Source organism: Schistocerca cancellata, chromosome 8 (assembly GCF_023864275.1).
Source record: "Schistocerca cancellata isolate TAMUIC-IGC-003103 chromosome 8, iqSchCanc2.1, whole genome shotgun sequence".
In the NCBI taxonomy this organism is placed as follows: Eukaryota; Metazoa; Arthropoda; class Insecta; order Orthoptera; family Acrididae; genus Schistocerca; species Schistocerca cancellata.
The window spans coordinates 428,777,511-428,849,599 of record NC_064633.1 but is presented as its reverse complement, the minus strand read 5'-3'; positions in this window follow the sequence as shown (position 1 = coordinate 428,849,599).

Genomic DNA, 72,089 nt, shown 5'->3' with positions numbered 1-72,089 from the left:
CGTTTTTTTTCTCTTTTTTTTCTTTACTTGGGCGGGGGGGGGGGGGGGAGGGGGTGTGTCATCAGTCCTCTGAAGGGTTTGATGCGGTGTGCCACGAATTTCTCTCATGTGACATCCTCCTCATCTCCGAGTAAGACTTGCAACCTACGTCCTAAGTTATCTGCTGGATGTATTCAATCTCTGTCTTCCTCTACAGCTTTTACCCTCTACTGTTCCCTCAAGTGCCATTTAAGTTATTCCTTGATGTCCTAACAGGTATATTACAATCCTGTATCTTCCTCTTGATGTCTTATTAGATAACTTACCATTCTGTCTCTTCTTCTAGTCAGAGTTTTACACATATTTCTTTCCTTGCCAGTTCTGCCGAGAACCTCTACATTCCTTACCTAACAGTCTTTCCAATTTTCAACGTTTTTCTGCAGCACCACATCTCAAATTCTTTAACTCTCTTCTGTCCTGGTATTCCCACAGCACATATTTCACTACCATATAATGCAGTGCTCCAAACGTACATTCTCAGAAATATCTACGTCAAATTAAGGCCTATGTATGATACTAGTAGACTTCTAGTGGCCAGGAATGCCCCTTTTGCGAGCGCTAGTTTGCTTTTGAAGCCATCCTTGCTTCTTCCATCCTGGATAAGTTTGCTGCCTAGGTAGCAGAATTCCTTAATTTCATCTACTTTGTGGTCACCAACCCTGATTTTAAGTTTCTCGCTGTTCACATTTATGCTACTTCTCATTCCTTTCGTCCTTATTCGATTTACTCTCAATCGATATTGTTTACTCATTAGACTGTTCATTACATTCTGCAGAATCTGTGAAGTCTTCTTCCCTTTCACTGAGGACAGCAATGTCAACAGCGAATCTTATCATTGATATCCTTTCACCTTGAATTTTAATTTAACTCTTAAACTTTTCTCTCGATTCCTTGATTGCTTCCTTGTTGCATAGACTGAACACTGAGGGCGAAAGAAAACACTCCAGTCTTATACCACTTTTTAATGACAGCACGTCTTCTTCGTATTCCACTCGTGTTGTTCCCTCTTGGCTCTTGTACACGTGGTGTACGAGGTGCATTCAAGTTCTAAGGCCTCCGATTTTTTTTCTAATTAACTACTCACGCAAAATCGATGAAACTGGCGTTACTTCTCAACCTAATTGCCCTGCAGACGTACACATTTTGCACAACGCTGACGCCATGATTCCATGACAGCGGCGAAGGCTTCTTTAGGAGTCTGTTTTGACCACTGGAAAATCGCTGAGGCAATAGCAGCACGGCTGGCGAATGTGCGGCCACGCAGAGTGTCTTTCATTGTTGGAAAAAGCCAAAAGTCACTAGGAGCCAGGTCAGGTGAGTAGGGAGCATGAGGAATCACTTCAAAGTTGTTATCACGAAGAAACTATTGCGTAACGTTAGCTCGATGTGCGGGTGCGTTGTCTTGGTGAAACAGCACACACGCAGCCCTTCCCGGACGTTTTTGTTGCAGTGCAGGAAGGAATTTGTTCGCCAAAACGTTTTCGTAGGATGCACCTGTTACCGTAGTGCCCTTTGGAACGCAATGGGTGAGGATTACGCCCTCGCTGTCCCAGAACATGGATATCGTCACTTTTTTCAGCACTTGCGGTTACCCGAAATTTTTTTGGTGGCGGTAAATCTGTGTGCTTCCAATGAGCTGACTGGAGCTTTGTTTCTAGATTGAAAAATGGCATCCACGTCTCATTCATTGTCACAACCGACGAAAAGAAAGTCCCATTCATGCTGTCGTTGCACATCAACATTGCTTGGCAACATGCAACACGGGCAGCCATGTGGTCGTCCGTCAGCTTCGTGGCACCCACATGGATGACACTTTTCGCCTTTTCAGGTCATCATGCAAGATTGTGTGCACAGAACTCACAGAAATGCCAACTCTGGAGGCAATCTGTTCAACAGTCATTCGTCGATCCCCCAAAGCAATTCTCTCCACTTTCTTGATCATGTCGTCAGACCGGCTTGTGCGATTCCGAGGTTGTTTCGGTTTGTTGTCACACGATGTTCTGACTTCATTAAACTGTTGCACCCACGAACACACTTTCGACACATCCATAACTCCATCACCACATGTCTCCTTCAACTGTCAATGAATTTCAATTGGTTTTACACCACGCAAATTCAGAAAACGAATGATTGCACGCTGTTCAAGTAAGGAAAACGTCGCCATTTTAAGTATTTAAAACAGTTCTCATTCTCGCCGCTGGCGGTAAAATTCCATCTGCCGTACGGTGCTGCCATCTCTGGGATGTATTGACAATGAACGCGGCCTCATTTTAAAAAAATGCACATGTTTCTATCTCTTTCCAGTCCGGAGAAAAAAGATCGGAGGCCTTAGAACTTGAATGCACCTCATATTACTTGTCTTTCCCTGCAGTTTACCTCCCACTTTTCTCATGATTTCAAACATATTGTACCATTTGACACTGTGCAGCGCATTTGCCAGAACAACAAATCCCATGAATGTGCCTTGATTTTTGTTTAGTCTCACTTCCATTATCAACCGCAACATCAGAACTGCCTCTCTGTTGCCTTTACCTTCCCTAAAGCCAAACTCATCGTCGTCTAACGTCTCCTCAGTTTTCTTTTCTATTCTTCTGTGTACTGCTCTTGTCAGCCACTTGGATGCATGAGCTGATAAGCAGATTGTGCGGTAATTCTCACACTTGTCAGCTCTTGCAAGCGTCGAAATTGTGTGGATGATGTTTTTTGCGAAAGTCAGATACGGTACTCATTTATTGTAAACACCAACGTGAATAGGCGTTTTGTTCCCTATTTCCCAAATGATTTCAGAAATTCTCCTGGTATGTTTTCTATGCCTTCTGCCTTATTCGATCGTAGGTCTTCCAAAGCTCTATTAAATTCTAATTCTAATAATGGACTCCTTATCACTTCTATATCGACTCATGATTCTTCTTCTAACACGTCATCAGGCAAGTCTTCCCCATCATAGATGTTTTTAATGTACTCTTTCACCCTGCAGCTCTCTCCTCTGCATTTATCTGTGGAATTCCCATTGCATTCTTAATGTTACCACCGCTGCTTTTAACTTCCCTGAAGACTGCTTTGGCTTTTCTATATGCTGAGTCAGTCCTTCCGATAATCATTTCTTTTTCGATTTCTTCAATATTTCCTACAGCCATTTGCTGTTTTTAGTTTTTTGAGAAGTTAAATAGTAAGTTCGATAACTGAGATTTTACTATCGTAAACGCAACTTTAGGCAAAACAAGTAATGTTAGACACCCTACATACACTGAAATTTATTTTATTTCCAAGTGACTTGAACATTTTTTACTGCCTTCTTTCATCGATCAAGTGAAACATTTCTTCAGTTACTCATAGTTTCTTCGCAGTTACCTTCTTTGTAACTATGATTTTTCTCTCCGACTTCTCTGATCGTCCTTCTTAGAAATGTCCATTTCTCTTCAACTGAACTTCCTACTGAGCTATTCATTATCGGAGTATCTGTAATATCAGAGAATTTCAAGTGTAACTTCATTCCTTATTACTTCCGTATCTCACTTTTTTGCGCATGGACTCTTCCTGAATAGTTTCTTAAACCGCAGCCTTCTCTTCATCGCTACAGAATTGTGATCTGAGTCTACATCACTCCTGGGTAGGGCTTACAATCCAGTATTTGATAACTGAATCTCTTCCCTAACATGATGCTACCTAACTAAAATCTTCCCTAATCTCCCACACTTTTGCAAGTATATCTTCTCCTCTTGTGATTCTTGAGTATTAGCTATTACTAGCTGAAAATTACAGAACTCAACTAGTATTTCTCCTCTCTCATTCTTAGTACCAAGCACATACTCCCCCGTAACTTTTCTCTGACTCCACTCCTGAAAGCTCTCCCTCTACGAACTTAATTACCCGTTGAGTATCATCATATACTCTGTCTGTCTCTTCATCTTCGACTTGCGATCTCGGCATGTATACCCAGACTATCACTGCCGATATTTCGTTTTGCTGTCCATACTGAAGACAACAACCAGGTCACTGAACTGTTCACTGTAAGACTCTCTCTGCCAAACCTTCCTATTCATAATGAATCCTACTCTCGTTATACGATTTTCTGCTGCTGTTGCTGTTACCCTATACTCAGCTGAGCTCTTTCCATTTCACTTCGCTAACCCCTCTACATCTAGATTGAGTCTTAGCTTATCCCTTTTCAAATTTTATAGCTTCCGTTGCTAGCTTCGAAATTCTCACATTCCACACATCGACTCTTAGAACGTTGTCCTTACGTTGTTTTTCAATGTTTTTATCCTTGGCAGCCCCATCCCCGAGATCCGAATGGGGATTATTCCGAAATCTTTTGGCAACGAAAAGAACATGATGAAACTTTTTCAGTTACAGGCCACATGTCCTGTGGATACCCATTATGTGCCTTTAATGCAGAGGTCTCCATTGCCTTCTGCATCCTCGTGCCATTGATCATAGTTGACTGTTCCGCCTTTAGAGGCAGCTTCCCACCCCAAAGACAAAAGAGTGTCCTGAATCTCTGTCCTGTCTAAGCAGTGGCGATGTTCGAGCCCAGGACCGAGGAAATTTTGATAACTAATCAAAGGTACTAGCCATAGCGAGCATTAAATTACATAGAAATGTCTTGCCAGTGCCTCAAGGCGAATCTAGAAATCAATTTTAATTCGTTGTTGTTGACTGATGACATTATCAAGTCGCAAAAATTTATATGCTTTTGAATCGAACGACAGACGACGGTCTGTAAAAGACGGTAATTATCGTAGTTTGTTTCTCGCAACTACTGCATATTGACTGATATATTTATACTGAATGTCCAAAATGTTTTATAAATCTATCTGACTGAGATTCTATCCCAAATCAAACTTACTTTGGCTGTAATCTATATCACCTGATGCAGGTACTGTGATTTACGATGCAATATAGAGAAGAACTATTTGATTATTAATTTTTTGATTTTTATTGTTTTTCCTTTTTCTGTAAGTTTCATAATAATTTTCAAACAGATTTATTTTCGAAGATGTATGTAAGCTCTTAGAAGGGATAACGCGGAAAAACAATGAACCGCTTCACCTTCAGTTTTTCACTTTTTTTCTCTACGACGAGTCGCCTTTAGTTTTCTGTGTGTCCAATTGTAAATACATATGAGAATGTGTTATGTGCAAAATGCTGAATATTTACCATATAAAAACCCATCGACACTGTTTTTCATTGACGGCCCCACGAATTCATAATCTTGGAATCCCGTGAAGTTATTTCTTGGAAATTTTCTTTTCAAAATCTCATGTAAGATTGTGCGCAAATCTTCGATACGACGCTAATTAATAAGGGAGGTACGTGAATGCAGTTATCTACTACCTTTTGTGCCCACCATATTAATTTTGTTCTTAGGCCATGGTTAGTCGCAACCAGGAACCTGTAACTATTTTCCTTTCGTGAAGTTCGATCCAGTCTATTTCTTTAAAGGTAAAATAAATGTATTTTTCCCCCAACGTTTTTTTAGATAGGCGACAAGGGACATGCCATGCGTGTCTCTGAACGATGTGTACGTTCTCCAGTATAAATATTTGAGAAACATAGGATTATTTTTTTTTGTGGTCTCATTTTATCGCAAATGTACTTTGTCTCCTATTCTTACAGCCAGTCCGGTGCCATATTTTAGTAACTTTTGTTCCATATCTTAATCGCGCCGCCACTTTACGGCGGAATTTATTACACGATTTGTCGGAAAGCTTTGTGTTTCCAAATCACCGCGCCGACTGCTTGAAATGTACAACAATAAACATTAGGAGAAGCAAAGGGAGAAGCTATAAGGATATCTTGAGCCTCGTTTTCACGATGATTTTTCCAAAGAAGCATTGGGTCAGTAACAGCACAGAAACGAAATAATGACAACAAATTGATATATGAGTGAATCTGCTGTGCACCTTATCGCAGCTTCGGATAGCACCTTTCTGCCAGCGAGAATCGTCTTTTAGTTGACACCTGGCCTTGTACTTTAGTTGGAAGGTATCATAAATCGGCTATTACCACTGGATGGCAGCATCGTTTTCACAGATTATGCCAATAATAATGTAGTGTGGTTCAATGTCCTGGTGAAGGTCTTTCAACTGAACGCCGTTTCGGCGACTTGTGGCTCCGTACCCTGTTATCCAAATGCGAAAAGGCGGCCTACAGTTTAAAGTGGAATATGATACACATTTAATTTGTGGCGTAATCTCATCATTGAGAGGTAACTGATAGAAATAGAAATTAGTAGTGCAGCCAGGATTCGATAGCGTGACCTTTACATTATCAGGCGTGCACCTTGCCACCGTTTTTCTTATCCTGTTCACTTCCGTTTGTCATTGCTGTCATCATTTGGTCCGACGACGTCACATGACGACACCTCAAGTTCATCGTTGAATACCTAACTCATTTTTTTATTTTTTTATTATTACTGTTACAGAGAGCCACCAGCACTCTGACCAAACACGCTGAGCTACCCAACCAGGTAATCGCTAGCTTACCATGCTTGAATTTAACGCACCTAACGGTAAAAGTGACCTTCAGGTCAACATGGAATTCGCACCACTTTTCCCTTCTAGCGAATGTATACATCATTGAGCGGTCAATTCTAGATTTAAATACAGAATGGAAAGTCCCTGATGCGACTGGTATGCGATTCCATGACCTTTCGGTTTCCAGGCACGCGCTTTACCGCTGCACCACCATACTCAACTCGTATTTCATTTCAGCCTCACTGTTCACCTAATGTGAACTGTTTCGAAGTACTCACTGCCGACACTGGTGAAGAAGGCAAATTCCCGAGTTATTTTGCAAAATATCTGGAGACCACCGAGATGAGGCCTAATCGTCACTCAAAGGTACTTGCTGCCTGCTTCAGTCCTCAAAGTCTCTTCTGCTACGTACTCAGAACCTATTTATTCTACTCCATGCATATGTATTGCACAATGATTTGCGTGTAAATCTCCTCAATTTTCCATTGCTGTTTTTAGTTTTTTGAGAAGTTAAATAGTAAGTTCGATAACTGAGATTTTACTATCGTAAACGCAACTTTAGGCAAAACAAGGAATGTTAGACACCTTCATACATGAGTATCTAAGTTTACTTTGCTACGCTGCCGTTACTTCCGTTGTTTTATTAATGACTAGCTGACAAACACGGCATTGCCAGAGTATTCATTATGCCATTTTTCTATTATAAACGAAATCTTGTATTTACTCCTGCAGGAACCGAGACACTTCGCTTGCGCCGGGCACGACTGCTTCCTTATCTAAAACGCGTTTTTGCAAACGTCTCTATGCCAACGCCCTTCGTAGCTCCACAGACACCTATTGTCTGCGCCTACAGCTACTTGTTTTTTGCAGTCGAAAGCCAACAAAAGCGCTTCCAGATTTCCTCAGGACGACACAACTGTAGGAGTGTGCTAATAGTAAAGAATAAATGTATTAAGACTTTATGTATGATACGGCATTCTTTCTTGCATCTCACTGTGTGTGACGTCATATCTCTTTAAAAATGTCTCGTGCACTGCTTTATTTGTGTACGTCAATTCAGCAGCATATGAGAATACTCTCTGCGAAATATGCCGCGAACAGAGTCAGTGGCAAAGAAGTAATAAATTTATCCTTCATGCACAATGTGGCAGTTTTCACGCATGTCAGTGTGATACCTCATAAACTATGTATGGTACCAAGACATAGTTTTGTACGTGCATTTAGAGGCATATATGGGTATTGTATGCGAGATGTACTGCGATCAGAGTTAGTAACATAGAAGTCATACATTTAAACGCTGTGTATATTTCGACAATGTTTCAATATTATCATTAAAGGTATTGCGTCATATCTCCTGAACTTTCATAGGTAGGTGGTTCTCACCCCAACAGTTATTGTTGTCTGACAGAAAGGTACATGTGTGCCAAGCTTGGCTGAAATCTGTCCTGCGTTTTAAAAGATGTGGAACACACACACACACACACACACACACACACATACATTATTCAGATATGTATGGATCTAGCTGAAAATTCTTATTTATATGCACAAGATGCATATTTCGACCTGTAATTGAAATATATAAGTTTAACGAATAAATATGCTAAAATTTTCTGATAGCTCTCCATGAGCCTTATCCGTGGACTTCTAGTTTATGAAAATCGCACAAGGCATTGCTGATATATTAATTTTCAAAGCTCATTTTGATTAGAAAACCTTTCACATTGAATGGTATAATTATTACTTTTCTGATAGAGGACGTGTTTTCGCCTAATTACTCGCCTTATTTTTCTGTTTATGACTATGTTACTGTCTTTTCTGTAAAAAGTGTGGAAAAGTATTTATTGTATTTAGCGTTGATTAATATCAACCTCTGTCACTTAGCTCCGCCTTGGCGAGTGCCCTTTCCACATTCTCCGCTAACGGCTGCATGTCTTGAGTTTTCTCCTCCTCATGCCTCCAAGTGTGCTATTACCCGTTCTCTCTCTTGTAGACGTGGTAGTTTGCGTACTCACAGTGTCCGCCTGTCACTGAGACTCAAAGCTGCTGCCACCTGTTGGCGATGCCGTGTCACGTGCAAGACTCCTCTCAACTCAGCCCAGCGAGTATGGCACGTATTATTAGCTGTAAAAACACGCGCTCTAAACAAACCACTCCAGTTTTTTCGCCACCACAAGACGCTTGTTTATAACAGCGTCATCATTTTCAACTTTTTCTTCTCTTGTGTGAATATATACTCTCACTCGGTAAAGGAGAGGAATTTAAATCCAACTTGAACACTTCATATACAGGGTGATTATAATTAAAGTTAAACTTTCAAAAATCTGCAGAAATAACACCACTACTCAGAATGACGTCAAATTGCAACAGAATATTATGGGAGAAGGGGGAAAACGTATGGCAGAAAGAAAAGTAATGTTGATCAATAGATGGCGTTCTAGCTGCCAGAATACGTAAATGAAAACAACTGTCACGCGCACGACCCATTGACGTCTGCGACGTTCGCTATGACTGTCTCAATGCAAGATCACGCACTGATTGTAAATCTGTGTTACAAGAATGATGACTGTGCACACGTCGCTCTGCAGAAGTTCCGGACTACGAAGGGTTTGAAAAAAGGCGTTGATCCAGTGACTGCCGTGGGTCTGGAGAAGATGATTCGGATATTCGAAACGACAGGTTCTTTTGGTGTACAACCTGGTAGAGGGAGGAAACGAATTGATTCGACGCCAGTGGAAGCAGAGGCCACAGCAATGCAGGAGGAGACGAGTAGTGGTGCGCAAACGTGTAGTGCACGGAGAACTGCCCAAACATTGGACATACCCCTGAGCATAGTGCGTAATATCCTAAGAAACATCCTTCTTTGATATCCATTCAGAATTACTAACATGCATGAGTTGCTGCCTGTTGACCTGCCAGCAAGACAGACCTATGCTATAGAGTTTCTTGTTCGCAGTGGAAGAATTTGTGGGTAGACGAAGCCCAGTTCCATCTGACAAGATATGTCAATACACATGATTGTAGAATATGGACAACGGAAAATCCACACGCAAATCAACCAGTACTACTTCATCCTGAAAATATCACTGTGTGGTGCGGGTTTACGGCCAATTTTTCCGAAGAGGCAGGTGCTTACGGTCCTGTTACCTATACCGTAACTGGTGAGAGCCATGAGTGTCCTTTGCGCAACCAAGTCATTCCAGCTTTCCAACAGCGTGTATGAGTAGATGGGATTATTTTTATGCAAGATGGCACACCTACGCACATTACAAATCCAATTAAGCAGCTGCTAAAACGCCATTTCTGAAATGATAGAATTATTAGCTGCCATTTCCCTGCAGCCTGGTCGTCCCGATCACCTGATCTTAATCCGTGTCACTTCTGGCTGCGGGGCTACCTGAAAGATGTTGTGTTCATTCTTCCTATTGCAGACTTAGCTGCATTGAGGGCACCATTGCGCAACGTATGCTGAAAGTGTCTCCGGAAACACTTAGATCAGTTGTGGAACATGCTGTTTCTCGATTTCAGTTTGTTGCAGAAAATGGTGGACAGCATATTGAACATGTTTTCCACCAGTCACACGTAAATTAATAATCCGATCTGATTTTGATTCATGCTTTTTAGGCATTCTTTGGCCTCAGGACAATGAAAAACGATTTTTCCCATCCGATGGGACATGACCTTGTCGTGGTGGATCTGCTTACTTAACTAACAGTATCACTACGTACATCCATTCACACAGAGTCGTACAGTTTGTTTAACGTCAAACTTACACCTTAGGCATTGTTGTATGTTTCATTTGTCATTTGTAGTCGACCAATATTAAATTATGATGCTTACAGTGCCATCTATTGCTACATTTTGTTACTATTTATTTTTCTTCTGCCATACGTTTTCCCCCTTCTCCGATAATATTCCGTTGCAATTTGACGGCATTCTAACCAGTGGTGTTATTTGTAAAGCAGTTTGAAGGTTTAACTTTAGTTATGGTCACCCTGTTTATTAAATCCTACTGGGTATGGTTGTACTCATATTTTTGAATTGCTCCAATAATGTTGCATGCTCTCCCCCGAATAAAAATAGAAACTGGTTTCACGTAAGCCGCAATCTGAAGACTGCTTAAATGTAGCTCTCCACACGACTGAATCGGGGGATATCTCTTCATTTTCTCATAAATGCCACAGCTTACATCCAATTGAACGTGCTTACTGTATTTAAGACACTGATTTGTTTCAGAATTTGTGGCCTCCGTACTACGCTGCATTACAAAACTGATCTTCTGCATCGTTCTGCAGCGCCACATGCCCAGTACAGCACTATGGTGTTCCACACAGTCTTCGGACTGATGACTCTTTTACTTACTTTTAACATATTTCACTTTTTCTTAGTACCAACTATGTGCATCTTATATTCTTTTTACGTCAGTCATCGTCAGCTATTTCACTACGCAAAACGTGTCTGCTGCTTTAAGCGTCTCTATTCTGAAGGTATTTTCGCCAGCATAAGAACAACTAATACGACTAAACTTCATCACTCTTGTTTTATTTGTATTGATGTTCATCTTAAACCTCTTAGTAAAGCTCTGTCAGTCCAGTTCAAATGACCTTTGAAATCCTTAGCTGCCCCTGAAGGAATTATGTCGTACAACTCATTTACTTATTCATCCCAAACATTCATTCCCTTTTCCAGATGGTGGATGAACAACAATTCTGGTCGAACACCCTTCTAACCTAGAGCCTCTTTTTCATGATTGCAGATTATTATAACTACAGTAAGCGTTCTGTCCTAGTATTTGATATAGTTACGCTCTTTTTGCCAAAACAGACATAATGGCTTTTGGGATACCGCAGTCACTGGTTATACAATGTTACTTAAAATCCGTTTTGACTGCATAAATGGTTATTCACATGACCGCTTTCGGTTTCTCTAGAACCATCCTCAGAACTGCAATTTCGGCTACAGGAGTAACCCGTCCACACACAGCAACCTTCACATGCTGCGTCACATTCTGCAGTATCATATGCGATGCTTGAGGCGGTGTAAGGAGCAGTTTTGCCAGTGGGTAACTTTTCTCACTTGCAGTATATGTTCTTTTATTTTAGCCACTTTTAGTTACCTTTTCTTGTGAGTATGCGCTTCAAGTCTCTTTTTCTGCATTTTGAGGTGATTTTGATAGTTAGGTAACCGAGCAAGAGAGAGAGAGAGACGGATAGAATTGGTTTGCTGGAAAAGTGTTTAGGCAAATATGAATCTGAACGAAGATATCGTGACGGAACTTTGTACAGAAATGCCTCCACAACTACTTCGTTTTACGACTGCAACGTGCAGTTAAGCGGCATCTTTGACCAGTGGTAGTTCATCACCCTCTCTTTTAATATAAAATTATATAATGTCAAAGACAGTACCAGTTTTGGTGCAACATTACGGGTATTAAAAAGTCTTTGGTCCAGTTAGCTGCTTCATGTCAATACATTCATGATCTGTTTGAAGCCATGTTTTCTCGAGCCGTTGCACAAGGTTTCAGTTTGAATAGAACTAAGTTTTAGTACATCCTAATTGAAGGCCTAGCTCCTATATTAGAAAGCAGCTGCTGAATGACACGGATAATGCGTGTTATTCGCTGTATTTCGATGAAGTAACAAACACTCCTGGTGAAAAGGTTAAAAATCGAGATCCATCACTTACACACATCTGAGGATATCGTCGGTAAACTTGCAAGCGCATTAGATGTCAAAAAACATTCCCCTGTATAAGCTAACAATACTTGAGAGTGGTGGAAAAATGTTGATAAAATTATAATGAGAATGTGTGAAGAACAAAATTTGTCTAGTAAGAAAAAATTGGGCACTTGTGCACCTAGGGTTGCATACAAATCTAATTAAGTATACAGACGTAGCTGTGCACCTGTGGTCTAGGAGTCAGAATAATTTAAGAATTACAAAACAAATAGCTAAAAACATGCCTCCGACACTGGTATTGGCATCGCCATCGTCTTATGTAACAAGCTCCCTGCAAAGAATGTCGCATACCTCCCCACTGTACGGGGTGTGGCCCTCATCTTATTTGGTACGCGTATCATTAACATCTATACACCATCTGGCTCCAGCCGTCGTCATGACCGACATACATTTTTCACCGACGAGGTCTCACCGCTCTTCCCTCACAAGTCGATTTGGACCTCAGAGGAAACTTCAACTCGATACAAGGATCCGCTGACCAACTCCGAGACTGGCCAGTGTGGCCGAGCGGTTCTACGCGCTTCAGTCTGAAACCGAGCGACCGCTACGGTCGCAGGTTCGAATCCTGCCTCGGGCATGGATATGTGTGATGTCCTTAGGTTAGTTAGGTTTAATTAGTTCGAAGTTCTAGGGGACTGATGACCTCAGAAGTTAAGTCGCATAGAGCTCAGAGCCATTTGAACCAACCAACTCCCACGGCACTCACCTTGTACGGCTCTCCCGATGGTGATCGACCGCCGGCGACTCATTGACACCTGGACAAAGCTCTACGGAACCCAACCGGGTTACACATTTTACACCGCTCACTCATCAAGCCACATATACCGCATCTACCTTACCCACCCTCTTGCTGATGGCACCCACCACGCAGAAGTCTCACCCATGGCCTTTTCACACCATGAAGCCTACACCTGCGACGTCGCTCTCCCCGACAGCGTGTGTGGCATGGTCGTGGTCTGTGGAAATTCAATGTCGCCTACCTGACCTACCAAGACTGTCACCGTACGGTCGAGGAAACATGGACAGGACGGCATCGTCGTCGTTACGCCTATGACTCCGCCTTATCTTGGTGGCTCTCCTGCACAAAGCCAACCCTCTGTAAAACACTCATAAGCTATGGTAATGAAGCCAAGGCATGAGGTACTAATACCTTCTTCGTGACTGTAAGAAGATGCCTCTTTCGCCAGCCAGGCAGACGGTGGCACACCGAACAAAGGCGCGGGTCTCCTTGACCATGCACCGTTACCTGGAAGTCATTGTAGCCCGATCTCGGACCTCTGATCGTACACCTCAGAACATCGATCGATGTACCACCTCCAGAAAAGACAACAAAGACGCAGGGCTGTGATCCATGACGTCACTGATGCGTAAGGCCACTGACATGAGACCCTACAAATCATCGGTCATACTCTCCACAATCATTTGGCCAGATTGTATGCAGCTGTATCTCATTCCCCCCGTCGGAGAATCAAGTACACCCTCGGGTATGGCTGTGTGTGTTCTTTTGAGTTAGATTATGTAGTGTCTAAGATTAGGTACCAAGGACCTCAGCAGTTTGGTCCCATAAGACCTTACCACAAATTTACAATTTGTATCTCATTCCGTGGAACTGATCATAGAGGTCGCACGACTTACTACGACCACTCTTCCCATGGTAATAGCGTATGAACTCCAAGAAGACGTGACCACAGACGAAGCAATCTATGCTATCAAGGCGGGATCTGATAATACGTTCCCAGGGCCCGATTATGTCCCCATCGAATTTTAGAAAAGTTTTAACTCTTTTTCGCTTCCACGTGGACGACCATCGTGCAAGAGCTGATGTCCCCGATGACTGTGGTCCCTAACACCTTTCTCGAGGGCGTAATTATGTCCATTCACAAAGTGCACAGGTGATCGAGCGTCTGTGATTATCTACCAATCATGTTGCTTAACAGTGATGTGGCTATATTTACACGGGTGCTGGCATCGCGACTCAAGGTCACACGTTACGTCATCACCAGCGACCAGCTTCCCTAGGAGGTGACAACAATATCCGTATGGCCCTTTGCCGTTACCGAGACACGACAGCGTTTGCTAGTCACCAACGTCTCCCTGGTGTCTTGGCATCGCTGGACTATAGCCAGGCCTTCGACCGTGTAGACCACTAGTATTTGCGGGCAATTCTTCAACATATGGGTTTCCCCTGATGTTTTATCACGGTAATTTTGCGAGTTTTCAGCGTCACGACCTACAGAATCAGGTACACCGGTCATCTCACGCCCCCTCTTGTCATAGCATGATCTGTCCGGCGAGGCTGCCTCCTTTGCACGATTTTATGTGCTTTCACTTTGAAACCCCTGCTCCAAGGACTGCGTTTCTGTTGCATGGCCTGTACAGACGACCTCGCTCTTTATCTGCGGAGTGAGGATGAAGTTCGAGCAGCCCTGACATGGGTGGTGACTTACGGCGAAGCATCGGGGAGCTCCCACAACGCGTCCAAATCCAAGGTTTTGCTCATTGGTGAGGGCTTTCCAGAGAGAAGCGTCGCCCCCATTAGCGTCACCGCATTGCTTAGGTGTCTTGGCACTCAATTCACCGCCGATGTCAATCAATCAGCGGCCAATAACGGTAGGCGTTTGTTACAGACCATCAGAGATAGCCTTGCACATCACCGGCTACGAGACTTCGACATTATCCAACACGCCTAATATGTGAACATCTGTCATGCCACCCGTATGCCACACGTGGCTCTGGAACTACCTGTCCCAACTCTCCTGGCCCGACGTCTGTTGAAGGCATTGGGCTCCTTCGCCAGCTCAGGACTGTTATTGAATGTGCAGTATGACTCCCTTCCACTCCCACGGGAGTGTGGTGAGATTGGACTAATACATTTCCGATCAGAGTCACGGCGCTATATATCAACTCCCAACTCAAACTCTGGCGTCCTTGCTTGCACAGCCTCACTGCACTCCTATTCCACAACTTTGCACCGGTCTCTTTGTCAGCCCCAGATTTGGTCTCGACTCTCCGATCCACCTTTTACCACATCCGGTGATTTTTCGTAGACTTCAATTACGTCTACCGGTCTTTACTACTTACACGGTTGTTACAGACGAAAACAGTTTACCAAGTGTTACCACAATGCCTCTCGGACAGACTCATTGAAATTAAGTACCCCCAGTATTTATGGCTGCACGTTTGGAAAGCGGTCCACGCCATCCGACATCCAATAAGCGTGGTATATCGCTGTGAATGGCAAACAAATTAACCGATATCGACTGCATGGTATCCATCTAGACCACACGCCCGTCTGCACCCGCTGTGGAGTGGACGACACAGTCGACCACCGGTTTCACTGTGGTCCAGCGTTCGATGCCTGGACACTTGCGAGGCATATTTTGGCGATTATTACACGCCAAACACCCGCACAGATTGACATTCACACACTTTTATTTCCAGAGGGGATTTATTTCCCCACCACCAAAACTCACTCTGTGAACTGGATCGATGGTCAACGACCAGATATCTTTTTAATTCTGGCCATAAATCAGTGCTAGGACATTGGAATTATCTCAAGGAACGACACTGCGTCCTAACACGTAACCCACACTATCAGCAGTACTTTTCCAACTTTTTAGGGGACACTTTTAACGACCCGCCTCGCAGCTAGAACTTACAAGCCATGAGATGCTGAAAACTTATCTGAACATAACGGAACCGAACAGAATCGATAACGAAATCGACGCCCACTCACTAAGAAGACACGTTTGGATGTGCTGGCCGATAAAGGACCCGCTACTCAAGGCGCTCATATGTATAAATAAATAAATAAAATAAACAAAAACGAATTACGTTAATTTTTCATTGCTCCACTGCTTTTTCCTTTCCTTTAATCTTCCTCGCTCCCTCACAACTTACTAGGAGTAGAATTAAACAGGGGTTAACGCCGGAAGTGGTGGTTTTTTAATAACTTTTATACTACCCAGTGGAATTAAAGCTAAAAGAAAGAAAACAAAATCCACATACTTCAATTTGGTTTTTTAAAAAAAGGGTGCTAGCGGCTTTCGTTAGCTATCGAAACGCTATTGGATCCGGGTTCGAAACACGCTAACGCTCAAATTTTGATCCAAACGAAACGTCTTCGGTCCGGGGGTTGAAACACAGCAACCCTTAAATTTTGGTTGATAATCATCATTGGCCGCCGAAGACTTCCGGCATAATAAATCGCCCTCATTTGGCAAACGGCCTTGCCAAAGAGGGCGAAGTAGCGGACAGAAGTTCAGGACACTCTTTTGTTATCAGCAACGATCAGCGGCATGAGTATCCAGAAGGCAATGGAAACCACTGCATTAAACACACACAACGTGTATCCACAGGACATGTGGTCTGTAATTGAAAAAGTGTAATGATGATCTTTCCAGCCAGCCAGAGTGGGCGAGAGGTTCTAGGCCCTACAGTCTGGAACCGCGCGACCGCTACGGTCGCAGGTTCGAATCCTGCCTCGGGCATGGATGTGTGTGATGTCCTTAGGTTAGTTCGGTTTAAGTAGTTCTAAGTTCTAGGGGACTGATGACCTCAGAAGTTAAGTCCCATAAGATTTCACACACATTTTTTTAAGTTCCATAGTCCTCAGAGTCATTTGAACCATTTTTTGATCTTTCCACTGAAAAAAGATTCCGCTGTAGTCCCCCATTCGGATCTCTGGGGCAGATTGCTAAGGAGGAGGTGACCATGAGAGAAAGCATGAATAACTTATCAAAGGGTATCGTTCTGCAGGAAAGGGGGTGGCTTGTCAGAAGCTTGACGATGCTAGGGAAGTTAGAAAATTTGAAAAGGGGAACAAAGAGGCTCAATCTAGACATAGTAGGGGCCAGTAAAGTAAATGGAAAAAAGTCAAAGATTTCTGGTCAGATGAGTATAGGGTAACAACAACAGCAGAAGAAAATTATATAACGGCAGTAGCATTCGTTATAAATAGTAAGGTAGGGCAGAGAGTGTGCTACTGTGAACAGTTCAGTGATAGGCTTCTTCTTATCAGATTCGACAACAAACCAACACCGACAACGATAGTTCACATATACATGCCGAAGTTGCAAACTGAAGATGAAGAGATAGATAAAGTATATAAGGAAATTGAAAGGTTAAACAGTGCGTAAAGCGAGATGAACATCTGATTGTCATGGGGGACTGGAATGCAGTTGTAGGGGAAGGAGTAGAAGAAAAGACTACAAGACAATATGTGCTTGGGATAAGGAATAAGAGAGGAGAAAGATTAATTGAGTTCCGTAAAAAATTTCACTTAGTAGTAACGAATACTCTGTTCAAGAATCACAAGGGGAAGAGGTATATTTAGAAAACACCGGGTGATACGGGAAGATTTCGATTAGATTACGACATGGTCAGGCCGAAATTGAGAAACCAGATATTGGATTGTAAGCCATACCCAGGAGCAGTTGTAGACTCAGATCACAATGTGCTAGTGATGAAGAGTAGGCTGAAGTTTAAGATATTAGTCAGGAAGAATCAATACGCAAAGAAGTGAGATATGGAAGTATTAAGGAATAACGAGATAGGCTTGAAGTTCTCTAAGGCTATATACAAAGCAATAAGGAATACCTTAGTGGGCAGTACAGTTGAAGAGAAGTGGATATCACTAAAAAGGGCAATCACAGACATGGGAAAGAAAAACATAAGTATAAAGAAAGTTAACTGCGAAGAAACCATGGGTAACAGGGGAAATATTTCCGTGATCCGTGAAAGGAGAAAGTACAAAAATGTTCAGTGAAGTTAGAGTTACAGAAATACAAGTCTCTGAGAAAATAAATAACCGGAAGTGCAGGGAAACTAAGACGAAATGGCTTAATGAAAAATGTGAAGAAATTGAAAAAGAAACGATTGTCGGAAGGACTGACTCAGCATACAGGATAGCCAAAGGAATCTTCGGTGAAATTAAAACCAGTGGTGGAAACATTAAGAGTGCAACGGCAATTCCACTGTTAAATGCAAAGAAGAGCGAATAGGGGGAAAGAGTACACTGAAGGCCTCTATTAGGGTTAAGATTTGCCTCAGAGAAAAAGAAACAAAAGTCGATTCGTCTCAGAGAAAAAGAAACAAGAGCCGATTTGTCTCAGAGAAAAAGAAACAACAGCCGATTTCAGGGAGCCTTTGAGTACTTAAGACCAAACAAGACTTGAGCGATAGGTATCATTACATAAGAATTCCTGAAATCATTGGGGAAAGTGGCAAAAATACGTTTCGCGTTGTTACGTAGAATGTATGTCTCCCGAGGTATCTTCTGACTTTCGGAAAAATATCATCCACACAATTCCGGACACTGCAAGAGCTGACAAATGTGAGAATTATCCTATAGATAGAATAACAGCTCATCCATCAAAGCTACTTACAAGAATAAAATAATGGAAAGATAATCGGGGATGTGTTTAATGGCGATCAGTTTGGCTTTAGGAAAGGTAACGGCACCAGATAGGCAATTTTTACTTTCGATAATATCAAACATGGCAAAAGGTTCGAAATTCTGAGAAAAATAGGGTAAGTGATACGGATAGATGAGTAATATACAACACGCACAAGAGCCAAGAGGGAATAATAAGAGTGAACGACCAAGAACGAGTGCTCCCATTAAAAATGGTCTGAGATATGAATGTAGTCTTTCGCCCTTGCTGTGCAATCTGTACATCGCAGAAGCAACGTTGCATATAAAAGAAAGGTTCAGGAGTGCGATTAAAATTCATGGTGAGAGCATATCAATGAAACTGGTGACATTGCTATCCTCAGTGAAAGTGAAGAGGAATTACAGGATCTGTTGAATGCAATGAACAGTCTAACGAGTACAGAGTATGGATTGAGAGTAAATCGAAGAAAGACGAAAGTAATGGGAAGTGGCAGAAATGATGTCAACGATATACACTCCTGGAAATTGAAATAAGAACACCGTGAATTCATTGTCCCAGGAAGGGGAAACTTTATTGACACATTCCTGGGGTCAGATACATCACATGATCACACTGACAGAACCACAGGCACATAGACACAGGCAACAGAGCATGCACAATGTCGGCACTAGTACAGTGTATATCCACCTTTCGCAGCAATGAAGGCTGCTATTCTCCCATGGAGACGATCGTAGAGATGCTGGATGAAGTCCTGTGGAACGACTTGCCATGCCATTTCCATCTGGCGCCTCAGTTGGACCAGCGTTCGTGCTGGACGTGCAGACCGCGTGAGACGACGCTTCATCCAGTCCCAAACATGCTCAATGGGGGACAGATCCGGAGATCTTGCTGGCCAGGGTAGTTGACTTACTCCTTCTAGAGCACGTTGGGTGGCACGGGATACATGCGGACGTGCATTGTCCTGTTGGAACAGCAAGTTCCCTTGCAGGTCTAGGAATGGTAGAACGATGGGTTCGATGACGGTTTGGATGTACCGTGCACTATTCAGTGTCCCCTCGACGATCACCAGTGGTGTACGGCCAGTGTAGGAGATCGCTCCCCACACCATGATGCCGGGTGTTGGCCCTGTGTGCCTCGGTCGTATGCAGTCCTGATTGTGGCGCTCACCTGCACGGCGCCAAACACGCATACGACCATCATTGGCACCAAGGCAGAAGCGACTCTCATCGCTGAAGACGACACGTCTCCATTTGTCCCTCCATTCACGCCTGTCGCGACACCACTGGAGGCGGGCTGCACGATGTTGGGGCGTGAGCGGAAGACGGCCTAACGGTGTGCGGGACCGTAGCCCAGCTTCATGGAGACGGTTGCGAATGGTCCTCGCCGATACCCCAGGAGCAACAGTGTCCCTAATTTGCTGGGAAGTGGCGGTGCGTTCCCCTACGGCACTGCGTAGGATCCTACGGTCTTGGCGTGCATCCGTGCGTCGCTGCGGTCCGGTTCCAGGTCGACGGGCACGTGCACCTTCCGCCGACCACTGGCGACAACATCGATGTACTGTGGAGACCTCACGCCCCACGTGTTGAGCAATTCGGCGGTACGTCCACCCGGCCTCCCGCATGCCCACTATACGCCCTCGCTCAAAGTCCGTCAACTGCACATACGGTTCACGTCCACGCTGTCGCCGCGTGCTACCAGTGTTAAAGACTGCGATGGAGCTCCGTATGCCACGGCAAACTGGCTGACACTGACGGCGGCGGTGCACAAATGCTGCGCAGCTAGCGCCATTCGACGGCCAACACCGCGGTTCCTGGTGTGTCCGCTGTGCCGTGTGTGTGATCATTGCTTGTACAGCCCTCTCGCAGTGTCCGGAGCAAGTATGGTGGGTGTGACACACCGGTGTCAATGTGTTCTTTTTTCCATTTCCAGGAGTGTATTATCGTATTGACGGTCACGAAGAAAGTGTAGACTATCTAGGTAGAAAACAAACGAATGACATACGGAGCAATGGGAACACCAAATGCAGACTATCAATGGAAAAAAAGGGCATTCGTTGCCAAGAGAAGTCTACTAGTATCAAACATAGGCCTGAAATTGAAGAAGAAATTTCTGAGAATGTACGTTTGGAGCACAGCATTGTGTGGTAGTGAAACATGGAGGTTATGAAAACCGGAATAGAAGAGAATCGAAGCAATTTTGATGCGGTGGTACAGAGGAAGTTTGAAAATTTAGTGGACTGATAAGGTAAGGGAAGATGAAATTTTTCACAGAATGGGGGAGGAAAGATATATGTGGAAAACACTGACAAGAAGAAGGGACAGGATGATAGTACCCGCTTTAAGACATCCGGGAATAACTTCAAGGGTACTAGAGAGATCTGTGTAGGGCAAAAACTGTAGAGGAACACAGAGATTAGAGGACATCGAGCAAATAACTGAGAACGTATGTTGCAAGAGATGAAGAGGTATGCATAGGAGAGTAATTCGTGGCTGGCCGCATCAAAATAGTCAGAACAAAAAAAAAAAAAAAAAAAAAAAAAAAAAAAAAAAAAAAAAAAAAATATGCAGTGCAGTTTATCAATTCCGGGAACCGAGGATATTAGTGATTTTTGCGTTATCGATATTCGTACTGGCAAGAAACTGGTCTGCAAGATTCCTAAACATTCGAGAATATTTTAATTATAAGTCTTAAGTCGGATAACAAATGAGAAAAGAAATACTTTTCCCTGTGGTGTAGTTACAAATTAACGATTTCAAATTTTTTCCCTTTACTAGTTATACGAAACCTTGCCCCTCGACAAATTTATTGATTCTAGGTGAAAGGCAAGTACTACACAGGTTTTGGTGAGTGAATTTCCGAGCATGTGAAGTAAATGACCGTATCTTTTGATTCAATTGACTTGTTGTTGTTGTGGTCTTCAGTCCTGAGACTGGTTTGATGCAGCTCTCCATGTTACTCTATCCTGTGCAAGCCTCTTCATCTCCCAGTACCTACTGCAACCTACATCCTTCTGAATCTGCTTAGTGTATTCATCTCTTGGTCTCCCTCTACGATTTTTACCCTCCACGCTGCCCTCCAATACTAAATTGGTGATCCCTTGATGCCTCAGAACATGTCCTACCAACCGATCCCTTCTTCTGGTCAAGCTGTGCCACAAAGTTCTCTTCTCCCCAATCCTATTCAATACTTCCTCATTAGTTATGTGATCTACCCATCTAATCTTCAGCATTCTTCTGTAGCACCACATTTCGAAAGCTTCTATTCTCTTCTTGTCCAAACTATTTATCGTCCGTGTTTCACTTCCATACATGGCTACACTCCATACAAATACTTTCAGAAATGACTTCCTGACACTTAAATCTATACTCGATGTTAACAGATTTCTCTTCTTCAGAAACGCTTTCCTTGCCATTGGCAGTCTACATTTTATATCCTCTCTACTTCGACCATCATCAGTTATTTTGCTCCCCAAATAGCAAAACTCCTTTACTACTTTAAGTGTCTCATTTCCTAATCTAATTCCCTCAGCATCACCCGACTTAATTCGACTACATTCCATTATCCTCGTTTTGCTTTTGTTGATGTTCATCTTATATCCTCCTTTCAAGACGCTATCCATTCCATTCAACTGCTCTTCCAAGTCCTTTGCTGTCTCTGACAGAATTACAATGTCATCGGCGAACCTTAAAGTTTTTATTTCTTCTCCATGGATTTTAATACCTACTCCGAATTTTTCTTTGTTTCCTTTACTGCTTGCTCAATATACAGATTGAATAACATTGGGGAGAGGCTACAACCCTGTCTTACTCCCTTCCCAACAACTGCTTCCCTTTCATGTCCCTCGACTCTTATAACTGCCATCTGGTTTCTGTACAAATTGTAAATAGCCTTTCGCTCCCAGTATTTTACCCCTGCCACCTTCAGAATTTGAAAGAGAGTATTCCAGTCAACATTGTCAAAAGCTTTCTCTAAGTCTACAAATGCTAGAAACGTAGGTTTGCCTTTCCTTAATCATTCTTCTAAGATAAGTCGTAAGGTCAGTATTGCCTCACGTGTTCCAGTATTTCTACGGAATCCTAACTGATCTTCCCCGAGGACAGCTTCTACCAGTTTATCCATTCGTCTGTAAAGAATTCGTGTTAGTATTTTGCAGCTGTGGCTTATTAAACTGATTGTTCGGTAATTTTCACATCTGTCAACACCTGCTTTCTTTGGGATTGGGATTATTATATTCTTCTTGAAGTCTGAGGGTATTTCGCCTGTCTCATACATCTTGCTCACCAGATGGTAGAGTTTTGTCAGGAGTGGCTCTCCCAAGGCCGTCAGTAGTTCCAATGGAATGTTGTCTACTCCGGGGGCCTTGTTTCGACTCAGGTCTTTCAGTGCTCTGTCAAACTCTTCCCGCAGTATCGTATCTCTCATTTCATCTTCATCTACATCCTCTTCAATTGACTTAGAAGCTTAAAATTTTTACACTGCAGAGCGAGCATCGTCCTTGTCATGTGACAAATTTGAAATTGATACGCCAAACTGTTCGAGGGGGAGAACATTATACCACAAGGAGAGACAAACCGACGGAAAAAATGACAATTTTTTTCCTATGTAATAATTACAAATTAACAGTTTTTACATTTTTTCCTTTAATTGTTCTGTGAAGCACTGTTTGTTGCCAAATTTAATGATTCTAGGTCAAAGATAAGAAAGCCATAGGTTTTGTTGAGTTAGTTTTCGGGTATCAAAACATATGACATCATTTTTTTATTGAAATGTGTAAGAAACTTAAAAGTAATTCACCGCCAACATACCATAAACCTTAATATATGACATAAATTTGCACCAGCCCGCATCTCGTGGTCGTGCGGTAGCGTTCTCGCTTCCCACGCCCGGGTTCCCGGGTTCGATTCCCGGCGGGGTCAGGGATTTTCTCTGCCTCGTGATGGCTGGGTGTTGTGTGCTGTCCTTAGGTTAGTTAGGTTTAAGTAGTTCTAAGTACTAGGGGACTTATGACCACAGCAGTTGAGTCCCATAGTGCTCAGAGCCATTTAAATTTGCACCTGGACGTCTACTCATTCCTGCGAAATGGGATTCGTAACAGTAGGACAGACAGACAGATACACACCCAGACAACAAACCGATCCTATAAGGATTCCATTATTAGAGATTGAGGCACGAAACCCTAAAAATAAAATTACTGATGTGGGCTTCCGTAAATTTCACGTCCTACATAATTGTTTCTTAAAAGGACTGCATCATCTAGGCGAGGATTCTTCTGATCTGATTCTGTCTGTATGTGAGTAACATTTTTAGTGGTTGGCCGCCAAGAAGACTTCTTAGATGTCCAACATTGACTGGGATTCCGTAAAGCATAAGCCATCCAGAACCTAATTCTGGAAACAGCTGCAGAAAATGTGCTTCTTCAGTGGGATGATGCCAAAAAGTACTTCGTACATTTTATTCCAGCAAATAAGTCTTCTCTCGATTCCAACAGCGGATACAGACACATTTTTTAGCTTCGAAGAAACTCACAATGAAAGCTGAACTGATATCTGTTTGCTTCACTTCACAGCGAAATAGACAGACTCGTACAGGGGCTGCAAACAAGAACTTAAATTATTAGCATTGAAGACTTCGGAAACTTCATAAGTTTTCTGCCCCTACAAGACAAGTTTTGCGGTGATATTGTTACAGTAGCTCTTCAGGAAGTATTCGAAAAGAAGTGCCTACCGTTCTTGACGCATCTTAAGAAATATTTTACTGTGGCCAATAAATTCACTCTTCTTAAAATCAGTCTCGCAAGGTAAAGGAGTCTGTAGCATTTTCGATGTCTTCATCGCTGTAACAGAACATTAGCAGGAAGTGTCAATGATACTGTACGCATCGCAAAAGCATTACTACTGGATATGGACCTGATTAGGTAGTGGATCAACGGAAGTTTCTCCAGTTGGAAACCAGCTTGACATTAGGCTGTGTTACAGCAGAAAGTCTTTAGATTAGATTAGATTAGATTAGATTAATACTAGTTCCATGGATCATGAATACGATATTTCGTAATGATGTGGAACGAGTCGAATTTTCCAATACATGACATAATTAGGTTAATTTAACAACATACTTAAGTTAATATAACAACTTTATTTTTTGTGTGTTTTTTACTTTTATTTTTTTTTATTTTTTTTAAATAATTTTTTTTCTTAATTTATATCTAAAAATTCCTCTATGGAGTAGAAGGAGTTGTCATTCAGAAATTCTTTTAATTTCTTCTTAAATACTTGTTGGTTATCTGTCAGACTTTTGATACTATTTGGTAAGTGACCAAAGACTTTAGTGCCAGTATAATTCACCCCTTTCTGTGCCAAAGTTAGATTTAATCTTGAATAGTGAAGATCGTCCTTTCTCCTAGTATTGTAGTTATGCACACTGCTATTACTTTTGAATTGGGTTTGCTTGTTGATAACAAATTTCATAAGAGAGTATATATACTGAGAAGCTACTGTGAATATCCCTAGATCCTTAAATAAATGTCTGCAGGATGATCTTGGGTGGACTCCAGCTATTATTCTGATTACACGCTTTTGTGCAATAAATACTTTATTCCTCAGTGATGAATTACCCCAAAATATGATGCCATATGAAAGCAATGAGTGAAAATAGGCGTAGTAAGCTAATTTACTAAGATGTTTATCACCAAAATTTGCAATGACCCTTATTGCATAAGTAGCTGAACTCAAACGTTTCAGCAGATCATCAATGTGTTTCTTCCAATTTAATCTCTCATCAATGGATATACCTAAAAATTTGGAATATTCTACCTTAGCTATATGCTTCTGATTAAGGTCTATATTTATTAGTGGCGTCATACCATTCACTGTACGGAACTGTATGTACTGTGTCTTATCAAAATTCAGTGAGAGTCCGTTTACAAGGAACCACTTAGTAATTTTCTGAAAGACAGTATTGACAATTTCATCAGATAATTCTTGTTTCTCAGGTGTGATTACTATACTTGTATCATCAGCAAAGAGAACTAACTTTGTCTCTTCATGAATATAGAATGGCAAGTCATTAATATATAATAAGAACAACAAAGGACCCAAGACTGACCCTTGTGGAACCCCATTCTTGATAGTTCCCCAGTTTGAGGAATGTGCTGATCTTTGCATGTTACGAGAACTACTTATTTCAACTTTCTGCACTCTTCCAGTTAGGTACGAATTAAACCATTTGTGCACTGTCCCACTCATGCCACAATACTTGAGCTTGTCTAGCAGAATTTCATGATTTACACAATCAAAAGCCTTTGAGAGATCACAAAAAATCCCAATGGGTGGTTTTCGGTTATTCAGATCATTCAAAATTTGACTGGTGAAAGCATATATGGCATTTTCTGTTGAAAAACCTTTCTGGAAACCAAACTGACATTTTGTTAGTACTTCATTTTTACAGATATGTGAAGCTACTCTTGAATACATTACTTTCTCAAAAATTTTGGATAAAGCTGTTAGAAGGGAGATTGGGCGGTAAATGTTGACATCAGATCTATCCCCCTTTTTATGCAAAGGTATAACAATAGCATATTTCAGTCTATCAGGGAAAATGCCCTGTTCCAGAGAGCTATTACACAGGTGGCTGAGAATCTTACTTATCTGTTGAGAACAAGCTTTTAGTATTAGCTGATTAGGTAGTGGATCAACGGAAGTTTCTCCAGTTGGAAACCAGCTTGACATTAGGCTGTGTTACAGCAGAAAGTCTTTGAAGGAGCAAGACTTCCCCAGGCTTTGCTGACAGGTGCTCTTCAGGTCCAGAAAGAAGTTCAGAATCAGAAAAAAGGTGCTGAAGCTCCACAGTCTAGAGTTATTAAAAGAAAAAGTGCTTCAATGACAACACTTTTAACGAAAAAATCAAATATTAAATGTGTTTATTACTCCATTGTAACTTTCTATGCAAATACACGCTCATCTTTTTATCTTATTTTACTTTCAATATCAGACTTGCATTAGGATATAAAATGTTTATTAATGAAATGATAAAATTAGTAAACTGTTCAAAACTTCTGTAATCATAAGCAAACAGTCGCCAAACGCTATCCGAAGTCATGCATTTACTATCAATGTTCGTGTTGTACATAGAAATTTGATACAGTGGAAAACAGAGAAATAAGTGTGAAGGATGTTGCTTTTGACAGTTAACATAATAAAGGTTAAAGCAACAATTTCTTCTTATTTGTAAACAGGTAATTATGATCTATACTGCTAATTTCGTTGGAGATATTTTGCTCTTTACAAACATAATATACACATCAAAAAAGTTTTGCATCACCCCGATTCCCAGAACTCCTGAAGACAGACGTCGACTGTAGATATTGTACCACAGACAAAGTCCCTTTGACTATTCAGAGATGTCTGCAAACCCGCCCAAAGGTGTAAACAACCATGCACGACCAGCGTCTATTAGACGGAGGAGGTCCGACAGCCGATCAGCTCCAGTCATTACACCAGAAAGGGTGTACATGGCTCGTGCTGTCGTGTTGTCCGTAGTTCATCTATCCCTACATGGACTATACCGCGGTCCGATCGCATGCGCATTGTTACTTTGTGCCAGGAAGGGCTCTCAACAAGGGAAGTATCCAGGCGTCTCGGAGTTAACCAAAGTGAAGTTGTTCGGACATGGAGGAGATACAGAGAGACAGGAACTACAGATGACATGCCTCGCTCAGGCTGCCCAAGGGCTACTACTGTAGTGGATGACCGCTACCTACTGATTATGGCTCGGAAGAACTCTAACAGCAACGCCACCATGTTGAATAATGCTTTTCATGCAGCCACAGGACGTCGTCTTAAGACTCAAACTGTGCGCAATAGAATGCCTGGCGTGAAACTTCACTCCCGACGTCCATGGCGAGGTCCATCATTGCAACCACGACGTATGCAGCACCCGAGCGGTTCTAGGCGCTACAGTCTGGAACCGCGCGACCATTACGGTCGCTGGTTCGAATCCTGCGTCGGGTATGGGTGTGTGTGATGTCCTTAGCTCGGTTTAAGTAGTTCTAAGTTCTAGGGGACTGATGACCTCAGAAGTTAAGTTGTAAAGGGCTCAGAGCCAACTATGCTGCGCGGTTAAGACGGGCCCAACCACATACCGAATGGACCGCTCACGATCGGCATCGCGTTCTCTTCATCGATGAGTATCGCATAGGCCTTCAACCAATCGTCGGAGAGGTGTTTGGATGCAACCCGGTCAGGCTAAACGCCTTAGACACACTGTCCAGCGATTGCAGCAAGGTGGAGGTTACCTGCTGTTTTGGGGTGGCATTATGTGGGACCGACGTACGCCGCTGTTGATTATGCAAGGCGCCGCAACGGCTGTAAGATATGTGAATCCCATCCTCCGACCGACAGTGCAACCATATCGGCAGCATATTGGAAAGGCATTCGTCTTCATGGACGACAATTCGCGCCCGCATAGTGCACATCTTGTGAATGACTTCCTTCAGACCGAGCGAGATGGCGCAGTGCTTAGCACACTGGACTCGCATCCGGGAGGACGACGGTTCAATCCCGCGTCCGGCCAACCTAATGTAGGTTTTCCGTGATCTCCCTAAATTGCTCCAGGCAAATCTCGGGATGGTTCCTTTCAAAGGGCACGTTCGACTTCCTTCCCCATCCTTTCCTAATCCGATGAGACGGATGACCACGCTGTCTGATTTCCTCCCCCAAAACAACTCAACCCAACTGTCTTAAGGATAAGGACATCGCTCGACTAGAGGGGCCACCAAAATCTCCACGTATGAACCCTTTTGAACATGCCTGGGGTAGATTGAAAAGGGCCGTTTATGGATGACGTGACCCACCAGCCGAATCGCCGTTGATCAGTGGGACAATCTGGACCAACAGTGCCTTGAAGAACTTGTGGATAGTATGTCACGACGCATACACGCGTGCATCAATGTAAGAGGGTATTAGAGGTACCGGTGTGTACAGCAATCTGGACCACCACCTCTGAACGTCTCGCTGTATGGTGGTACAACATGCAATGTGTGGTTTTCAGGAGCAATAAAAAGGGCGGAAATGATGTTTATGTTGATCTCTATTCCAATTCTCTGTACATGTTCCGGAACTCACGGAATCGAGGTGATGCGAAACTTTTTTTGATGTGTGTATTACTCTGTAAGACATTTTCAATCACTTTTTGTCACTTTTGTTAAATTTTGCCTCTTTAGTCACATCTTTCACGTTCAAAAATTGTTGACCATCCTAAAAGACTGTTGCTACAGGACTGTGAAAGACTGAAAAATGCGGCTATATGGCTTTTTAATGTGTGCGCTAGAAAAATATCGTGAACAGGAAGGTCTGTTGAAAGGTGGTTGTGTAATTACTTTTTAATGTCCTAATAAGTTACATGTTTGTACCATCATACATAAATTAGTGGTTATCATGAAATTCTACGAAATCAGCTACATTACCTATCACACATGTACTAAAGAATGACTAAACATGGTTACACATGGCCCAACAAACAAGTTAATGATTTCGCGCAACGGACACCTTGGATTTAATCAGGTATGTAGCTGGAGGTGGCGTAACGAGGGCTGCATTAGGATTTACTTAGTGGCTCCAGCCCTTTACCTTTCTTTCAGTATACACCTACATTTCGATTCTAGTTATCTTCTGGGGTAGGATTGTGTGAGAGGATGGAATCAGGAAACTGCGGTATTATAATCATCTAAAGATGATGAAAGAGTCTTTGTTCATAACTGGTGACAATTTAATCATTCATAAAATCGTCATCTCATACATTAGGTACCGCATCTACAATACAGAATATTGCAACCACACAGTGTGGCTCGCAGTTTAACATTAGTTTCAACTTCATAACTACTCACTAATTTACAGGCGCCCTTAACGCATATCAGAATCGAATGTGAAGGAAACATTGGCTCTATCGTACCTAGAATCAGCCTCGCAATTCAGACACTGAAGGTACGAAATGGATAGGACAAAATCATTTAAACCACACGCGTTCAAACAGTGACAGAGCAGGCAAGCTTTGTTCCTACAGTCTAATTCCACCAAAGAAACCAGTGAATAGTTATAGGGGAAAATGGACGGTATTGTGTCTGAGGTGTGTCGAGATAAAATTTTTCTTAGTAATCGACAAATAGTTACTGAAATAAATTCTCTGTTCACACATACATTCATCTTGTGCATAATTTCACACTCTGCAACATCTGTAGCGACACTAAACGGAAATGATGAAATCAAGATCATGTCGAGGCCTAACGGACAAAGCACTAACATCAGAAAAAAAGTAAATTAACTGAAGTAGAAACGAATTTAACATCATATTCGCCACACAGCTCATGAGGTAATATGTAATCTGATTAGCAAAATGGAAACTCATAGTGTGTAGTGCTTCGGAAAACGCTCAGACGTGGCGTTAGTTTAGAAAGAAGCATGCATGCAACATTAGGTTGGTATCAGCACTAAGAACTAAGTAAATAATAATAAAAAATGGAACAACGGAATGTTTGCGAAAGTTACCCTTACATAATGAAGCTGAAATACACTATAAAGTCGTTGATGATGTGTTGTACATGTACAGACAAGAAAATGATTATAATTCAGGTAAATTCGATGATTTATTCAAGAGAAAGAGCTTCTCAAATTGAGTAAGTCAATAATGTGTTTGTCCACATCTGGCCCTCACGCAGGCAACTGTTCCGCTTGGCATACTTTGACAGAGTGGCTGCGTATCTTCCTCATGCATATTGTGCCATATTCTATCCAATTGGCGCGTTATATCGTCAAAATCACGAGCTGGTTTGAGAGCCATAATGCTCCACACGTTCTCAATTGGAGAAAGATCTGGAAAACTTGCTGCCCAAGGGTTTTTCTAGCACGAAGACAAGTGATAGAAACTCTGGCCATGTGCAGGAGGGAATTATTTTGCTGAAATGTAACCCCAGGATGGCTTGCCATGAAGGGCAACATAACTGGGCGCATAATACCGTCGACGTATTGCTGAGGTGTCAGGATGTCGCCGATGACAACGAACCGGGTCTTACTATGGAGAGAAACGACACCCCAGACCTTTCCTCGTTGTCGGGTCCAATGGCGGGCGACACTCAGATTGATATCCCACTGGTGCCAGGCGCGCCTCCAGACACGTCTAAGGCCTGCAATTTCATTTATTGGAATAGAGTTGTCTCCAGTGACAAGTACTGCTTCGAATTTAGCCCTGATGACCAGCGAAGATGTGTCCGGAGATGCCCCGGTCAGTGGAGAGATACCAACCTGACAGTCGCCCGGCTTGTGGCAAGACAGTCAGGAGGGAATGACTGGGCTGCCATTTCTTTTCATAGTACTTTTACAGCACTGTGTACTGAGTACGAGGAACAGTTCAGAAAAATGTTCAAATGTGTGTGAAATCTTATGGGACTTAACTGATAAGGTCATCAGTCCCTAAGCTTACAATTCTCCTAAGGACAAAAACACACACCCATGCCCGAGGGCGGACTCGAACCTCCGCCGGGACCAGCCGGAACAGTTCAGAGACGATGATTATTTGATTCAGCATGAGACTGCACGCTGTCATAAACCGATATGAGGCAATTGTCTGTGAACAATAACAGTCCTGAAATGGACCGGCTCGCCGACATGCCCCACCTGAACCCCCTGAACACGTGTCAGATGAGTTACAACGTCGACTTCGCTCCAGACCACAGCGTTCGATATCACTACCTTTTTTGTTTCCGGCAACTGAGGAGGAAATGGGCTGTCATTCCACCCCAGTCATTCAAATACCTCTGTGAGAGATTTCTCAGCAGAGGTCAGTCCATCATAAAGGCGACAGGCTTACACACCGCATGTTAATTGACCACTAAAAACTGTCTCGGTACTTTTGGAAGGGTGTGACTAATACACTATGACAACAATACCTTTACAAAAACTTCACAGATGAAAGGTGACGGCCGGCCGCGGTGGTCGAGCGGTTCTAGGCGCTCAGTCCGGAACCGCGAGACTGCTACAGTCGCAGGTTCGAATCCTGCCTCGGGCATGGATGTGTGTGAAGTCCTTAGGTTAATTAGGTTTAAGTAGTCCTAAGTTATAGGGGACTGATGACCACAGATGTTAAGTCCCATAGTGCTCAGAGCCATTTTTTCCGAAAGGTGACGTTGTAATGTTATAGTCTGTCTTTACTAATTTCCTGTTTTATGTTTGCTATACAGTAAACCACATTTCACCAGCCTAATCATGTGTAACGTTACTGGCTCAGCTACTTTTATTTCGCTAGTAGGGACACGTATGACTCCCCTTACGCACTAATTTCTGCATGAAGTGGATTTAAAATTACAGCAGCCTGAGCGTGATGGCCAATGACCATCGTATCGTTTCTCGCCTGGCTACATGACAGCCTCGAAGTGTCACTAAAACCTTAATTAAAACAATTTTTTATTCCGGCGCACAAGTGGAAAAATTACATCGTGTGTTGCAAGTACGTGGAAAAGAACAAAAATAATTTCTCGGATGCAACGCAAAGGGAACCGTGGCAGTTCTGCATCATCACTTCAAAACTCTAGTATGATCCGCACGTTCACTGTATGATTAGAAAATCGACTCCGCTTCATTTCCACTTACGTCTTACTCAGTCATTACATTGTCGGCGCGAAACAATGGTGAGAAACGCTGTAAGAATCGATAAATTAGAAATAATATTAACGAAATCCGTAAGGGGACCTATGTGCCACTCGTAAATGAAAGGGTCTCAAAAAATGCAGATGTCTCTTCAATAAAGTGGACGTCGTATGCTTAAACATGGAAGCACTGATGACAGAATCTACTAATGAACTACGCTAGTATCTATTAAGCTGAAATTCATTTCATCACGCGCATGGATACATAATTCTAAATCGAAAGCAAAATAAGCCATTAACCACTAGATATCTGAATTGATGCAGTGGCTATCAGCATTTATGTTGGCACTAAATATCGTAGAGACATGTACTAGAATTGTGACGTTGTCTATGTTGAGCTTAAGGAAGATAGTAGCCACTTTTGAATTCTGTATATATCTGTTTTGTCTACAGAGTGACGTGTACAACGTAAGGGTTTTCGGGAACGGCATTGTAAATGATTGCCAGTTCCTACAAGACGTATACCAACGGTCGTCCAACTGCGGCGTGCGGGGCGCATGAGGCCCAAATCAAGTATTCGTGCGGCCTGCGGTTTCGACAGTATTTTATAATGCGAGTGAGGATCGGAATGTAACGCGCAATAACTTTTTTTCTCCCCTGGTATTGCAGGCTGGGAAGTTGAAATTTCATGGGAATATAGTTAGAAGTCCGCATTACATAGGGTACTTTGTTTTCATATGCAGTTTTGGCGAAAGAAGCCTGAATTACGAAACAAACATGCCGCTCATGTTACTGTCGCCAACTTGTGAAGAGCAGCGATATAAAGTTCAATGTTTGTGGGCCAACGGGGAAAAACCGAGTGAATTTCACAGGGACATGTGTGGCGTGTGTGTGGCGAAGACTGTATGGACAGTAGCAGTGCCTGCAGGTGGTGTGCGCTCTTCCAAGAGGAGATCGTATGAACCAAGTCATTTGCCACGATCCGGTCGGCCGGTAACAGCTGCAACTGTGCAGAATGTCGGAGCCATCGAGGCAGCAGTTTTACAACAATAGGCGTGTGCAACTGCACACCTTATCGCAGCAGTTCTGCATTTCCTTTGGTGCGGCGTACTATACTGTTCACGATACGTTGAAGTTTCGTGAATTTAGTGCTCGGTGGGTGCCTAAGAACTCGACAGGGCAGGCGAGTGACGAGAAGCCTTGATGACTTGACGCGTTACGTCTCAGAAGGGAATGACTTACTGAAAGGAATGGTCAGTGGTGATATTTAGTGGGCGTGCCGCTTCACGCCTGAAATCAAGCAGGCTTCTATAGAGCTGAAACATGTTGGTTCCCCCATACGAAAAATATTCAGTGACACAATCTGCAAGGAAATTGCTTGTGACAATTTTCTGGGATATGCATGGTGTATTATTGGTGGACCTTCCTGAAAACGGGACCACCACGACTGCTGCAGTATACATTAAGTTACATCTACATATATATTCCGCTAGACACCAAGCAGTGTGTGGCGGAGGGCACAATTCGCGCCAGTCATATTCCCCCCCCCCCCCCCCCCCCCTCTGTTCCACTCGTGGATCGCGCGAAGGAAAAACGACTGTCTGAACGCCTCAGTGCGAGCTCTTATTTCCCTTATCTTTCAGTTGTGATCATTGCGCGATTTGGAAGTTGGTGGTAATAATATATGCTCTACATCCTCGGTGAAGATCGGATTTCGGATTTTAGTGAGCAGCCCCTTCTATTTAGCGCGCCGTCTATCTGCAAGTGTGTCCCACTTCAAGCTTCCTATGAGATTTGTAACGCTCTCGCGATGGATGAATGTACCAGTTACGAATCATGCCGCTCTTCTTAGGACCTTCTCAATGTATTTTATCAGACCCAACTGGTAAGGGTCCCACACAGACGAATAATACTCCAAGACTGGACGAACTAACGTATTGTAAGCTATTTCCTTTGTTGAAGGACTGCATCGCTTCAGGGTTCTACCAATAAACCGCAATCCAGAGTTCGCCTTGCTCGTTACTTGTGTAATCTGACCATTCCATTTGAGATCATTTCGAATAGTCACACCCTGATACTTGACGGACGTTACTTCTTCCAAGGACTGGGCATTTATTTTGTATTCGTACATTAATGGGGATTTTCGCCTTGTTATACGCAGTAGGTTACGCTTACTAATATTGAGAGATAACCATCAGTCATTACACCACCCATTTATTTTCTCACTGATTTGTTCACAACTTTCGGGTGATATTACTTTCCTGTAGACTATAGCATCATCGGCAAACAGTCTAATGCCGCTGTCAATACCATCAACCAGATCGTTTATGTAAATCGTAAAATGCAGCAGACCTATTTCGCTCCCCTGGGGCACACCTGAAGTTACGCTTGTTTCTGTTGGAGTCTCCCCATTCAGGACGACATACTGCTCCCTGTCTGTTAGAAAACTTTCTATCCAACCGCATATGTCATCGGATAGACCGTAAGCGCGCAATTTTTGTAGCAAGCGACAGTGCGGAACTGAGTCGAACGCCTTTCGAAAGTCGAGAAATGTGGCATCAACCTGAGAGCCGGTATCTAGAGTTTGTTGTATATCATACACAAAGATGGCCAGCTGTATCTCGCATGACCGCTGTTTCCTAAAACTGTGCCGGTTTCTGCAGATGAGCTTCTCAGAGTCTAGGAAGGTCATTCGCGATAAACACCGCAACATTAATGCTGACGGTGTCAAACTTCTTCAAGATACTGCTCGCCCCCATGTTGGTGCTATGGTTCATGAGAAAACCATATTTGGGTGGGAGGTGCAGCAGCATCCACCATTCCGTCCGGACCTTGCAGCGCCGGGCTCTCATCTGGTTGGTCCCATAAAGGAATTTCCGGCCAGTTACCGCTTTGAGATGGATACCGAAGTGAAATCAGGAGTCCGCACATGGCTATATTAAAAAAAAAATGGTTCAAATAGCTCTGAGCACTATGGGACTTAACATCTTAGGTCATCAGACCCCTAGAACTTAGAACTACTTAAACCTAACCAACCTAAGGACATCACACACATCCATGCCCGAGGCAGGATTCGAACCTGCGACCGTAGCAGTCCCGCGGTTCCGGACTGCAGCGCCTAGAACCGCAAGACCACCGCGGCCGGCTATATTCGAACCAAGCGCACTTCTACCAGCAGGGCATATTGAAACTGGTTCCACGATAGAAAAAGTGTGTAGAGAACTTCGGTGGCGATGCAGAAAAGTAGGTTAAAAATGTAAGTCCATTTGTGAGCTCTTTGTATTGCTACCTAACAAACTTTTTGGTTATAAATTTATTTTGCGTCAGTCCCCGATCTTGCCTCGTAATACGCATCTAGCAACTAACAACCTGATCCATGAACGTCAGCTAATGTTAAGAGCTTCTCGAAAATGTACTTTTCTTGCCCAGTAACTAACAGATACTTTCGGAGACAGTAATACTTTACGATATGCTTCATTCTAATTACATCTCTGAACATTGCCGTGAGCTGAGTGAATTGTGGCCGCTTACGTCAGGGGAAGAGGGTTAAGTACCGCGGCCACTGCTGCCTAAGGGCAGCTTAGAGGGGGACAGTTTTATTGTTTGTCTTCATGCGTACGCGACTCGTACCGGTCAGCTGCTAAGGTATAAATTTCAAACGGAAGAACTGGAATTATCAAAGGGCGTTAAACAGACAGTCAATTTCAAAAGCGATATTTATTTGTAGCAAAGAGTGTGAGATTACTTTAAGGATGTTCTGATTCAACGCACTACATAGAATGTAAATAACATTCAAAACAGTTAAAATCCATGATTGTGTTTTATACTGCCTAATGCATTTAAATACGAGTAGAATCTTTATTGTTAATTCATTAATCATCCGCTTATACAAGCAACGCAACAACAAGTCGTCAGAGAATCACCGTGTCACAACTTTGGGGTCGTTGAGGCTGGCAACAATGTGAAGCAGAAAAGATGACGCGAAGTTTTCCGAACGGTACCGACTTTTAAGGATAGGTACTTGGGAGAAGGGGGAGAATTTATCGCACCCTAACTATTGAAAGTCTGTTAAGGGCTCGTAACATACTAATTTATGTCGGTTAAAAGAATGGTTCAAATGGCTCTGAGCACTATGGGACTTAACTTCTGTGGTCATCAGTCCCCTAGAACTTACAACTACTTAAACCTAACTAACCTAAGGACATCACACACATCCATGCCCGGGGCAGGATTCGAACCTGCGACCGTAGCGGTCACGCGGTTCCAAACTGAAGCGCTTAGAACCGCACGGCCACACCGGCCGGCTATGTCGGTTACAAATTAATAATAAGATTGAAATGGCACCCCACAATGTTAGTATTAGCTCTTGTGTAAAAGACTTTGACACACTGATATATACAGTAAATACTCCTTCACAAGTTTAGACAAACAAATTAGTCACAATTTTCTGTTCGCATTTTCGGGAACAAAATCGCAAGAGAGATGGAATTTGTTAGCTTATGTAACGGAAGGATTATTCAGGTATATCAAGCATTCGAATGCTGTGTTGATCTGCAAATTCTTTGCTTCCGATTCTATTGCAATCAATGACATTATGTTTATAACCGAAAGTCAATAAATAATACTTAATAAGGTACACACCAACCGGAAATTACTGTCTGTACAGAGATCACATCTTCATCAGGTAAGATGAGATCACAGCACAGTCACAATATAAAGCCTGCATCCCCATGCTCACAATAGTAATTTGACAGTCAAAAAACGTTTCTTGTCGCTAAGAGCTCTCATATTGGATGAATATATTCTGGGTAATTTGTAAGAAAACCTAATTTTCCACGCATCTCGGAGCTTAAGGTGCCAAATTTCCTTAACTTCTTCTCAAATACTCGAATGATATAGTCTGGGTATTTGGCAGCGGTACTTATGCTCCTTCCCCCCCCCCCCCCCCAATGCCCATCCCGTTGAGAGGTAGGTTCTAACGCCCCCAGTGCTTGTTTCCGCCTAGCGAGTGACATGTGTACCAAGTTTGCTTAAGGTCGTCCCAGTAGTTTAGAAGAAGTTGAACATACACACACACGCATACATGCTAAGATACAGAGATTCAGTCTGCCCTTCCAATCTTCAACATTCTCCTACAGCCTTAAATTTGAAAAGCTTCTATCGTCTTTTTACCTGAATTGTATATCGTCCGCATTTCAGATTTTAGACTAATTGCTGTACAAAAGATTAGCACTTAAATATATGTTCGATGTTACATAATCTCTCGTTTTCAGGAAAGCTTATCTTGCTGTTGACAGTCTGCATTTTATATCCTACTTACTTCTGCCATCGACAGATAGTAAAATAGGTCTACTACTTTAGTGTAGTATGTCCTAATGTAATCCCCTCTGTGGCACGTGATTGATTCGCACGCTATTACTTTTGCCATTATATATATTCTAACCTCCTTTCCAGACAATATCCTGTCGTTTTAAGTGATAAGCCGCGTCCGTTGCCGTCTGTGACAGAATTACAAAGTCATCAGTAAAGCTCAAGGAATTTATTTCTTCTCCTTGGATTTTCTTTCTCTTCCGAAATTTCTCCTCGTTTTCCTTTACTACAAGGTCAAAGTACAGATTGAATAACTAACCTGTCTCACTCCCTTCTTAACTCTTGCTTCTCTTTCATGTCCTTCAAGTCTCCTTGCACAATTCGTGTTGGTTTTGTGTACGAGTCAGTCAGCCGGCCGAAGTGGCCGTGCGGTTAAAGGCGCTGCAGTCTGGAACCGCAAGACCGCTACGGTCGCAGGTTCGAATCCTGCCTCGGGCATGGATATTTGTGATGTCCTTAGGTTAGTTAGGTTTAACTAGTTCTAAGTTCTAGGGGACTAATGACCTCAGCAGTTGAGTCCCATAGTGCTCAGAGCCATTTGAACCATTCGAGTCAGTCAGTATTACCGTCGTATAGTGAAGTACGCGAATTCGTCGAACTCACTTTTCTCAGTTGTTTGCTAATCTGTACGTACTTCTTCCCTACTACACTCATTCACGTTTGACGAATTACCATACCACAAGAAAATGAAAGAGCGAGATACTCGCCTGCCAAGCTAATAGGCACTTTTCGAAGGCGCACTAAGAACTTCCATTACGGATCCTGTGATTGCAAAAGAGAAATGGTGTACTTCACCTTCTTTCCCCACCCCCGGCAACCTCTCCGTATCGCGGTCTCTATCTTCCCGGCTCAGGCAAGGGAGAAATTTCATTTCCCAGCCGCCACGCAGCGAAAACGAAAGCCGCAAATTTCGTTACGGACAAAGAAATCTGGCCGAAAATACTGAAGGGAGGAACGTGGCCACCCCCTCGCACCACCACTGACAAATGCGTCTGCCAATAATCGCAAAGCAATAACGTAGGCCCATTGTGGGAGCTGTGTCTTACAACCCCGTTAACTCGTACTGAAACTGGTCAGGAATCAGTGCGGTGCCAATTACGATCGACAATGAGCCCGATGTTCTGCACGCTTGCTTTTGAAATGGTGTGTGTGTGTGTGTGTGTGTGTTTGTGTGCGCACGCGCACTCGCGCACCCACGCGATCGCGTATGCGCGTTTAATGCGGCTGTGTGTGTCTGGTTAGGTGAGAGGGAGAATTAACGTGAGAGTTACGTAGCTGGGTGTGCATACACGGAGATCCACAGGCAAATACACAAAGAGAAGATGGTTGTAGTAGGTTGAGATAAAGCGACAGATCGAGATGGAGAGCAATGCGAGTAAGTGGAAGGATAGGTTCGTTCGACGCATTTGGGCTGGAAGCATTACTCATTATTCCGCTCTCGACAATTGTGACAACAACCAACGCTTCGCCATCGGCGCGCGGCTCGGGCTACCTGCAGCGGCTGTAGCTACAGAACGGCCGCCAGATGACTCTGCAAATGACTACGGCGCAGGGCACGATGACCGGCCGACTGTGTCGTAATTACGGCGGGTAATTTGATAGCCGTTTGCTGACGGCGCCGCCATCTGATTACCAATGAGCCGCGGACCGTGGCCAATTTCTCCCTAATAAATGGCCTGCACTGTTTTGCGCGTTACGCTGACGACGCTGTTGCATCGACGCTTTTTTTTTGTTCCCTACAATTAGCGTGCGCTCTGTACAACTGGAAACAGCTGCTAATTTGTAGACGGACCAGTGGGCTGTGTACGATATCTACGTTGCTTGAAATATTAAATATCTTGGAAAGAACTACTAAATGATCAACTGAACTGACAGAGTGACATACATTTCACATACTGGACCAAAGATTCATTTCAAATTTATGTTTCTAAAAATATTTGGTATAAGAAAAAAAAACAAATTAAGCTGGACGATTCCATGACATGGGGATATAGAGGAAAGATGACCAATCGAGTCAACTGACTGATCTAATTTCGAACGACGATTCATCGACAGGGTTCCCATACTTATTCAGCCGTACTAAAGGATTTCACGACAGCTATCTCTAGTCTGAAATGCCTTTATCAACGGCCAATGAGGGAATTATAGTCCTATTTCAAATAGAAGAAATGTAATAACGATTGCAATCACGATTACACTTCAGTTGTACACTTTATTAATGACATGACAGTCTCCAATTCAAAAGGTCAAATACTTTCTAATCCCTTGGTAGTCTTTGCAGTGATCAGAACCACTGTGAAATTGAAATAAATGCAAGAATTGTTGGAGGCAACAGAGCATACCTTAGCCTTCAGGATGTGCTGAAGAAAAGATCCCTGTCTAGAAGTTTTAAGATCAGGCTGTAGTAAACTATGATTATGTCAGTGGTTATGTACGGTTTTGAAAGCCTCACCATTAAGAGAACAGAAGAAGAGGAACTACTTGTTTTCGAACGAAAAATCCTCAGAAAAATATATGGTCCTGTGATAGAAACTCGAACAGGAGAATGGAGAACGCTAAAAAAATGAATTAAATGAGCTTTACCCCCAGCCTGACATTATAAAAAGAATAAGAAGAAGAAGGTTGACCTGGGCCGGACATGTAGCAAGGATGAATGAAGGGGGGATACCCTACGGTGTGTTTGTGGGAGCTGTAGCTGGGAAAGCTGGAAGGAGATACCGAGGACGACCGTGGACAAGATGGAAGGACAACATTGGCAAGGACACCGAGGATATGGGACTAGGAGCGGGCGAGTTGTGGCAGGAGGCTCGCAATCGGGAACGATGGAGGAGGAGTGTGGAGCAGGTATATGGTCACTAAGGTCCAAACCACGGATAAGTAAGTAAATGAAAACTTGTGCTGGGCCAGGAGTCGGACCCTCATTTGCCGCCTTACGCGAGCGATCACCTTAACCACTTCAGGTATCCGAGCACGCGTCGTCGACCGACGCAAATCTCCATACGTCACCTTGTAACCACGTCCTGGGTTCGCACAGGGACAGCCATGTTTGTCATTGTCGCGGCCCCTCTAGGCATGTTATACTATTTTTCAATATCTGTTTCTTAAGGTGTACTATGCAACGTCCTCCACACATGCATGCACGCACCTTTGAAGGGGCAGACACTGGTATTATCTACATCTGTATGGCACGTGGGGTTTGGGTCGGTCGGGGATGTATTTGCGTCTATCACTCACGGTCTCAAAATCTTATAATCAGTGTTTTAAGTATGGTGATGTGCTGCCAACTGTTATGATTCACCCAAACCTTGGAGATACATGGTGATCAGATATAATCTGAAAATGTAAGGGTGTAAACGGGTAGGTTGTACTAAGAAAAAATTGCCAAGAAAAAAATTTGATGCGTTGCTTCGTTTCCAAGTTCATTGTCATTGAAACAAGCCTATGACCGCTACGGTCGCAGGTTCGAATCCTGCGTCGGGCATGGATGTGTGTGATGTCCTTAGGTTAGTTAGGTTTAAGTATTTCTAAGTTCTAGGGGACTGATGACCTCAGCAGTCAAATCCTATAATGCTCAGAGCCATACTAGCCTATTAGGCCGCTGTGCGCTCAAATTCAAGCTGCCCGCTAGATACAATTCATGTGAGTTCTTCAAATACCATAAATGATAGTGCACGGCAGTTCTCAGCCTTTAGCTCGAGTTTGAACCTTACTATCGATCCATGTCCATTTTCTGAATCACCCTCCTGTTTTGGTTTAGCAAACAAAACGAAACACGTTTTAGGCGACACCGTCTCTGACGGAACTCTTGAATTTGGGCTCTCAACAGTTACCTTCGATGTTAAATAGCACGCCAATGGCGCAAAGTATCGAATCTATTTCTTAGCAGCTTCTTCTCAGCACAGCCTACCAGCCAACGTCCTTTCCGAACTGTTTCTGACCACCCTGTGTACCTGAGTACGCAGTGTGCGGGAATGGTTCAGTTACATTATCTTAAATAAACAAACGTTTTGAAATACTGTATAAGTAATTGTACACAGTACACCATTCAATCACTGTGTGCACCTTTCGATAAGAAGTTCCAGTTACACACACGTAAGTTATGCCTATTTTAAGGGCTTTCTGGTACTGCGAAGACCGATAAACTTGAAATATTTATAATATAAGCTTTCATCGAATGATTAATCATTAGAAGAAGATATTCTTTAGCCACTTCACACCACACGTATGCATCAACCGTATGTTATGAAATCAGACTGTGCTCCAACAGCACTGAGCGAATCGCATTCTTCAGTCCTGTTACTGCTCCACGAAACCAGGAAAACAGTGCCCAATCTCGCACTAGCTGTGCACCGGCTCTAAGATTACGACTGGCGAAAGAAAAGGGGAAAGGTGTCTTCCGACCTCAAGCGTCATATCTCAACTCATTTAAGTCGGACTATAGTGCTTATTGGCACTTAAAGTAATATGACATACTGTTAAGTCATAAGAGCAAACATGTTACTTATCAAAAGTTCTTCTTATTGAGATCTGTACGTGATCGTAAATTCTGCAGTAAATCCTGAAGTTATAGATAACAGTGGTGATTGTTCTGACACAATAGACGCCACTAGTGATAAAGTATCTGGGACATAAAAATGAGTAGGGAATGGAAAGGACATGGCAAGGGAATGAAAAAGTAATAATGCCTTCAAGCCTCACAGGGCATTGCGGCAATGCAACAGCGAATAAATGGCTCTGAGCACTATGGGACTTAACATCTGAAGTCATCAGTCCCCTAGACTTAAACTACTTAAACCTAACTAACGTAAGGACATCACACACATCCATACCCGAGGCAGGATTCGAACCTGCAACGGCGAAAGTTCAAAAGCTTGTGCCCGACCGGGACCCTAAATTGGATGATCCGCTTCTCTAAAACGGTTGCCCTTTCCGCTTTGGCCATCCGGACGCGCTTTTCTTCAGACCCAGATTCCTAATTTCATGTTCGCAGCACGGTGGCGACTGCAGCTTATTAATCCAAAACTCACAGATTCTGATCCCCGTGGGAGTCCGGACGTTCGTTGTGCATCCACACTGAAACTTTTTCGTCAAACAGCCGTCGCTCTCGTGGAGGTATAGGTATGAATGGTATCTGGTCTGTCGAACATGTTCGATAAATTTCAGTACGGACGCACAAACCACGACCGAACTCCTATGGAGTTGATGGGGCAAGGGACGTTGCGGCGCGGCGAGCGGGAAGTTGCTAATAGGCGTCTGACGGGAAGCGGGTCCGAATGGCCGACATAGTTAAGGTGCGGAGCATCCGGGTTCGAGTGCCAGTCAGACACAAATTTTCAACTCCCGCTTTTGCATTGCCGACGTGTCCTCTGCGGCTGAGAGCCATAATTTCCTTCCTTCGTTTCACCCCAATTACTCATTTAAATTCTTATTTCTCTTGATTATGGTTCCATCAGCTGCATAAGTAGACACTGTTGCCGTGTCGATAGATAGCCATTTGTAACCTCCCCCTCACTTATCGACCTTAATGACAGTGAAAAATTAAACCGCGTGCACCTAATGGAAATTTGGGAAAAGCAATCGTCACCGAAGTTTATTTGTCGGTAAAGAGGGAGGAAAGGGTTACATCTAAATGAAAGGAAAACTGCAAATGAAATTGGCGAAAACTAATTTTGGAAAAGGGTAAAATTAATAAAGAAAGTAATCGTTACGATAACGATTAATTGGCGTTAATTAGATATTTGAGATTTTGGAAAATTACGGTCGCCAGTCCTATGGACAACTACTATAATAACTGAAAATGAAAGATTAATGCACATATAATTAGCACTAAAAGCGTGGCAACTGAACGTTGACACGTGCTGTGTGAAAACTGAATGTTTGTCAGAAGTAATAAATTTCGCTACACTCTGACCTAATTTAGCAAAAGAATTAATAAAACCGGAAAATTGAAAGTTAACTTAGTGACTGAAATTAATAGTGAACTTTGTTTCTGAAGTACTACGAAATTCAATAAAGTAAGGTTAGTCTTGGGCTACCTCAACAATCATTTCAAATGCTACTTGAATCTACGCAATTTAGAAATAAGAGATTTAACTTTGAACTTGAATTAAATGATTCTGAACAATTAACAATAGTAAAATTAAGCACGTACCAAGCTGAGCTGCAGTCACAGGTAAGCTAAAATATGGTAACAAAACTCGCACTCTTAATTTCTGGTTGTGTAATCTAAATATTGTAGCCAGCTACGAATACTTTAACTGAACTTTGAAATTAAAGCAGTGAAATGGAATGATATTACTTTAATGCTGGCGTATGAATTTCAACGACACTCGGGTTCATTCCAGAAAAGGGAGGGACCCTGCTTGGTAATGCAATTGGGACAATGAGCAACAAAGGTTCATGCTAAGTTGCTGCATTTTTGTGATGCAACAGTTTGAAAAGCTGAGGTCTGGCATACAGTTCTAGAACTTTACGTGCTTTTAGTCTTCCTTGTTGGCTGATTGAAGGTTTGCAGTCGTCGATCGGGGAGGTGGCGACAGCCACTCATTGTCGGCCGTCGCTGTTGCAGAAGCTGGATGTTGGCGCGCCTTCTTCTCGACACGGTCACCAGGCGAAACGGGCTCTTGATGTGCGCCAGCTAATGATTCCCGTCCGCGACACTGTGTCAGAAACTATCATCCCAAGTCGAGCGCAATTACATGCTGCCAAACCCCGAAAGCGCGGCAACTCGCGGGAACGTCACACAACACACCTGCTCCACCGCCCTACTCCAGCCAGACTCCTTCTGTCCGCGCTCCATGCGGCAGAGTTAACACTACCAAAGATCGTAAACACTTTGGTTCTCCACACGACCTATCAATGTAGTCGTTCGACAGCATAGTTTTCCCTAGGCAAGACCTAGAGTAAAAATGCAAATAATATTTACAAAACAAACCAATTATACATCGACATAAATGCATAAATATGTGTATACAAATAGTAAAACAATTACAATATATAAAGACACATAAATGTCATATCTTCAGGTAACAAAATAAGGAAAATAATTTATAGTACAATAGATGGAAATAGGAGGATATGTATTTCCGGCATTACACTTTTCCATCGCCTGAGTGAAATTAGTGCGCTGATCACTTTATTCGTCACTGCTGCCCATTCTCTAATGTAACGTTCCTGCTATATTAATACATCATGGAATGAATATTTCTTGTACATAATTTAAACTTGTGTACTCAACTTCGATGAATCGTCGACGTTTATGTCAGCTGTATAGCTCTGTGTCAGTAACTGAGCCTTCAAAGACAGACGTGTTGAAGATTTTTGCTCAAAAATTTTGTTCACTGATGTCCCAAATGTGTTCTATTGGATTCAAGGCGCAATCCTAGAAAAACAATCATGGAATAGAGTATCAATTTTCCTCTGGAATCCGTGTACAGTTTACACGGGCTTAGTTTACAGCTCTTCTCTCTTCGTAACACCTTCTCTCACTGAGGAACTGCTTTCTTTCAGGAAGCAAAGTCCGCTCCCGGTAGCTGAGTGGTCAGCGCGACAGGCTGTCAATCGCAAGGGCCCGGGTTCGATTCCCGGCTGGGTCGGAGATTTTCTCCGCTCAGGGACTGGGTGTTGTGTTGTCCTAATCATCATCATTTCATCCCCATCGACGCGCAAGTCGCCGAAGTGGCGTCAAATCGAAAGACTTGCACCAGGCGAGCGGTCTACCCGACGGGAGGCCCTCGTCACATGCCGTTATTATTATTCGGGAAGCAAAACTGGGAGCTTGTTTTCTTGAATTTTGTAACATGCATCAAAATCAAATCTGAAAATGCTCCTACACACAACATATGAAATATGTCGTTTTTCCAATCACTGACTGCAAACAGTGCTGTTTATCACATGATGATTTTGTAACGGTATGGGAAGTCTCTATGTTTAGACTCCGTACATAAGTTTTGCGGCTACAATTATGCTCTGCAAGCCGCCTTTCGGCCTCGTTGTCTCCCGAGGAGATGCATGTGAAACGAAGCAGTGAAGTGTCCTCCTCCTCATAGAATGTACGCTGTCGAAATTACCAAATTACCGCTCTGTGATGCATAGCACGTCTCTTGTAGTGTCTGCCAACGGAATTTCTTGAAATGCTCTCGGCCGACTAACCGATTCCCTGATGAAACGCACCTCTCTTCCTTTGAACTTGTCTGTCTCTTCTGACAATCTGTTGTGTTACAAAAAACTTTGTACTTCGATCAGTCGCAATTGTGGAAATACGTTTTGATAACTGAAGAAACGACCGGTTTCGCAGATTATTGTTTAAATACCCAGGAATACATCTAAGCTGAAAAATGGAGGGGGGGGGGCAAGTGGGGGGAAATAAGATAAACAGTATTGTGTATACCCAAAGTTAAAAAATGTTTAGTAAATAATGGATAAGAGTACTCAAATTAAATTCGTATAAAAGCCAGACAACGGTTAAGTGGTCAACCCTGCCACTTCTCTTGAGTTTTTATTTAGGATCCCTTGTTGTCTGGGGTGGTCGACTCTATCTTTCTGCTGATTATATTACCTTCCTACTGTTCCTTCGATGGACATTTTATTTTTATTTGATTGAGAATGCTGGGTCGCCCATTTAACCCTCGTATGAGTACTTTTGTTCGCTATTTACTACTTCCTTTTTAACTTTGTGTTTAGACAATATTGGTTATTTTAATTTTTTCCCCATTTTTCTACTCTGATGTGTACCTGAGGATGCAGCTATAAACTGCGAAACCGGTCATTTTAACAGCTGTTGCGGTTCTTCCTGTATCAAGATGTCGTAAGTCTGCATCGTCATCAACACAGATGTTAATAAAGTCAAATTATACACATATAATTCCCGGAAAGTAAGTTCCTACCTCTTCAGAAATACACAAAGCAAAGTACTTCTGTAGGAGAACGCCTCTTGGTCGATACAGATCTCTGGAAATTTGTTGAATAATCTACACTTTGATAATTTCGACTGCGAAGCGTTCGAGCACGAATCACGCTCTCGGGGCAACGTTGGTTCCTTCACTGAAAGTTCAACGGTAGATCGAGCGGCCTGAGAACAATACCGCACTAGGCAGATACGCAGTTCCAGGGATAGCCCAACGTCGTCGATAGGGAACAACAGAGCTCAAATCACAGTCCATTACTACACTACGTAACGCAGGCTCGTCGTCAAAAAACATACCGTCCGGAGAGCCCTTTGACAAGTGAGAGCGTAGCCGTTCACAGATGCCCATAAGTCTGTCAAGCCGAGTGACCTGCTGCCGGCAGATGTGTCCTTCCCTGCTGCGCTTAGTGACCTCACCAGACACATGTAAAGGTAATCTGTACGAAAGTATACGGACATCGCTATGTAATGCAGAATTGAACACTAGACGTCACAAGAGGCGAACCTGCTAGCATACAAGGAGTTGGGGAGTATTGTGTTGTAAGAAGCGAACGTGGATGTCACCTTAGCAACAAATCCATCATGGATATTTCAACACTTCTAAATCTGTCCAAGTCGATTGCTGGTGATTTCATTGTGAAGTGGAATTGCTACCAGCGCTCCAGGTAGCACAATGACTGTGCGTAGGGATTAAGAAGTGTGGCGTGAAGTCGTCGACCAGCTCATCACAACCACACGTTTCTGTAAGCAATGCTAAGTGAAGCTCCTAGTGCTGTAAAGGACGAGGTCACTGGACAGTGGATATACTCATACGTGTATATGATTGCTCTGCAATTCACAATTAAGTGCCTGGCAGAGGGATCATTGAACCACGTCCAAGCTATTTCTGTACCGGTCCACTCTCGAAGAGCGTAGGAAAAACTAGCCCTTACATCTTTCCGTGAGAGCTCTGATACTCTTATTTTATTATGATGATCGTATCTCCCTGCATAGGTAGGCGGCAATAAAATATTTTCACATTCGGGGGAGAAAGTAGCTGAGTGAATCTCCATGAGAAGGTCCTGTCCAACGATAAACAGCTTTGTTTCCTGGACTGCCATCACAGTTCACGTGTGATATGTATACCATTCTCTCCTCTATTTAGCGATAAAACAAAACGATAGCCCTTCTTTGAACTTTTTCAGCATGCTCCGTCAATCTTATCTGATGCGGGTTCTATACTGCGCAGCAGTACTCCAGAAAACGAAGGACAAGGGTAGTCTGTTTAGTAGATCTGTTGCATTTTCTACGAGTTCTGTCAATAAATCGCAGTTTTGGGTGTGCTTTCCTCTCAACATTATGTATGTGATCGTTACGATTTAAGTTATTCGTAATGGTAATCCTTAAGTATTTAACTGAACTCACATGCTGCTGATTTGTGTGCTTTCTCGTGTAAACACAGTTTAGCAGATTTCTTTTAGTTTTGGTTTGGATGACTTCACATTTTTCTTTATTTAGATTCACTTGCCACTTTTTGCACTAAACATATCATCTCTAAATTATTCTGCAGTTCGTTTGATCATCTGCTGACTTTACACGTTGATAAATCGCAGTATCATCTGCAAACAATCTAAGAGGGCTACACAGATAGTCTACTAAATCGTTCCTGTAGATCAGGAACAGCAGAGGGCCTATAACACTTCCTTTGGGAACGCCAGATATTAAGCCTACGTCTGTTTCACTCGACGACTGAAGACGGATGGTCTGAAGTGATGAACCGCACTTGAGCATTTGCAAAACCGATGGAACGGATTGGGTTTGGCGAATTCCCGGAGAAGGTAACTGATAATGGATAGGTCAACTGTGAGGTACAGAGGGGGTGATGTGACGGATGGTGGTGTTTTTCATAGTTAGGTTTTGGCCCCATTATTGCCGTTAAGGTAAAGCTAAAAGCGGTACGATACGAACACATTTTACATCGCAGTGTACCGTATACAGTAGAGGAACAATACGGAGAGGCTGGTTGTCTGTAAGAGAATGAGAATGCGCCTTGTCATAAAGCACAGCAACATCTATGAAGCAATGCTTTGTGGACAGTAAAATTTCTGAAATATACTGGCCTGTCTGCAGACCTGATCTGTACCCTGTATCTTTGGGATGAGTTACAATGCCAAATTATGGCCTAACTTCAACGTTCAGCATCGCTACCTTCTCTAAATCTGGCTTTTAAGGGAGAAAGGGCTGCTATTCCAGATATTCAGACACCTCAGGGAAAATGTCCCCAGCAGATTTCAAGCCATCATAGAGACGAAGAGTGGGCATTCTTCCTATTAATGTGCATCAATATGTAAGGGTGAGCCATATATTAGGGGATTCTATCGTTAATTTATTTCAAAAGGTTAATTTCATTCTCTCGTTATGGTCAAGCATTAGCCAGCAGATTCAGCTGCCTGTAATTTTTTCGTCCCACGGTCTGACAACAGCAAGTCAGCACCGGGGTGGGCAATATCTATCATGCACCTCTCTCGTGTGCTGATGAGGTAACGCCGCCTAGGCAACGCTGACCAGGCCATGCTTCGGAACTTTCCATGCTCCCGCTGTGGGTTTCTTGGCGTCTGACCAATCAGGGTGGAGGAAGCCGCATGGCGGTGCTGGATGTACCCTGCCACCCGTCGGCGAGGCTCTCTCTCTGCCGCACGCCCTGTAGCTGTTAACACAGCCGGTGCTGCGGCACCCTGAACTTTGACTCTGTAGCTGCCACGCCATTCACACCTGTCCGAATGGCAGACGCCACTATTCATTAAATTCACCCAGGTTTGATGTAAACTATGTATCACCTACCATTATTCTCTGGCTCACCCTCGCCTCCCAAGGCCTGACTCACGTTGCCCATTTGAATGCATTTTCCGTCAATAAATGGCCTTGCCATACAAAAATTGACCAAATGATTTATTCCTGCCCACCGCCCGGACCGCCCCTCGACTCCGCACGCAGCCGTGGTGGCGGTGTAAGGAGACAGTGTGTGCTGCTTGCCTCAGCGGCCCCTCGCCTCACTCATGTCAGGATGACAGGCTGAGAAGACAACTGTGCCCAGCATCCGACTCGCTGCCGTCGGACAATAGAAGGCTAGTGGCTGATGTTGTGGCACCAAGTCCCACCAGCAGGTGCAGATGACAGGTCAGCAGGGATGAGACACCATGTCCTGTAAAGGACTTGGTGCTCTCGGCAGGTGCAGCCCGGTCTCGATCCATGACTGCAGCTAGTGAAGCTCACTCGCCTCACTGTCCAGCATCGCTCTGTCGTTGTGGTGGTATTGGTTTCTCCCACAATGACAAGTGGTCCACTAAAATCCTGACTTATTTACAGGCTTTCATTAGTTATTTCTATCACTAAAACCATGCACCTAGCCACTTCGCCAGAACAAGAGAATCGTTTGGTGACACAACCCCACACCATGTGCTACATGGTTATGGTTGTGCAGCACCTTTACCACAGAGTTTGGCTATCCTCGCTGCACAATCCACTGCTGTGACTGTCATGGTAACCCAAACATCGCCACTTTTAAAGTTACCGATCCGATGGTGCTAGCGCAACACTCTACTGCACTTCCATGCTACTTTTCCTTACTTTTGTTAAAACTAATAATTTTTCAGTCCTTCCCTAAGGAGAAGACTCTATCCCTTAAATTTCTTTTTCTCCTCTGAATATTACTCTTGATTAGGAAGGAAGGAGGATTATGGTTCAATGTCCCAGCAACGTCGAGGTATTAGAGATGTAGCAAAAAACCAAATTGATTCAGAATCGGGACTAAAATCTGCAGTGATCGATCGATTTAAGGATATCAAGGAAAATGTGAATCAGAATGGCTGAACGAGAGTTCGTTCTTGCAAATGCGAGTCCAGTGAGCTAACCACTCTTCTACGTCTTGCCTGTTACACAACTTGGATATTTGAGTGTTAATCAAATTACGCGATAGTTTCCGCACTTACTTGCCCTTGATATCTTCGAGATTGTGTGTATGATACGACTATTTTTTCCAAAGGCTGATGGTGTGTCTTCAGATTAACAGATTCTACATACCATCTTGAACAGTCTTTTCCTCAGCGATTCTGGACATACTGCAGGAATATTGTCTACACCTTCCGCATTGTTTGATCGTAAGTGCTCCACAGATGTGTTATACTCTGACTCTAATACTGGAGCGCCTATGTGTTCGAAAGCAAATACCAGGTGATTCCGAAATGAAGTTACAAACTTTCAGGAATGGTGAAGGAAGTTAAATGTACCAATCTGAGGAATGGGACCCAAGTTCGGAAATGACTGTTTCGGAAGTTATAAGCGGAAGTCGTTCTGATACTTCTAACAGTGGAATGCATGTTCCGGTACGGCCGTCGCTAAGATTCTAGGGTAGCAATCACAACGAGCCTTCAATGTAGAGACTGAAATAATGACTCTGGTCCAAGGCAGATGGCATACTGTGTACGGAAATCAGCAGCCCTAATGTAAAATGTTTGCACCGTATCAGTCTGCAACCTGTGTTTACAAGTTGAAACAGTAACGTCTACCAGTCCTAACCAAATGATGACGGAACTCATAGACATGATTTTTGGTGTAAGAGAAAGCAAACGGAAGCAGCAGAGAAGCAGAAGGGTTGTAGAGGACCAAATATTCACGTAGAAGACATGCGGCTCCCACCATGATTCCAAGGCAATTCCTACGACCAAGTGAAAGAAGACAATGATGGCAATGATGGCAATGAACTACACGAACTCCTGACTTACGAGATGCAGAACTTGCTCCACTGGATGAGGCGCCTGCAATCAGCGCTCGATCAGTAGCACTTGAAATGAATGTTTCACAGCGCACTGGAATATTACAGAAAATGCAGCTACACCTGTACCATCAAAAGAAATTACATGCTTTCAGTCCTGCTGACTGTGGACATCATGTAACGTTCAGCCAATGGTTCTTGCAACGCCTTGGTGTCTATCCTCAATAAGTATGTATTTTTCACTTACGAAGCCTGTTTCACCAGAGACAGGATGCTAAACAGTCGCAGTAGTCATACTGGGGCTTATGAGAATCCCCACGCTACAGTCTTAAATAACGATCAACAGGGATTATCAATCAACCTGTGGGCATGCGTAGTCAGTGATTACGTACTAGGCCCGTTTCTTCTTCCTCCTCGCTTACATGCATCACTGTACACTGTGTTTATCAGAGATACACTCCTGGAAATTAAAATAAGATCACCGTGAATTCATTGTCCCAGGAAGGGGAAACTTTATTGACACATTCCTGGGGTCAGATACATCACATGATCACACTGACAGAACCACAGGCACATAGACACAAGCAACAGAGCATGCACAATGTCGGCACTAGTACAGTGTATATCCACCTTTCGCAGCAATGCAGGCTGCTATTCTCCCATGGAGACGATCGTAGAGATGCTGGATGTAGTCCTGTGGAACGGCTTGCCATGCCATTTCCACCTGGCGCCTCAGTTGGACCAGCGTTCGTGCTGGACGTGCAGACCGCGTGAGACGACGCTTCATCCAGTCCCAAACATGCTCAATGGGGGACAGATCCGGAGATCTTGCTGGCCAGGGTAGTTGACTTACACCTTCTAGAGCACGTTGGGTGGCACGGGATACATGCGGACTTGCATTGTCCTGTTGGAACAGCAAGTTCCCTTGCCGGTCTAGGAATGGTAGAACGATGAGTTCGATGACGGTTTGGATGTACCGTGCACTATTCAGTGTCCCCTCGACGATCACCAGTGGTGTACGGCCAGTGTAGGAAATCGCTCCCCACACCATGATGCCGGGTGTTGGCCCTGTGTGCCTCGGTCGTATGCAGTCCTGATTGTGGCGCTCACCTGCACGGTGCCAAACACGCATACGACCATCATTGGCACCAAGGCAGAAGCGACTCTCATCGCTGAAGACGACACGTCTCCATTCGTCCCTCCATTCATGCCTGTCGCGACACCACTGGAGGCGGGCTGCACGATGTTGGGGCGTGAGCGGAAGACGGCCTAACGGCGTGCGGGACCGTAGCCCAGCTTCATGGAGACGATTGCGAATGGTCCTCGCCGATACCCCAGGAGCAACAGTGTCCCTAATTTGCTGGGAAGTGGCGGTGCGGTCCCCTACGGCACTGCGTAGGATCCTACGGTCTTGGCGTGCATCCGTGCGTCGCTGCGGTCCGGTCCCAGGTCGACGTGCACGTGCACCTTCCGCCGACCACTGGCGACAACATCGATGTACTGTGGAGACCTCACGCCCCACGTGTTGAGCAATTCGGCGGTACGTCCACCCGGCCTCCCGCATGCCCACTATACGCCCTCGCTCAAAGTCCGTCAACTGCACATACGGTTCACGTCCACGCTGTCGCGACATGCTACCAGTGTTAAAGACTGCGATGGAGCCCCGTATGCCACGGCAAACTGGCTGACACTGACGGCGGCGGTGCACAAATGCTGCGCAGCTACCGCCATTCGACGGCCAACACCGCGGTTCCTGGTGTGTCCGCTGTGCCGTGCGTGTGATCATTGCTTGTACAGCCCTCTCGCAGTGTCCGGAGCAAGTATGGTGGGTCTGACACACCGGTGTCAATGTGTTCTTTTTTCCATTTCCAGGAGTGTATACTACCCAGGCTCTTGAATAAAACCCTTTTGTGATTCGTCGAAGGATGTGGTTCCATCACAACAGAGCACCCTTTCCGTTCCCACCCCAACGTTGGGTGAGGGCTCGTGATAACGTGGATCAAAATTTCCTGAAAAGTGGAGAGGCAGAGAAAATCCTGTTTCATGGCCAACACGTGCACCTGATCTCACGCCACTTGATTTTTTCTTGTAGAGTCATGTGGGAAACCTTGTCTAAAACTCCTGTCGAGACTAAAGAGAATCTCCTGGTAATAATTCTCGCTGTCTGCGGCACTGTTCGAATGACTCTGGGGATATTAGGAACAGTACGACAGAACTTTGTGCGACAATGCCGTGCCTACAGTCACGCTGGGGGATTCCATTTTGAACAACTTTCGTAAATGTACCAGCTTGTGAAACCTGTGCAGGTGAGTAGAATTCATTATTACTATACTGTAGAGTTAGACTTTCGGTATCTGAGACCACGTTACGTGCACCATTGGTAGCCGATCAACAGGGGAAATTATCTGAGGGTACTGGAGAGTATTCGGGGGGAATTCTTACGTTACGATCAGTGTTCTGAAGCTGGAGCCACTAATTTGGGCGCTGCGATAGACTAATGCGGAACTTGAGTAGATTTTCGCGTAAGTTATTCCGGACTGCCTTACCTCAAAATGATACGTTTACACTTTTCCACATCCTTGAATATTTGTAATGTAATCTCACAGTCACCCCGAAAGAGCCTACGATTCATTGATAGGGTACGAAAAAACTACACTATGTCTGCTAAACAGACTCCACACAAACTACTTGTACAGCACATATACGAACACTACTCAAGACTGTGGGATCTGAATCAGGTGAGAATAATATTGAGCGTGGTCGGCATGTAACGAAGGATGATCTGAATAATTAAATGCTTTTTTTGACTGATGAGAGGGTGTGAAAGCTATGCTGGAAAATCTCAAGTAGCAGACACTATTCATGCTTAGGAAACCTCATGCACCATATTTCAGAGAAGATATTACTTATTTTGCTGTAGATATTTTGTCGATATAATTAGCCAAATAACGGCTCGAGTGGAGCTGTGCAAACAGTGATTCTTCTTAGGCTCCATACGTCATGTGAGTAAAATGCTCTCCTAATACACTTCGCAACATAATTAAAGGACCACTTTCATGAAACGCCGTAATTACCGTAATTTTTTTCCAATTGCGACACACAAGTTTGTAATTTGGCTCAAAGGTGCCTACAAGCTTCCCTGTAATTCTTGAAAACGTTCAGATATGTCAACCTTAGACTTGGCGACGCTTCGTATCGTGTTGGCACATGCGAACAAGCCACGTCTTAGAAGTTCATGTGAAGTGTGAGGTGGGTTGATGATGTCACATTGTCACTAAATTCTACCACAATTCTCCTCAGCGGCGTCGAGGAAGTGTCACCCGGTGGGAGGTCATCACTCATACTCTGACACAAATTTCACCCCTTAATTCGGTTCCTCCACGATGGAGATCAGAAACGCAACGCTCACCGTTTAAGCCACTCGGTTTTCTCATGGGTGGCCGACGACACATTTCAGATACACCACCACTAAAAATAGACACTAAAGGTGTCAGAAGGTGGCATAAAGAGTGCCACTGAAATCACACCTTCCTATGAGGTGTTGATTCCCACACATTTCGTGTCGAAAATGACAGTTCCCAAAGCGACGAGCAATTGGACGACGTTCTTCACAACGTTCCACACTGCTAACACTGGCCAGACGTTTGAAACCTGGCTGCAGCCACATTGAACGTGATCTGAACCCACAGGAGTGTAGTACAGTTTTAATGTGCGCGATGAAGGCGTGCAGGTGGCGCTGACGATTTTGCCGAACTGGTGGTGGTGGCGGCTGGAGGGGAGGGAGGTGCTAGAGGGTCCCTTTTCCATTTTATTCTCACAAATGTCAGTGTTGTACCCCTCATTGATCAAGCCACAAAAGGCTCGATACAGGCGGGCTGAAAAACCATTTGGACACTTTGTTGCTTTGGATCACGTTGAAATGTTAGTCGAATGGTTTTGAACGTTCCTAGGGGTTCCACCTTGTATATCAGAGCAAAAACTGCAGTTGCGCTACACTCAATATGGGTTTGATCATGTTCGTGATTGCTACCTCACCATGTCCTTGCAGAAGGGTTAAATCTCCCGGGCAGTACCAGCAGTGGCCAACGTTGGCAAGAAAGTCCTCTTGTTGCTCATCGCGCTGCGACCTGCAGTTTTGAATGGCGAGATAAGCAGGAATCAACGACCCAACAGGTGGAATGGTTTGATTGACGGCCTTTCTGTCATGACATGAAGACTTTTCTTGTTGATTCACAGAGGGTGAAGAGTCTTCCTCGGCCACCCATAAGAAAACGGCATGATTTAAGTGCTGGGCACCGTGATTCTAACCTCCTCCAGCGTCAAAAAGAAGGCATTAAATGTGAGTAACAGGGGCTATGACTATCCTCCCACTATGTGACACGATGGGGCTGGGCAGATTTTCGATGAAATTTGATGCCGATGGTACATGGCTTCCCATGAATTTCTGAGCTGTGACCTTTCTTTCGAAGGTGTCGACAGCTTGCTGTTTGAAGCGCCGCCGAGTGCCATAGTGACCTTGCCGCAAACCACTCCTTTTCACAATTACAGAGGAAGGCCGCAGGCGTCTTTGAGGCACATTTCAAACTTAGGCGTTGCAGTAAGAGTCAATTACGGAGTTTCGAAAAAGTAATTATTCTGTACTGTTCCGCAGTGAATACTGCACGGTAGGACGTCACGTTCCACACAACAATTCGATGAGTTTGAATGTGTATTCTTTATGGGAACGCCACATGGCGTCTAGCCAGAAAGGCCCAAATAGAAGACACTGAAGTATTACAAAACAGTACTTAAGCCCTCAGTATATACAAGAAGCCGAACAACGCGCAAAGAGCTGAGCATGAAAACTATAGCAGCCGTACCAACCTCAAAAAATAAAAATGCACTTGAGTCTGGACATGATATCAGAAGCATTTGCGAATTATGTACCAGAAGAAGCCTGGCGTCCTCAAACATTGAACAGAACAGAGCAATAGAATACAGCAAGTACTAAATCCAACACACGGAGGAAAGACTGACGGGCTTAACTGCTCTTACAAGTCCTCCCAAAGAATTTCAATAAAGAGAAACGTCAGACTCTGCCATGCCACCGAGAAGCGGAGATCACCAGTGTAGTAGCTACGAAGCCTGCATGCTCAGTTCGTTGGACAAACAATCAAACAAGTCGTGTTAATGAGTTTCCTTACAATTACAATATAACCAAATACAAAACTTTGGCATTTACTCAGATGTGTCACAAGCAAAGGGCGAAACAAGAAATAATTAGTCTTTGAAGTGACTGCTGATCTCTGACGGACGAAAGTCTGTCCTGAACTGCTATCGAAGTCGCTGTTGTTGAAGCTGCCACCCAAGTGACTAATCTTGCTATCGAACTGGGCCGCTACCAGTCGGGCGCGGCGCTTATGTCCTCTTCATCTAGAGGCCGCTGCTGTCGCGTTGTCGTCCTGGAGAGAGGTCGGTCAGCGTGCGATTGGCTGACTTCTTTTCACAGTCTTCTCTTCTTTGTAGTTCCCGACTGGCGTGTCAGCGCGATTGTACGCCGTAAAAAAAATAATAAAAAAAAATAGCGCCCTGCACCGAAAGTACTGACTTACTGAGTGACCACTTGTTACCGCCAGTTAAGAGGATACTGCCTATTCGGTATTCATTTGACACTGTAGCGCACACTGGTCGCTTCCTGCGCTTCCTCGCTGCGGCTATGTCGACACGACGAGTTTCAACTCTCCTGGGCCTTTGCGCCCACTGGTTGGAGACAGCGCGGCCCCTGGAAGGCCAACGGACTCGGTCCCTCCTGTCTGCGGCGCGCTATGTGCTTTGCTCTCCTACGGCCGGTGCACCGCTTCGCGCGTCTGTTTGCCGTCGCGTCTGGTGTGTGGGGACGCTACGAGTCGCTCTTTGCCGTTCCTTGACGCTGAGCCTTCCCGCTCTTACGCCAGGTGTGCACGGATCTAGCGTTGTAGGTTGAAAATGTGTCCTTTACTGCACTTTACGGAGCTCACGCGTATCACCAACAAGCAATACTGATTCCCATATGCATCTTACGATCCGTGGGTATTGAAAATGGATGCAGCAGAATACTGCACTCCTTTCTGCACAAGAGTCAAGGAAGTGCATTCTACATGCAGATTTGATTTCTGCCTAGTATTAACTGAGTGAAAGCTGCTAACTCTTGGGAATAGGCTAATATTGCTAACAACAAACGACATTAAAGAAAATATATACTGTGAGGGCAATGTCAGAATTCCCAGATTTTTGAATAGGGGTCGACAAGAGGTTCTCGAACTTACACCACATATAGCTTGAACAGCCCGTTCTTGAGCCAAAAATACCCTTTTTGAATCAGAAGAATTACCCCAAAAAAATAGTACCATACGACATAAGCGTATGAAAATATGCGAAGTAGACTACTTTTCATGTTGAAGTGTCACTTATTTCAGATACTGTTCTAATGGTAAATAAAGCAGCATTTAGCTTCTGAACAAGATCCTGGACATGGGCTTTCCACAACAGCTTACTATCTATCCGAACGTCTAGGAATTTGAACTGTTCCGTCTCGCTTATAATATGCCCATTCTGTCTGATCAAAATATCGGTTCTTGTTGAATTGTGAGTTTGAAACTGTAAAAACTCAGTCTTACTGTGATTTAGCATCAAATTGTTTTCCAAAAGCCACGAACTTATTTCATGAACTACATTATTTGTTACTGTTACAATATTACAGACAAGATCCTTCACTATCAAGCTGGTGTCATCAGCAAACAGAAATATTTTTGAATCACCTGTAATACTGGAAGGCATATCATTTATTTTAACTTTCAACGGCATCTGTCTTTGTATTGCGATAATATGTGACCTTAAGGACGGCATTTTCATTTTCTTTCATTAGTTCGAACGCAAATTAAGGAAGAGTTTAATGCCGACTTTGTCTTTTCCAATGTATAAAACATCAGCCTACTACCCGGCGTATCTCCGTTAGTTATATTCCCAACTTTATCAGGAAAAAAGCAATGAAATCTATTTGCGGTATAATATCAGATGTAGCAGTATGTATTTGAAACTATAAATACAATTTACAATTTATAAGGAGTGACTTAGTATAAGAATTACTTAACTTCATGTACATCGTGGCCATAGAAATGAAATGATCGTATGGCATTGTTGGCCGGGCGGCCCCATTGGACAGCTCGGCCGCCGTATTGCAAGTCCTTTTTGGTTGACGCCACTTCGGCGATGAAAAGTAACTAAGAAATGTTGCAATTTAATCTCAAATATACAGGAAGAAAATTTGTTCGACTGTCATACCAGAGGAATACTCTGAAAAACTGTTTTATCCTTGACAGACAAAGGACTAATTGCGAGATTCTTATATTATTACTTCTAGTATTAACTACCTTTATGTTCTGATGTGCTGGCGTAAAGACGTACTGTATAATTGCATGTCTATGTGTGTGTTAAATGATGAAAAGTGTGTTGTATAATTTCTGTCAAGATCAAGCCTAAATCCCATACCAATGGAGTACAAATTATTCTGTTAATTCGAGAAAGCGAATTTTAGATGGAGGCGACGTTCTTTACGACGGCGCTGCTCAACAACAGAGGTACGTGATTGTGCTCACTACTTTCCTTTGGTGGCCGCTATGATTAATTCCGATGTGTTTTTGCCGAGACATTCAGAACCTGCAATCTTTCTTTTCGTATAAAAATAGGAGTCCCGATAGAAAAAGAAATATTCTTAAATTTAAATAATTGAAATTCTTTTACCCAGGCCACGGGGAATGATAGAACGTACGTGCCTCTACCCTGATTGTACGTTCGCAATCTCCGAGCCTGTTACGACGTAATTATTTTACGAAAATAAATTAAGATACATCTTTCTCATCAGATCGCAACCACTCGCACGCGAATGTACGTACCCTCTGAATGTGTCTAGTCAGTCGTGCGCATTGTTCTAAAGCTTTTCTGTTAATATTCAGTGGATTGCATCTCCGCAATTAATTTTTATTTATGCCGCAAATCGCACTTCACGCGAAGTATTTATTACGCAAGTTTCAGGTTCCATTTCATGTCAAAAATTCCGAAGTACGGCTGACTAAGCAAACGGCTACAATAATTTCATATCTCTACAACTACAATAACACAAAACAACAACAACATAACAGAGATGGTACGTTACAGCGACTTGCGAGTCAATGATGATGATGAACATCAAAACTGATGTTAAGTTTCTCCTGTTCTCGTTCCTTCGATTTACTCTCAGTCCATCTTCCATATTCATTAGACTGTTCATGCCATTCAGCAGATTCTATAATTCTTCTTGGCTGTCACTGAGTATAGAAATTTCATCAGCGAATAGCATCATTCATATCCTTCCAGACTGAATTTTAATTGCACTCCTGAATCTTTCTTTTATTTCCGTCATTGCTTCTTCTATGTTTAGACTCAACAGTGAGGGCGAAGGACTACATTCATGTCTTACACCGTTCGTAATCCGAGCACTTCGTTCTTGATCTTCCCCTCTTATTATTCTCTCTTCGCTCTTGTACATGCTGTGTACTACCCGTCTCTTAATATAGCTAAGTTTGTCGGACGCTTTTCCCGGGCCGACAAATCCTATGAAAGTGTCCTAATTTTTCTTTAATCTTGTCTTCATTGTCAACCACAGCGTCATAACTGCCTCTCTGGTGCCTTTACCTTCCCTAAAGCCAAACTGTCATCCAACACAACCACAATTTTCTTTTCCTTTCTTCTGTACATTATTATTGTGAGCAAGTTGAATGCATGAGGTATTAAGCTAATTCTGCTGCAATTCGTGCCCATGTAAGCTCTTGCAATCTTCGGAGTTGTGTGGAAGATTTTTCCACGAAAGTCAGATTATAGCAAGTCTCATACATTCTACACACCCACGCGAATAGTTGCTTTTTTGCTACTTACCCAAACGATTTAAGAACTTCTGATGGAGTATTATCTATCCCTCTTGCCTTTTACGATCTGAAGTCTTCCAAAGCTTTTTTAACTCTGAATCTAATATTGAAGTTTCTATCTCTTCTCAGTCGACTCCTGTTTCTTCATCTTCACATAAGACAAATCTTCCTCCTCATAAACACCTTTAGTGTATCCTTTGCACCTATCCGCTCTCTCCTCTACATTTAACAGTGGAATTCTCGTTGCACTCTTAATATTACCATCCTAGCTTTTAATTTCACCGACGGATGTTTTGACTTCCCTTTATGCTGAGTCAGTCCTTAGTAAATCATACGTTTTTAAATGTCCCTATATTTTTTATAGCCCTTTCGTCTTAGGTTCTGTGCTGTCTTTTGAACCGTGTTGTGAATGCATAAATTTAGCAGCGTCCAACATAAATATATAAATATGTCTACAGTTCTAAATTGTCATTAAATTACAGCATTATCCGGATCGAAAATGATATGAGTATGAATGTGAACTTAATTGAACCGCACAAACGTTTTCATAAGTTGTCTGTAAAGAAGTTAATCTGTTTAGAATTATTCAATTAGGTTTGTTGACTACTTTCATACAAACTTAGTTCACTCTTGAATATCACTTCACTTTTATAACACGTAGACACAACACTGGAATCGGTGAATTTTAGTGAAAACATTTCTGATCGTTAACTGAGAAACCGGCAAAGAATGGTAGTAGGTAGAATAGTTTCTCACAGCATAGATTTTGATATAAAATCAAGTCACCTTTATGTGGCTTCTTTTTAAAATGGCAAACATATATATGTCTGTATTATTTGGCTATTTAAACTCGCCGCTCAAAGCTTTCATGAATGGTGGCAGATAAATTAACACTGTTGTGCCACAGAATCGATCTGTTTCGATTACACGAAAATAACTGAAATTTGATTTGAAGAAAATAGTAATCAGCATTAAATAATTGTTCTCAATATTTTCAAATTGAAGTAAAACTATAACTCTTGCAAATAAAATCATATAAATATATTACCGCTAATGGCGGCGTTGCATCTCGTCCGCAGCGAAGTAATGACGGAATGCAGAGGATCAAGATTGGTAATGTTCTTACAGAAAATATGAGATAAACTTGAATAACATTATCCTCTATTTTTCTTCAATAACTTACAATAGGTAGTTTGCATAGCAGTAATTATACCAGACCTTATCGTAGACGGTAGATTACAATGCGTCTTGCTAGCATCATGGCTACTCGAACAAGAAGAAGTAATGCAACAAAAAATCTGTGATAATAATAATTGTTCTTTTAATTAAAAGATATCATTGTTTTCAGTCTATTTTCTGTGGCTAGTGAAGATACTGTTACACCGTCCCTGCACTAGCAAAACCAAACTGTTTCTCCGACAACACACTTGTCTCTCATGATATCACATATTTGAATATATATATATATATATATATATATATTTACAGACTATAAAATAAGGGCGTGGATGCTATATCGTCCCCTGGGCTGTTAAAAAAATATTTAGTGATAAAATTGTTTTTAATCGTCCACAACATACACGACATGCACTGGTTTTAGTCATAATTATTCACTATTTAGGTGTCTGATGGTCTCATTATATTTAGACTAACAATAGTTTCGATGTTGTTATTAATATACATAGTAGATGGATCTATACATATAACAATAAGTATTTTTGTAATAGGTTTACTTCAGTAGTTAAAGATGCCTCTGAAATAGTGGTGTAGACTACCCAGATTACTTCTCACCCTCCCATCCGGGTTCGCTGGATACGGAAAACTGGGAACAAAACCGTCCAAGGGGCTTCAAGACACCCACAACTACTTACTTTCAGAGTATGGTATAGAAGTTTGTGGTATTGACAAACATTTGTTGACAATAAGTTCATATTACAATTATATGGGTATTTCTACGAAAATTTCTGTTACTAGTTCATAGGAATTCATTTCTACAACAATATTTTAAAAGTTTTTGATCGACTTAAGTCATTAAAATCTTCGGTCGTCGTGCCGATGATGAGAAGGTCTTCCACCGTGTCGAGTCTCGAGAACGTCAGCAAGTGGGGCTGGATCGATGTCTGGATCTGCTGCTGGACCAGATGCTGTACTGGAACAGGTCAGGATTGTCGCGTCCCGTTTCCCGCACGTTCACGAAACGTTCATGAAAGCCGATAATTAGTTTTAGTATACATGCCATATATCAGCGGTGCTCTGCAAAAGAACGTTAGATTTGGGTTCACTTTCACACGCTCAGATCCACTCTATATACGAATGGGGGAGTACAACTTAGTATATGTCCTAGAACCATAACACTGTCCTCTCATTTCAGAGTAGTGATACACTATTTATTTATAATATTTTTTAAACGACACATTACCGGTTACTTTTTTTGGTGTCCGTCGTAATACTTTGTTTTCATCAGCATTGTTTATAAACATTCCTGCGTGACGCAACAGAGCCAGCGAAGTAGCACACATTGTTGGTGCGCCACTGCAGGTATAGTCTGATTCAAAATATCTTACTCACATAGAATACACGCGCCTGCAGTACTAAATGTCTGGCCTTTTATACTGTTTTAAGTTGCTGATTGAAATCAACGTCTCATGTCGTCGCAGCTAATATCATTACGCTCTATAAAATCATTTTGCAAGTTATGATATTGTTTATTTAAAAAAAATACCCTGTTTATAAAGTGTCTATCTCACCTTCTTTACACAGTTTTCAGTTAGACATGTTTCACTGTCCAATTCACTGGGGTTGGTTTTATATATCACACAACAACTACGTCAGTTTCGTTTTGTTACAACATAATTATCGGCCTTGTTATTTGATTACATTTTGTGGCTTATGTCAACACATATTGACAAGGATGATGGAAACATTGACATTAATTAGGTTGATCATCTACATTAATCGTCATCGGATCAGATCGCATCTGTGTTGATCACAGTACATAGTCCCTTTTATATAAACTCTTATTACATTCATCATCATTCATACAGGTAACGTTACTTACTGAAATTATACGACAAATGTCCATATTCGGCATTTCAGTCATAAGTGAGTTCGGAATACTTCAGTAAGAAACTCTCTGAAGTTAACCTGTACCCACATCTTACTCAAGCTAAGCCAGAGTCAATAATTTAGAAAATACTCGGACTCAATGAGCAACTTATGCTCAACACGTGTATGCGTACTTTCATGAATGGCGGCACATAAAAGAACATCGGTGTACCAAAGAATCGATTAATTGCGATTATATGAAAATAACTGACTGAATTCGATTTGAAAAAAAACATTAATCAGTATTAAATAATTGTTCCCAGCATTTTCAATCTGAAATAAAACTTTAACTCTTGCCAATAGAATCATATAACTATATTGCCGCTAATAACGGCGTTGCAGCTCGTCTGCAGCGAAGTAGAGATGGAATCCAGAAGATTAATAATATTCTTATTGTAAATGAAGACTATTAACAACACATCCGCCAGGAAAGCTTGAAGAGTCACAATATTCTTATTGTTTTCAGTTTATTTTCTGTGGCTTGTGAAGATACTGTTCCACCGTCTCTGTATTAGCACAACCAAACTGTTTCTCTGACAAAACATTTGTTTCTGACGATACCACACATTTGAAAAAATAAAAAATGTTTTCATCGATTATAAAATATTGGTATGAATGCTATAGATCCCAACGCTTAATATTTATTTTATTTCACGGCAACTTGTATTTCAATATTTTCGAATTTTCCTGAACATTTTTGTACGTCCTTCTTCCACCATTCAGGTGAAGTATTTCTTTTGTTAGCAGTGGTTTCTACGCTGTTCTCTTTTTTGTACCTATGTTTTTCTTTCCAACTTACGTGATTAACTTTTTAGAGATATCCATTCCTCTTCAACTGTACTACCTACTTTTTTCGAGATGTCCATTCTTCTTCAACTTTACTGCCTACTCAGCTATTCGCTATTCCTTATTGCAATATGTAGAGCCTTAGAAAACTTCAAGCGTATCTCTTCATTCCTTAGTACTTCCGTATCCCACGTCTTTGCGTATTAATTCTACCTGGCTAACCTCTTAAACTTTTGCCTACTTTTCATCACTACTACATTGTGACCTGAGTCTATATCTCCTGTTGGGTATATCTTACAATCCAGTATCTTATTTCGGAATCTCTGTCTGACAACGATGTAATCTAACCGAAAGCTTCTCTTACCACCCGGCCTTTTGCCAAAATACTTCCTCCACTTATGATCCTTGAACAGTTTCCCTTTTACTTGTTGAAATTCATTACAAAACACAATTAGTCTTTGTCTTCTGAGATTCCTAGTATCAATCCCGAATACTGTCATAACTTTTTCTTCTACTACTTCCCCTATAATAGCGTTCCAGTCCCTCATGACTATTAGCTATTCATTTGCTTTTACATACAGGGTTTCCTTTTTAATACCTCATATAGTTTCTCTGTCTCTTCATCTTCGGCTTGCAACGTTGGCGTGTATACCTGAACTATCGTTATCGGTGTTGGTTTGCTGTCGATTCTGATGAGAACGAACATATCACTGGCCTCTTCACAGTAACACACTCTTTGCCCTCCTTTCTTATTCATAACGAATCCTACTCCCCTTACACCATTTCCCGCTGCTATTGATATTACCCTAAATCTTTGTCTTCTTTCCATTTCACCTCAGTGACCCCTACTATATGTAAATTAATCCTTCGCATTTCTCTTTTCAGTTTTTCTAGCTTCCATACCACATTCAGGCTTCTGACATTCCAAGCCCCGACAAGTAGAAAGTTATTGTTTCGTTGGTTATTCAATATTTTTCTCATGGTCACCTCTCCGTGGCAGTTCCTTTCCGGAGATCCTGATGGGGGACTATTCTGGAATTCATCATGATACCTCTTCAATTAAAGGCCCCTTGTATTGTGTATACACATTATGTGTTCTTAGTGTAGTGGTTTCCATTGCCTTCTGCATCCTCATGCCGTTGATCATTGCTACTTCTTCCTCCTATATGGGCAATTTCTTACCCCAAGTGGAAGAGGGTGCCATGACACTCTGTCTGCATCACCGCCCTCTTTGACAAGGGCGTTGGTAGAAGGAGGTTGACTTTTTATACCGGGAGTCTTCGGCCGCAAATCCTGATTATTTTTAAAACTTTAAATTGCGCCAGGGTCCGAAACGGGACTTACGGCTTTTCATTACTAATCAAAGACGCTACCTCTAGACCATGGGTGAACTATCGAAATTTACAGGACGTTAAAAGTGCCTTTAAAATATGATCGTGTCTGCTCTTGAAAAGCACAGTCCGTTCTTTGCCATATCCATGAGGGTTCCGTTTAAAATCGATAACAGTACTCAAATTATTTAATGTATTTAGAATTTAAACGTATTCACGGTTTGCTTACAATATGGATGTTAGATTACGGAGCAATGAGGCAGCTACGTTAAAGTATGGCCCAAAGTACGAACCTGTGCAACGCCATGATCCGTTATACCGACATCATTTCACACAGTCACAGGCTTAATCACATCAGTAAGTGAAGAACCTCTAAAGATCAGCAATTATTTATGAAGTATAAACATGTTGTTGTTGTTGTTGTTGTTGTCTTCAGTCCTGAGACTGGTTTGATGCAGCTCTCCATGCTACTCTATTATGTGCAAGCTTCTTCATCTCCCAGTACCTACTGCAACCTACATCCTTCTGAATCTGCTTAGTATATTCATCTCTTGGTCTCCCCCTACGAGTTTTACCATCCACGCTGCCCTCCAATACTAAATTGGTGATCCCTTGATGCCTCAGAACATGTCCTACCAACCGACCCCTTCTTCTGGTCAAGTTGTGCCACAAACTTCTCTTCTCCCCAATCCAATAGCTCCTCATTAGTTATGTGATATACCCATCTAATCTTCAGCATTCTTCTGTAGCACCACATTTCGAAAGCTTCTATTCTCTTCTTGTCCGAACTATTTACCGTCCACGTTCCACTTCCATACATGGCTACACTCCATACAAATACTTTCAGAGACGACTTCCTGACACTTAAATCTATACTCGATGTTAACAAATTTCTCTTCTTCAGAAACGCTTTCCTTCCCATTGCCAGTCTACATTTAATATCCTCTCTACTTCGACCATCATCACTTATTTTGCTCCCCAAATAGCAAAACTCCTTTACTACTTTAAGTGTCTCATTTCCTAATCTAATACCCTCAACATCACCCGACTTATTTCGACTACATTCCATTATCCTCGTTTTGCTTTTGTTGATGTTCATCTTATATCCTCCCTTCAAGACACCATCCATTCCGTTCAACTGCTCTTCCAAGTCCTTTGCTGTCTCTGACAGAATTACAATGTCATCGGCGAACCTCAAAGTTTTTATTTCTTCTCCATGGATTTTAATACCTACTCCGAATTTTTTTTGTTTCCTTTACTGCTTGCTCGATATACAGATTGATTAATATCGGCGAGAGTCTGCAACCCTGTCTCACTCCCTTCCCAACCACTGCTTCCCTTTCATGTCCCTCGACTCTTATAACTGCCATCTGGTTTCTGTACAAATTGTAAATAGCCTTTCGCTCACTGTATTTTACCCCTGCCACCATTAGAATTTAAAAGAGAGTATTCCAGTCAACATTGTCAAAAGCTTTCTCTAAGTCCACAAATGCTAGAAACGTAGGTTTGCCTTTCCGTAATATTTCTTCTAAGATAAGTCGTAAGGTCAGTATTGCCTCACGTGTTCCAACATTTCTACGGAATCCAAACTGATCTTCCCCGAGGTCGGCTTCTACAAGTTTTTAGATTCGTCTGTAAAGAATTCGTGTTAGTATTTTGCAGCTGTGGCTTATTAAACTGATTGTTCGGTAATTTTCACATCTGTCAACAACTGTTTTCTTTGGGATTGGAATTATTATATTCATATTGAAGTCTGAGGGTATTTCGTCTGTTTCATACATCTTGCTCAGCAGATGGTAGAGTTTTGTCAGGACTGGCTCTCCCAAGGCCGTCAGTAGTTCCAATGGAATGATTTCTACTCCGGGGGATTGTTACGACTCAGGTCTTTCAGTGCTCTGTCAAAATCTTCACGCAGTATCGTATTTCCCATTTCATCTTCATCCACATCCTCTTCCATTTCCATAATATTGTCCTCAAGTACATCGCCCTTGTATAGATCCTCTATAAACTCCTTCCACCTTTCTGCTTTCCCTTCTTTGCTTAGAACTGGGTTTCCATCTGAGCTCTTGATGTTCATACAAGTGGTTCTCTTATCTCCAAAGGTCTCTTTAGTTTTCTTGTAGGCAGTATCTATCTTACCCCTAGTGAGATAAGCCTCTACATCCTTACAATTGTCCTCTAGCCATCCCTGCTTAGCCATTTTGCACTTCCTGTCGATCTCATTTTTGAGACGTTTGTATTCCTTTTTGCCTGCTTCATTTACTGCATTTATATATTTTCTCCTTTCATCAACTAAATTCATTATTTCTTCTGTTACCCAAGGATTTCTACTAGCCCTCTTCTTTTTACCTACTTGATCCTCTGCTGCCTTCACTACTTCATCCCTCAAAGCTACCCATTCCTCTTCTACCGTATTTCTTTCCCCCATTCCTGTCAATTGTTCCCTTATGCTCTCCCTGAAACTCTGTACAACCTCTGGTTCTTTTAGTTTATCCAGGTCCCATCTCCTTATATTCCCACCTTTTTGCAGTTTCTTCAGTTTTAATCTACAGGTCATAACCAATAGATTGTGGTAAGAGTCCACGTCTGCCCCTGGAAATGTCTTACAATTTAAAACCTGGTTCCTAAATCTCTGTCTTACCATTTTATACCTTTTAGTATCTCCAGGGTTCTTCCATGTATACAACCTTCTGTCATGATTCTTAAACCAAGTGTTAGCTATGATTAAGTTGTGCTCTGTGCAAAATTCTACCAGGCGGCTTCCTCTTTCATTTCTTAGCCCCAATCCATATTCACCTACTACGTTTCCTTCTCTCCCTTTTCCTACACTCGAATTCCAGTCACCCATGACTATTAAATTTTCGTCTCCCTTCACTATCTGAAAAATTTCTTTTATTTCATCATACATTTCTTCAATTTCTTCGTCATCTGCAGAGCTAGTTCGCATATAAACTTGTACTACTGTAGTAGGTGTGGGCTTCGTATCTATCTTGGCCACAATAATGCGTTCACTATGCTGTTTGTAGTAGTTTCCCGCATTCCTATTTTCCTATTCATTATTAAACCTACTCCTGCATTACCCCTATTTGACTTTGTGTTTATAACCCTGTAGTCACCAGACCAGAAGTCTTGTTCCTCCTGCCACCGAACTTCACTAATTCCCACTATATCTAACTTTAACCTATCCATTTCCCTTTTTAAATTTTCTAACCTACCTGCCCGATTAAGGGATCTGACATTCCACACTCCGATCCGTAGGACGCCAGTTTTCTTTCTCCTGATAACGACATCCTCTTGAGTAGTCCCCGCCCGGAGATCCGAATGGGGGACTATTTTATCTCCGGAATATTTTACCCAAGAGGACGCCATCATCATTTAATCATACAGTAAAGCTGCATGCTCTCGGGAAAAATTACGGCCGTAGTTTCCCCTTGCTTTCAGCCGTTCGCAGTACCAGCACAGCAAAGCCGTTTTGATTATTGTTGCAAGGCTAGATCAGTCAATCATCCAGACTGTAGCCCTTGCAACTGCTGCCCCTCTTCAGGAACCACATGTTTGTCTGGCCTCTCAACAGATACCCCTCCGTTGTGGTTGTACGTACGGTACGGCTATCTGTATCGCTGAGGCACGCAAGCCTCCCCACCAACGGCAAGGTCCATGGTTCATGGGGGGGGGGGGGGGGGGGAGAATAAACATATACAGTGTAATAGGGAACTGCATAAAAATTAGCTTTGTGTGTATCTGGGACATTTTAGCTGAAAGGAAGACTCTCTGTGGTTACAACCAAAATTACTGATAACAGTGGAATAATGCCAACAAAAAGACAATCAGACAAGTCTACTTGGCGCAAGGTGGATAGCCCGAACAGCACATTCTTTGGTGAAACTGTGCCAACTGGCAACTGCTGCGGAAAATTTAGTGGATTACCGTCCAGCATTATGTTCGACCGAATTCTGTCTCAGAACGTCAGTCGCATAAATAAATGGGATGTACATATCAAAGATTTTCGAAATTATTTGAGATATTGATCTAGAACCTCGGGAAATCTAAATAATAATATGTTTAGTATTTATTAATATTTATACAGAGCTAGGCTATAAGGAGAAAGTAATTTATTGTACTTAGAGCAAACATTATATTTCAGAGGCTTATTGCGTACTGTCTGCTATCTACCAGTTTGAAACATCAAAAGTAGTTCGTAGTATGTAGACAGATCGAGATAACGGAATACAAACAGTACTTTGTTTCACTATCATGCCACTGATTTGTTTCTGTTCAACTGAAGCAGTTTCCGGTAGCCACTAGGTTCACAATGATCCTAGGTAAACCCCGGCGTACGATGAGCTTTCAAGATATTTCCGTTAGTCTAATCGTAGCCACCTTTTCTTTCTAATGACCTTTAATATTTTATTGTTTTTCTGTCTAATTTAATTTCTTGGGCATCAGTCCTTTGATTAGTTTGAAGAGATTCGCGAGACTAGCATCACGACCTTTTCTTTCCTTTGCTTACTGGATAAGCTCTATTTATTGTCCTTCTGCTAACATAAATATAAAGTAAAACAAAACACTAAAGTTTACATGTAGACCATGGCAACTTATATTTAGATTCATCGTTTATTCAGAAAATTGCGTTACAAAAATGTGAGAGCGCCACTCTTAGCATCTGCTCAGCACTGCATCCTCCGGTATCAGTCAAATTAGGTCCGCCTACCTTCATGTATTCTAAAACAATTGAAAATGAGAGAACCAGCAAAGGTAAAATTACTCAAGTTAGTGCGAAGTCGATAATAATGGACATGTGACGAGATAATTAAACATGGGAAAGTTACATAAAACCACGGAATTATTCGGTAAGAATTACGTTGCAGCCAGTAAAGGTGAGTTATCTTACATAATCCCTTCACCTTAATTTAACTATTATGACCTATGTTCTAAATTATTTGTTATCTACCGGTAAATTAAGTTATTCGTCTCCGCCTACAACTTTTGCCTCTACGTTTCCCCAAAGACTCAATGAAGTAATTTAATAACACATATCTTATCATCCAATCCCTCTTTCTCGGTAGTGTTTTCACATATTTCTTTTCTCGCCCATCCTGCAAGAAAAAATTTATTTTCATATCTTATCAGTCCCTTAAATTTTTATTTTCTTACTATACTAACACATCACAAATGCTTCGATACCCTTCTTTTTAAATTTTCTCACTGGCTACGATGGCTCATCCCATACAAATCAATGAAAATTCTTTCCCAAATTTAGGACTGTTTTCAGTAGCAGTAGTTTTCCATTGGCGATAAATGCTTCCGCATTGGCCTGTGCTATTCTGCATCTTTCCTCTTCCATTATTTGTTCGTCATGTGTTATTTTTCTTCCGAGATAGACGCATTCCTTCACTTCCTCCAAAGGGACACTAAACTTGATGTCATGTTCGTCGCTAATATCATTCCTCGAACGCCTAAATAGTATTATCATTTTTTTTCAAATCCACTTTCAGAAGACCATAGCTTTCGGGTGGTGCATTCTTCTTTATTTTGAGCTTTCAATGAATTTATCTTAAAAAATAGTTGCACTCAGAATTTAATCGAATTCGTGGAGTCCCTTTTATTTTCCCTCGTTGTATATTCGACTTAGGGGTAGAATGGTGGAGCACAAAGACAGTATCCCTTTAGTTCACTCTTTCGAATCCCATCAGTGTGCTCTTGTTCTTGCTTTCTTATTTTTCATGTTGTGTACTCCCTAATATTCCATGTAGCATATACAAATTTGTCAGAGAATTTGAAACATCTTGCACCACTGTGGGCAATTCTGTAAACTGCAACAATTTTATTTAATCGTGTTCCACCATCAAATGTGACTACATAATATTAACTGAATTTTCCGTCGATGCTTGGCAGAACATAAAAGCAATGTTAAACAGGTAACAGTTTTGTTATGTTCTGCAAAATAGTATCTATTTGTTCACGAATCGCTTTTGATCTTCGTAAGCCGTCATCGGATGACAACTGAACGTCGCTAACACAAATAAAATTATGTACGACTTACTGTACATAGGTACTATTTACAATGAAGGTACAAAGACAAAATGAATGATAAAATATAGTCTGTGTAAAAAGAAAGTATTTCATTTTTATACCGCGTGGATATAATTACATTTAACTAAAAATGGAAAATATTTCACAACATATGAAAAATAAACCTGAATTTGTAATTTCAATCTTATGCTTGTTTAACTGAAATATTATATAATAGAGGAAACATAAAATTACATTTGGTCATTTGAAACTAAGCCGGTATTGCCTGTCCTATGTTTATTGATTTCTAAATCCTTCAGTGGATTCATCTTTCTGAACTTCTTAATACTATGTAACGTCACCCAGTTTACGTCATACGGGTAAGTTTTCGTTGTAAGACGTTTAGCAAAGCTTGAATTTGCGTTTCCCAGTGTCTAGTTTATTTCATATTTCGATAACTTAATTGCCACCGCTCACCCTGACTAACCAACATATACTTTTTCAAAAAGCTTGCATGTTATTTTATACCCACAACTCTGAGTCATAGATTGAAATTTGTCTTTAAAATTGAATAACAATTTTATATGCTGCTGTTATTGTCAAAAACATGCCTGTAGTTGCGAGACTTTTA